At 36.8% G+C, this 72,089-nt stretch overlaps 1 protein-coding gene across 1 annotated transcript; it reads right to left on the minus strand.

Annotated features, from left to right (window-relative positions):
* Positions 1-5,239: 5,239 nt before the first annotated feature.
* On the minus strand, positions 5,240-37,616 carry LOC128775279 (uncharacterized). Its single transcript, XM_053896157.1, has 6 exons — positions 37,460-37,616; positions 37,194-37,337; positions 9,739-9,819; positions 8,095-8,318; positions 7,588-8,035; positions 5,240-5,910 (listed from the first exon to the last, which is right to left on the minus strand). The coding sequence occupies exons 1-6, from the start codon at positions 37,614-37,616 to the stop codon at positions 5,393-5,395; spliced, it is 1,572 nt and encodes a 523-aa protein (XP_053752132.1). The 3' UTR covers positions 5,240-5,392.
* Between the last annotated feature and the right edge of the window lie 34,473 nt (positions 37,617-72,089).

A 72,089-nucleotide genomic window follows, 5' to 3' on the forward strand; every position in this document is an offset into this window, starting at 1 on the left:
AGAGAGAGAGAGAGACAGAGCGCACTCACAAGCAGGGGAGAGAGAGAGAGACAGAGGATCCGAAGCTGGCTCTGCACTGACAGCAGTGAGCCCGATGCGGGACTTAAACTCAGGAATGGTGAGATCATGACCTGAGCCAAAGTTGGATGCTTAACCAACTGAGCCACCCTGGTGCCCCAACAAATTTAAATAGAAAAAATAAAAACATACAGTTAAGAGACATCTACAAGAACTTCTTTAAGTTTCTTGAGTTTATTTAACTAACTCAAAAATCTTAAAACAATTATAAATGTGATTTCACGAAAATGTGAATGAAAAATTATCGTAAGCAAGTTCTAAAGATAGCATACATAATATTCAAAAATTTTGTAATTCATATTGCAAACAGATCTATTTTTTCATAGAGTGAAATAAAACACTTCTAAGCATTCTTAAAGCTTGTCTGATGAGAATTTGAAAATAAATTATTTCATATTTTTTTTTTTGATCTTTTAGTTTCAGTTAAAGGAAATACTCAAGCAGATTTGTTGATTACTGGAAGGAAATACTGTGCAGCCATTATATTTTGCAGGTATGAAGAATTCTTGCAATGTAAGCACTAATATGGAATGATCTCTAAGCTAAAATATTATTTAAAAAAGCAAGGTGAAAGGCGTGCCTGGTGGCTCAGTCAGTTGAGTGTCCAACTTTGGCTCAGGTCATGATCTCACCATTGGAGTTCGAGCTCACTGCTGTCAGTGCAGAGCCTGCTTCAGATCCTCTGTCTACCTCTCTCTCACTCTCCCCATTCCCCAGTCACACACTCTCTCTCTCAAAAATAAAACATTACCAAAATAAGAAATAGAATAAAAAAGCAAGATGAAGAATAGCAGATGTTATATTGTATAAAAAGGGATATGACTTGGGTACAGAAAATATTTCTGAAAAGATATTTTTCGCCTTCTATGAGATAAACTTGTTCGCATAATGTCATGTAATTATCTTTTTTTGTGGCTTTAGTTACAAAATGAGTGGGAGTTGAGAAGTCTTGGATTCAAAAGTTGTTAGCTATATGAAATGTATGCAAATCAGCTGGCAAAGCAAATTTATGTTCTACTTACACTACAGTTTATATTGGAAAAACTAGCCCTATTCTTCAGGTAGGTAGGATCTTTCTGAGCTTTCGTTTTTGCCTATGTAAAATAGGTTAGAAGTGTGTTTTTATTCATTTTCTACAAAATGGTTTCTTTTGCCATACTACCAAGAACAAATTTTGCCTTGAAACATTGCATATATAAGAGCTATCAACTAGGATTCAGAAAATAACTATGGAATTAAACCTGCCTTTGTGATTTATAGGTATTCCAGGGTGTTTCACCTTCTAGAGTTACCTAGTACTTTAAAGAAAACTAGACTCTATATTTATTTTAGTGTACTCTGGATTTTAGGGGAAAAAATGGGGATATCTAGAGGACTCTATGGGCACGGTTACCCCTTCCCAAAACTTACTGAATTTACTGAATTCTAACTTACAGTTTAATGGCAGTTTTCCCATGAATTCTACTTTATTATTGCCTTATCTTTCTATCTATCTATCTATCTATCTATCTATCTATCTATCATCTTTCCATCTCTGCTTTATCTCTGATGACTTCTATCTTTCCCCCCTATTTAAACACACACACACACACACACACACACACACACACACACACACACACACACAACTAACCTAATGCCATTGTATATAACAGGGCTTTTTTTTTAATTTGGGGAAAATAGAGGAGGATTGGAACAAACCATGTAAGAAGAAGACAGGAAGGTCTTCATAAGTCCATTTAGAATTACTTATTCTTATCATTACAATAGTGAATTTATCTTTGCCTTTTTTTCTTCTTGCAACCAATGAAAGTAGGGAGTCCTCTGCCACTTTTGTTTTTCAGCATTCTTCTACCATAACAATATTCCTTTGCCAGTGGTTCCAAATCTAAAACTCTTGGATGCCCAGAGAAATTTTAATTTAGACATTTCTTTTCTGAATTTATCCATAAAAACGTGGCTTAGCCATCTTAAACAAAATGCCACTTAACATGCTAAATTATACAGCCATCTGTTTCTGAGGTGAAGATGCCCCTTTGTCCATCCCCAGTGTGGAATCTCAGAAATAATTTCTTTTAAAGATATTTTCCGCCCCTGGTATATGTATTTATCTTTCTGTGATTCTTAAAATAACAATACTTTTGTTCACTATTTATTAAGTTAATTACCTTTAGAAACGTGCATATTCATTATTAGATTTTACATTATAAAGCAAAGCAGAATATATCCTGAAGCTTAGCATAGATTTTGAATTACTTCATATACATTACACAGGCCTAATTATAGAAAACAACAGGACTTGATAAAGTTTAAAGTTGATGTGCTTTTTGTTTCCTTTCTATTAAACTGTAATGAACTTTCAAAAGTGGCTAAAAAAACTCGTAAAGGGGAAAAAACAACTTATTTAAAATTAACTGTCAATTTTATAGAAACAAATCATTGACTAGAAGAAATTGCTCATTAATTTTTATAATAACTGGTTTTAGGGAATTGAGTAATATAGTCCCTTATTAAATGTAAGCAGAGATTCAGTACCTGACTAAACATTTGCCAGTATTAACTACAAATAACTAATAAACTTTAGTTTCTGGATATTGTTTGATTCCTTGAAAAGGTTCTTGGTAAGCTGTCAATTAAAATGTTCATCATACAATTAAAATGACATATAATTTTCAATATCACAGACTTAAATCCAATTGAAGTGTCACTGAGAAACATGGACCATTTTAAGGGGTTTTATGTCCAAATGACAACAGATTACAAAGCTCCCTAATTCTGCATGCCTCTGAAAATAAAATAAAACTCAACAGCATCTAGTTTGTAGAATGTTTCTGAGTTTGTTCATCGATTGGAAACTGAGATATAAAGTTATAGCTATGGAAAGCCAACCCAGCATAAAAATATGAAGTAAAATATTTTTCTTCAGAAAATTTCTACAGAAAACAATTCAAGGCAGATGAACTTTATGTGAAGTGGGAAAATTTTAGGTGAAGTTTAGATGGATAAATTTAATCGCCCTTGAGGAAAATTCTTGATAAGGTATATAATTCAGATTATGCTTTGATGAACTTTGATCAAATAGCTTGAACCCATAGTTTTTCATGTTTGGAAATGTAATGCCTGAAGTTTTAAAACCTCCCACAAAAGACCACCAGAGTCGTAAGTCAAAGCCAAGCGGCAAGGGTCATTTATTGCAGGTTCGAACCTGGTCCTCTGCGCACTCGTCGCCGGTGACACAAGAGGCCACGAATAGGGTTGGTATAGCGTTTTTATAGACAGAGACAAATAGTACAGGGGAGGTTTTTTACTTGTGGCGGGAGGAAGAAAGGGGGAAGGGGGTAGGTGAGGAATGTGCTAAGCAGGCAGGTTTACAGAAGCGAGAAATGCCGGTTAGTTTGTATACAATTACTCATTCCATTACATATTAGACTACATTTAGGAAGTTTTACAGCCCATTCTACAGTGGGTTACAATCAGGAAAGGTCTCACAATGCTCGTAGCAAACAGCAAGCAAAACAAACTTCTCAGCAATTGTATTTCTTATCAAAGATCCATAATAAGCAGAAAAGAGAACCTAGCTTTAAACTAAGGTGGGGCTGTCATTTGGATTCAAAGCTGTTCCTTTCATTCCCCCCTTTTCCTTGTGCCTAAAGAGCCAATCTTGGATCTTCAGTTTTTTATTTGTAATGTCTCGAGCGGTTGGTACTGAGTTCGTAAGACCATTAATTGTACAGCATTGAACCTGTCTTGGATAAAATTAATAATTTTGTTTATGATGCAGAGGCCTAACGTGAGAGCGAGAAGTAGAATGGCCAGAGGCCCGAGTAAAGCGGAGAGCAGGATAGTATTATAGACTTTCTGGGTTTTTAAATTAGAAACCTCCCAAGTTAAAGTATAGGGTATGTGGGGGTTGCCTGCAATACTTATGAGTCTGTAGGAGGTGAACAGGAGCACGCTAATGAGTGTTCCTCCGATTATTGTGGGTCCAGAGCTGCTGCAACAGTCTTGGTATGGGACACCCAGGCCTTTGGTCTCAGCTGGTTTTCGGGGTCAGGTTTTCGACGCAGAGTCAATTTTAAAGGATGGGTCTTACTCTGGTCAACCGTCCAGGCGGTGTTGGCTTCCGGCACGAAGTCTTCTCGAACCGCAAAGGGATCAGCTGGTCGGGCGTGGGTGTAATGGATCCAGGTAGCAATCCTATCGACTTTGAGAGCAGTGGGTGTGGTTAGGATCACAATATAGGGTCCCTTCCACCGTGGTTGGAGGGTCTCTTGCTTGTGTTCCCTGCACGTATACCCAATCTCCGGGTCGGTAGTGATGCGGCTCAGGAGGGGGCCCGTTCTCATAAATGGCTTTCAATCTAGGCCAAACTTCCTGGTGGGTGTGCTGGAGTTCCCTCAGGGAAATAAGTTTATGATCATCAGATTCAGTTAACACATTAGACTGTAGGTTGGGAATTATAGGGGGGGGCACTCCATACATGATTTTAAAGGGGGTTAATCCCAGTTTGTAAGGGGAGTTCCGCACCCTGAACAGAGCGTAGGGGAGTAAGACTACCCAATTAGCGCCAGTCTCTATGGTCAATTTAGTTAAGGTCTCTTTTAGAGTTTTATTCATTTTTTTTACCTGTCCTGAGCTTTGGGGTTTATATGCACAATGTAGTTTCCAATCAGCCCCAATAAACTGCGCTATCCCTTGTATTACCTTTGAAATGAATGCTGGTCCGTTGTCTGATCCTATTAGGGTAGGGAATCCGTACCTGGGTATGATGTCTTCTAACATTTTCTTTGCTACTATCTGCGCAGTCTCATGCTTGGTGGGGAAGGCCTCTGTCCATCCTGAAAAGGTATCTATAAATACTAACAAATATTTATATCTATATTTTTTAGGCTTTACCTCGGTGAAGTCTACTTCCCAATAGGCTCCCGGCCTGGTTCCGCGGGTTCTGGAGCCAGGGTTTTTCCCGTGGTTGGTGGCGTTAGTTAATTGACAAGCTTTACAGCTAGTAACTATCTGCTCAATTTTTGTCCTGGAGTCTTTAATGGTGATCCTAGCATGTCTTATTAAGTCTTGCATTTTTCTTGTGCCCATATGAGTGGCTCGGTGCATCTTGGATGACTTTATTTCCCATTTCTTCTGGGAGGATTATGCTACAGTCTGCTGCTCTCTACCATCCGTTAAGGCACTGAGTTAAAGGTAATTTTTGGATCCAGTTTAGGTCTTCTTTAGTGTAGGCGGGATTTTCTGGTAAACTAGCTGAACCGGGGTCTGGTAGGGTGGTCATTAAAGCACAGTCCACCTGTAAGGCTGCCTCTCAGGCCACCTGGTCAGCCAAATTATTTCCTCTGGCCACCGGTGTGACCAGTTTTTGGTGGCCTGGGCAATGTATGATGGCTAGTCGTTTAGGCAGCCAGAGTGCCTTTAAAAGAGCCAATATTTCTTCTTTGTTTTTGATAGTTTTCCCCTCTACAGTTAACAGTCCCCTCTCTCTGTATATAGCTCCATGTGTGTGGGCCATAGCAAAAGCATATCTGCTATCGGTATACACGTTTAGTTTTTTGTCTTTTCCCAAAGTCATTGCCTTGGTTAAGGCCACAAGTTCAGCTCGTTGGGCAGAGGTGCCAGCTGGCAAAGGCTCTGCCCAAACAGTCTCAGTTTCAGTTGTGACTGCTGCCCCCACGTACCTTTGACTTTGATGTACAAAGCTGCTGCCGTCAGTGAACCAGGTAACCTCGGCGTCTGGCAGCGGGTGATCCTGTAAATCTTCCCGAACTCCATGAACCTGTGCCAATATCTCAGCGCAGTCATGGAGGGGGGTATCCAAGTCCGGGTCTGCCTTCGCGTTGTGGGTCGGGGGATGCGGAGGACGGTTTCCTTCCGTGCATCAGTGAGCCATCGTTGGCCTTCTCTTAACAGATACCCCAAGTAGGTTACCTCGGATCTGCAAATTTGGGCTTTCTTTGCTGAAGCCCGGTACCCCAGGGCACCAAGTGTCCGGAGGAGATTTTTGGTGCCTTGCAAGCAAGCTTCGGCAGTCTCAGCGGCAATTAAAAGATCGTCAACGTACTGCAAGAGAGTCACTTTGGGGTTTTGATTTCGGTACTCACCCAGATCCTCGTGAAGTGCCTCATCGAACAAGGTGGGTGAGTTTTTAAATCCTTGGGGGAGCCGGGTCCAGGTGAGTTGCCCATTTATGCCTCTCTCAGGATTGGACCACTCGAAGGCGAAGAGCTCTTGACTTTTGGGGGCCAGAGGCAGGCTGAAAAAAGCATCTTTTAAATCAAGGACAGTATACCATTGTCTTTCTGGGCTGAGGGCACTTAGGAGGGTATAGGGGTTGGGTACTGTTGGGTGTATGTCCATGACTCGGCGGTTAACTTCTCTCAGATCTTGTACCGGACGATAGTCCGCACTGTTAGGTTTTCGTACAGGCAGCAGGGGGGTGTTCCAGGCTGAATGGCAGGGACGCAAGATGCCTAAGTCTAGGAGGCGACGGATATGTGGCGTGATGCCATTTCTGGCCTCCATTGACATCGGGTATTGTCGGACCCGAACTGGATCTGCCCCCGGTTTCAGCTCTATGAATAGAGCTGGGCGATGTTTAGCCAACCCCATACCCCCGGTTTCAGCCCATGCTCCTGGAAACTGTTGGAGCCAGGGCTCTATGTTTTGACTTTGTGAGGGTGGCCCCTGGTGGAGTCGATATTCATCTTCTAATCTTAGAGTAAGTGTGGTAATGGGCTGGTTGTGAGGGCCAGTCACTTGGGGGCCCCCTGGCGTAAAATGAATTTGGGCCTCCATTTTAGTGAGTAAGTCTCTTTCTAATAAGGGGCATGGGCTGTCGGGGATGACTAGGAAGGAATGGGTGACCTTTCCATTTTCTAGATCCATAGTCCTCTGGGTGGTCCAGGGATATTTTTTTATTCCGGTAGCCCCTTGGACCCAGGAAGATTTTTTAGAAATTTTTCCATGGGGCCTGATCAAGACCGAATGTTGTGCTCCTGTGTCAACTAGAAATTGAACTGGGTTCCCCTCCACTTGTAGCGTTACCCTAGGTTCGGGGAGGGGATCCGAACCCCGTCCCCCCTATTCTGCATCTTGAGTGAAGAGGGCGGGTGTGGTTTTTGGCTGCCACGGTTTTTGATCATGACGTGGCTTTAAGTTGCCTGTCCTCTGGAGTCTCTCTATTATTAAAGACACGCTGGGCAATGCGGACTAAGTCCTGAATCTGTTTTCCCTCCAGGTCCTCTAGTTTCTGGAGTTTTTTTTTAATATCAGTGGCTGCCTGATTTACAAAGGCCATTACAACAGCAGCTTGATTTTCGGGGGCCTCGGGGTTCATGGGGGTATACTGTCTGAAGGTTTCCATTAATCTTTCTAAATAAGCGGCAGGGCTCTCTGTCTTACCTTGTATCACTGAATACACTTTTGCCAAATTAGTGGGCTTGCGTGCAGCAGCCCGGAGACCCGCCACTAGAGTCTGGCGATAAATGCGTAGCCGTCCCCTACCTTCTGCCGTGTTGTAGTCCCAGCCATCCTGTGGGGGTCGGGTCAAGGGAAAAGCTGCATTAATGAGATCAAGGTTAGCAGTGGGTTGGCCGTCATCTCCAGGAACCAGCTTTCTTGCTTCCAATTGAATTCTTTCTCGCTCCTCAGTGGTGAACAGGATTCGGAGGAGCTGCTGACAATCATCCCAGGTGGGTTGGTGGGTAAACATAACGCTGTCTAAGAGACTTATTAAATCTTTAGGGTTGTCAGAAAATCGGGCATTCTGGGTTTTCCAGTTATATAGGTCACTGGTAGAGAAGGGCCAGTATTGAAGTCGGGGGTTCCCCGTCTCATCGGGAGGCCCTATTTCCCGTAAGGGTAAAGCTACGGTGGAGTCAGGAAGGCGGAGTCCTGGCTCATGTGGGGCCCGCCTACGGGTATGTCCGGCAGCCCTTGGACTTTGCCCCCACTAGGCTTGGGCGCGGGTTGAGCCTCCCTATTCTCTAGTTCTCCTATGGGCTGGGCTACGGGAGGCTCTGCCGGCGCAGCAGGGATGGGGGCAGCTTTCGGAATAAGAGGAGGAATCTGGTAAGGGGGAGGGTCAAGGGAAAGTAAATCTTGGTTGTCGGGGAGAACAGGGGGTGCAGTTGGAGTTGGCGGCTTGGGAGGGTTGATAGGTTTAGCCGCTAGGATTTGGCATGACTCTGCTATTAAGGAAGAGGCCATCCAAGGAGGTGGGTTTTCTACTAAATCTTGTCACACCAGAATATAGGGAATCTGATCCGAGTGACCTTCTTTCCCTGGTAGGAAAATTTTTTATTTTACTTTAAGGACCACAGGGAGGCAGAAGGTTCCCTCTGTAGGCCAATTGACCCCAAAGGTGGGCCATGCAGAGCGGCAATAGGTGATCAACTTCCTTTTGCGAATGTCTAGGCTTAAGTTGTGTCCTCTAGCTTTTACATCCCTGAAGTTGGCGAGAAGGAGGGAGAGAGGGGTGCTCTGCGTTTGGCCCATGTTATGATTCTGAGGAAGAGGAGAAGGGAAGGGGGCGGCACGGAGGGGGCCCTGAAGCGGCTGAAATCAGCGATGGAGTTTGCACAGGCGACCTCCGAGGGTGAGACCCCTGGCGGCCTGGCTGGGCCCCGGGGGGAGGGGCGGGAGGGAAAGCCGCAGGCAGCTGAGGAAGGAGGAAAGAGGAACAAAGGATGGAATAATTAATTCTGATCAGCCGAAAAAACACTTAATTCCAATAAAACATCCGACGCACGAAAGAAAAACAAGAGCCAACAAGAATCTCTGACAGTGGTTTCAACTTTCTGGGGTCGTCTCGGCCAGCCCAACAGAAAGGGTTATGGCTAGGACGGCGGTTATTACAAGGGCCCAGGGGTGACAATACATTTAGACTGACATAGAAGCACTCGCATACTCGCCCGTCCGCGTCCCTCGCGGGAACTTAGGTGCCTCTCAGCATGGGCGGGCAGGTATAAACCCCCTGCTTGGATCAAAATAAATTTTGACCGCCTTAAGCCGTATGAGGATCACCGCGGAAATCGGGTTAGAGCCCACTCGAATCCCGTAGCTTATGCCGTGGGACTACACATAGGGTAAGTCAGGCGCGTGCCCCTGACTCCCAACAATCATTCCAGTCGATTTAACAGACAGACACACAGACACACATCACATCAAAATACGGGTAACAATTGGCATGTCTAGATGGTTTTTTTTCTTTTTAGACGCCTAGAGATATTTCTTAGCACTCTGGAAGTTCATAGAGAAAATGAAAGTATTTAGTTCGCAGGCGCGTTGGGCATAAGCAGCCCACAGAAAAGAATCCTGATGGGCCAAAAAGGCCCCCCGATGGACCAGGAAGGTCCCCTGATGGACCAAGAAGGTCCCCAGATGGGCCAAGAAGGCCCCCAGATGGGCCAAGAAGGCCCCCAGATGGACCAAGAAGGTCCCCAGATGGACCAAGAAGGCCCCCAGATGGGCCAAGAAGGTCCCCAGATGGGCCAAGAAGGCCCCCAGATGTCAGTGGACGTCTCCAACTGACCCCGGCTGGGTGCCCTATAGCGCGTCCGCCAGGGTCACACCAGCTTCCAGACAGAACCGGTTCTCCAGAGAAGAAACACAGATCAGAGAGAAAAGGAAGAACGTTAGAGCCGGCTTACTTACCGATCGGAATCAAATACGACCCGTTGACCAGAAGTCTGGTGGGCTCGGGGGAGATCTCGGTGGGACCTCCAAATGTAATGCCTGAAGTTCCAAAACCTCCCACAAAAGACCACCAGAGTCGTAAGTCAAAGCCAAGCGGCAAGGGTCATTTATTGCAGGTTCGAACCTGGTCCTCTGCGCACTCGTCGCCGGTGACACAAGAGGCCACGAATAGGGTTGGTATAGCGTTTTTATAGACAGAGACAAATAGCACAGGGGAGGTTTTTTACTTGTGGCGGGAGGAAGAAAGGGGGAAGGGGGTAGGTGAGGAATGTGCTAAGCAGGCAGGTTTACAGAAGCGAGAAATGCCGGTTAGTTTGTATACAATCACTCATTCCATTACATATCAGACTACATTTAGGAAGTTTTACAGCCCATTCTACAGTGGGTTACAATCAGGAAAGGTCTCACAATGCTCGTAGCAAACAGCAAGCAAAACAAACTTCTCAGCAATTGTATTTCTTATCAAAGATCCATAATAAGCAGAAAAGAGAACCTAGCTTTAAACTAAGGTGGGGCTGTCATTTGGATTCAAAGCTGTTCCTTTCAGAAACTGATAGTTTAAAATTGAAGTCAAACTTATGGCACTTTCTATTCTTTGGCAAATGAAATTTCTATTTCCTGATTGGATCATCCACACCTACTACTGGCTCATGTTCTTTTCATTCACCTACTAGTTATTCACTCTATTAAATTTTTGTTAATTATTTTGACTTTTTAACATAGATATTTGAGGAAAAACTTTAAAGCTTATGTGGATGGAAGAGAAATTTCTGTCCCCATAACTCTCCTCGTTTCAGATTATCTGCCTTCAGGGATAGGAAGATTTAAATTTTTTTACGTACCAGGATACTGATCAGCTAAAGTTCCATACAGTATCACTGTTAAAATTTCTGCCCTGTTTGTCCTCTTTTTCTCTGCTTCCTTTCATTGTAGGGTTAAACCTGCATTTGTAAAATGAACAGTTACAATTGTAGAACTATTAACATTCATATGCCTGCATTACTCTCAATTCTTTAGGTGAGTTACACCATTTACATCTCACAATAAATTTGTAATGTACCTGCTTATTTTTCCCACTTTGCAATGAAGAAAACAAGACACACAAAGTTTATATAAATATCTCAAAATCACAATGCTGTTGTCAATGGAGAAGTGTGAGTAAAGTGAGTAAAGTAAAGCCACTTTAGATTAGATTCCAAGGACATGCTCTTATCCAATACACTGCACTACTTCTTTGGGGATAGATACAGCTAAAGATAGACATGGATATAGACACAAACCAATATGGTTAAGTAGTGTATTTATACTGATGGATATAGATGCATGATTAGACATAGCTAATAGAAATAGATACTGATGAGGGAGCATGAGGCAGGCTGAGGGGCAAAGCACAAGGTAGCACACACACCACACCACCCCCACCCCAGGTGGCATCTGTGTGATACTCCTTGCACACTCCCAGCTACCCAAGAACAAAGGAAAGGGGTTTAAGTGCTTGCCATGGTAATGTGGGAAACTAAGACAAATGAAAAATTAAATTCCTTTACAGCCTGCAGCCCACTGGCAAGTCCTTGAAACTGGCAGAGTGACCTCCCTCTAGGAGCTTAGCTGCCTCAAGGATGACACTTTGCTAGGAGCAAAAGAGAAACTTAGTTTTAACATTGTCCCAACCTCTAGGATCCTGTAAATCTACTTCCTTTATCCCAACTGCCCCAGGATATATGCTGTCAATCATGCTCCAGTCTTAGGGCCCCCTGAGATGCATCTGAGGGGTCTCATGACTGAGGTTTCATTAAATGGTGATAAATGGCGTTTCTAGCTAGTCCCTCAAGGTCCTGGAAACCTTGCTTCCAAAATTCCTTAGAGACTTAATCTATCCCTGACCCCCTCCCAACCTGAAGGTATATAATGAGTTATCCATCAGGACCCCAGTGCAGCTCTTCCTGCCCATGGGTCCTATCCCCATGCTTTAATACAGTCACCGTTTTTGCACCAAAGACATCTTCAAGAATTCTTTCTTGGCCACCGGCTCCGGACCCCATGAACCCCCATCACTCCAAAACTTCATCAGATATGTTGCTGCTTACAAAATATTATAGAGAAAAAGCAGGCGGGTACAAGGGAAAAGGGAATGTTTAAGGAGCTATTTTCTACAATTCATAGTATCAGAGTGGTACAGTGAGGAATTTTATTGAACCATCTCTGGTGGCCACATGACCTTGACAAAACCAGCTTGTCATTGCTATATTGAAATGGGACATTTGATATATTGAGAAAATAAATTTTGAATTGTTTGGTTTATAATTGCTGAGTTATAAACACAAATACACTTTCTCACCACACCCCTAATCTCATTCTTTTATCCTTCTTTTCCTATATAATAAATAATGTCTTTTCTCACCAGGAAGTGAAAGCAGTAGACATCTTTGAGCCTCAGCCTTTCTCGGAAGTTCACTCTATCTCTGACTTCTAATAGTCTCCCACCACAACAGAGCTCAACAATTTGATTAAACATGAACACATTTACTACTAAATTAGCAGATATTGCATGTGAAAGACAAACCATTTTAATGTTGAAGAATAGCAAGAAGATAATCATTTCTACGTTAGCTTTGAGTAGTTCCTAAAAGATGTACTGATGGTAATTATGAACAGCTGTCATTAGAACTTTGGGTGGAATATCTGATATTTTGAAAATGTATTCTCAGAATCTACTAAGTTTGATTCAAAGACAGAAAGAACATTTCCTTTAAGGCCATGTGGAAGTGATTAAATTTGAAATAATTTTGATATATCATAAAGGATACAAAGTGAGCACTACCTTTTATATCTTAAAAAAATTTTTTTTACATTTATTTATTTTTGAGAAACAGAGTAAGACAAAGCGTGAGTGGGGGAGGGGCAGAGAGAGAAAGAGGCACAGAATCTGAAGCAGGCTCCAGGCTCCAAGCAAGCGGTCAGCACAGAGCCTGATGTGGGGCTCGAACCCACGAACCGAGAGATCACGACCTGAGCCGAAGTCAGACACTCAACCAACTGAGCCACCCACGTGCCCCACTACCTTTTATACCTTAAAGGAATAGCTCATTATTTTCTTATTAAATAATTAAATTTTCATTTCAACAAATTCTTAGAATTTTCATAAGAATTCTTTTATTTTTTAAATGTTTATTTTTGAGAAAGAGAGAGCAGGCAGAAGCAGGGGAGGGGCAGAAGGAGACGGGGGACAGAGGATCCCAAGCAGGTTCCATGCTGTTCGTGCAGAGCCCCATGCGGGACTCAAACCCACAAACCGTGAGATCATGGCCTGAGCCGAAACCAAGAGTTGGACACTTACCTGACTGAGCCACCCAGGCACCCCTGTATTCTTTTTTTAAATTTTTTTTTAATTTTTTTTAAAATTTTTTTAAACATTTATTTATTTATTTATTTATTTATTTATTTTTTTTGAGACAGAGCATGAACAGGGGAGGGTCAGAGAAAGAGGGAGACACAGAATCTGAAACAGGCTCCAGGTTCTGAGCTGTCAGCACAGAGCCCGATGCGGGGCTTGAACCTGAGCCGAAGTCGGACACTTAACCGACTGAGCCACCCAGGCGCCCCTGTATTCTTTTTTTTTTTTTTAATTTACTTACAATCAGAGAAAGCAAGAGAATGGGGGGAGGGAGTAGGCAGAGAGAGAGGGTGAGAGAGAATCCCTAGCAGGCTCTGCCCTATCAGCATGAAGCCTGAAATGGGGCTCTATCCCATGAACCTTGAGATCATGACCTGAGCCAAAATCAAGAATTGGATGCTCAACTGACTGAGCCACCCAGGCAGCCCTGAATTCTTTTTTAGAAACACTTTTTCTTTTCTTTCTACTGTACTTGTAATTTCTCACTGTCCTCAAAGAAACTTGGCATAAGTACCTGGAGAACCTTCTTTGCTAAGCAAATGAAAAGGTTTGAAAAGGGGAGAGTCAAGGAAAGAGAGGTTTGATTGAGTTGGTTCTTTTAAGGTAAATAGGAAGAAATGATGATTTCTGTTTCAAGGCTGACGTCAGGTAAAATTAGTGGCTGCTAAAGAGAACTAATATCTATTTGTTGGAGTCTGCTTCCAAGAGTTTGAATTTATGAGCAAAAAATTTTCAACTTCTATTAAATCATTTTACTATAAACTACTTGTCAAAAAAATGACATTTGCATGATTATCAGCAAGGCCTGGCACAATAGAATAGAGGCAACACTTTGAAGGCAGTATTTTTTTTTTTTTAATATAATTGTCATGTTGGCTAACATATAGTGTATACAATGTGCTTTTGGTTTTGGTGGTAGATTCCTGTGATTCATTGCTTACATATAATACCCAGTGCTCATTCCAACAAGTGCCCTCCTCAATGCCCATCACCCATTTCCCCTCTCCCCCGCTCCCCCCCTCAACCCCCAGTTTGTTCTCTGTATTTAAGAGTCTCTTAAGATTTTCCTCCCTCTCTGAAACAATTTTTTTCCCTTCCCTTCACCCATGGTCTTGTGTTAAGTTTCTCAAGTTCCACATATGAGTGAAAATATATGATATCTGTCTTTCTCTGACTTATTTCACTTAGCATAATACCTTCCAGTTCCATCCACGTTGTTGCAAATGGCAGGATTTCATTCTTTCTCATTGCCAAATAGTATTCCATTGTATATGTAAACCACATCTTGTTTATCCATTCATCAGTTGATGGACATTTGGGCTCTTTCCATAATTTCACTATTGTTGAAAGTGCTGGGTACGTATATAGAGGGCAGTATTTGTCTTTGGTCCTTAGAATTCTCTTCCCAAACAAAAGATAAATTATGCTAAAATAGTAAGATGTTTAGGGGGAATGAATTTCTTAGGAATGTTTCAGAATGGAAGCTAGGCATGGGTAACATTAATTCACTTCCTGAAAAAACAAGCTAGGGGAGGACCTAGCTGAACTGAATAACACTTTTACTATGTTAAATTTTCCAATACAGATTTTCTGAGCACACAACCAGTATTTGAGTGTGAATTTTGGTCAGTTATTCAATATATACTAGTACTGGTGTTTGAAGCCATGTGCCACAATAAACTAGAGATATTTCATATTTCAGTGCCACCCTAAAGAGGAAAAGATTCTGAATTGTTAGAATACATTTTGTGACTCAGGGATCGTAAGACCTTGAGACAGAAATATGATCATGATTAATAGAAAACATCCTTAGATTCTTACAACATTAAACCATTTTAGTCATTAATGTTTTCTTTGCCCCAAGCCATGGAATCACCTATTCTTAGAAGAAGTTTGTTCCTTTTGTGGGAGAAGAATAATATTGAAATCTAAAACCCTAATAGCAGGAGCACACATTGTATTTTTCTGCTTGATTACTGAACGTAGGCAGGGTTGTTCAGGCTACATAAACAAGAAAGCAAGAGATTCCTTTGCTTTGCATCCAAATTGGGAGTTTATTCATTTATTTTCTCTACATTAATAACTACCAGCTTTTATCTTCCGCCACTAATTTTAACATATCATGCTATATATATTTCTTGATTCTAAATGTGTTAAAAACATTACAAAGAAGGAAACTGTGTATTAATTAAATATGTATAGTAATGTGAGAAGATTAATATAATTATACAAATACAAAATCAAGAAATATCAAACAAATTTAAGAGTAATAATCCAGGCATCATTAATATAAATAGGATTATAAATTATAAATTAATATAAGTGGTATAAAATGGAATTTATATTAATGAGATCTGAATTGCTAATCTTAAAGTTAATTATTAATGGAACGTAACAGTTAAGTTTTCAGGAATCTTAAAAATTCATTGAAATACATATCAAATTGATATTTGATACAAAATAAAACCAATTCTTGGTTTAAAAGATGGCAGTAGAAAATTTTAAAATATTTAATGGAAAATTATTATTCAAGCATAATCTAATACAGAAAACTATGTCTCGTCTCCATGTGTTCTTACATAATGATCACACCCATTTTTCCAGCAGTTGGATTAAGAAACTATCAGCAACAACTGTGTCCCCTTCCAGTCTCTGTGCACTTCCTAAAAAGTGACAACTCACTTGTCTTTTTTTTTTTTAATTTTTTTTTTAACGTTTATTTATTTTTGACACAGAGACAGAGCATGAACAGGGAGGGTCAGAGAGAGGGAGACACAGAATCTGAAACAGGCTCCAGGCTCTGAGCTGTCAGCACAGAGCCCGACGCGGGGCTCGAACTCACAGACCGTGAGATCATGACCTGAGCCGAAGTTGGCCGCTTAACTGACTGAGTCACCCAGGCACCCCTACTTGTCTTTAACAGCAGAGATCAAAGTTTGAGCTTTTTGTAAATTGAGTCATAGTAGATGTACTTATTTGGTGTCTGGCTTTTTTTCTGACCATTATTTTTAAGAGATCCATTTATATTATTGCATATAATTTTACATTGTGTTTATTCTCATTACATATAGTATTGTACTGTATGAATATACCACATGTTTTTATTTTTGGAGGAGGAGGTTAATTCTATGGTAGGTAAACAGTTGGGCTTTTCCAGTTTTGGGTTTAAGTTAGTAGTGCTGTTGTGAAAATACTCATTTATTTTGTAAGGTACATACCCAGGAGAGAAACTGGTAAATCTGTTACTCCATATCCCAGCCAACACACAGTATTATTACTCCATTTATGCATATCCCTTCAGGTAGCTGTGAAATAATGTTGCTTTGTGGTATTAACTGGTATTTTCCTCAGCTCTGATGTTCATATGTGTTATGGGCTGAATTATGCCCCCCACTGATTCTTAAATTGAAGTCCTAATCCACCGTATCTGAGAAAGTGACTATATTTGGAGATAGGATCATCAAAGAGGTAAAGTGAGGTCGGTAAGATGGGCTCTAAACCAATATGACTGATGACTGGTGTCCTTATAAGAAGACAAGATTGGGACACAGACAGAGGAAAGACAATGTGAAGACCAGAGAAATGGCTACCTATAAGCCAAGGAGAGAACCATCAGAATGAAACCAGCCCTACCAAAACTTTGATCTTGAATTTCTAGCCTCTACAACTGTGAGGATATAATCTTCTGTTGTTTAAGCCACCAGTCTGTGGTACTTTGTTATGGCAGCCCTAATAAACTTAATAAAATGTATTCATTGGCAAGTTGGATATTATCATTTTTAAATGCTTTTCTAGTATTCGGACATTTAAAAAATCTGGTCATATCCTTTTTGATAATCTATAAGAGTTCTTAATTTATACTGGATAAGTATATTTGCAGTGAAATAAATATCTTATGTTGTAAAGATCTTCTTCTGTTTTCTTTAGTTGCCTATTTCCTCTAACATTTTTTGAGATATTTTTGACATATAAAAATGTATACATTTAAGGTATACAACTTGATGTTTTGATATGTTTATATATTATAAAAAGATCACCACGGTCAAGATTGGTGATGTAACCTATCACTTCTACATAGTTAACACTTCGTGTATCTTGAAGTTTAATTCAAAATCTATCCTCTTAGCAAATTTCAAGTATACAATACAGTATTGTTTACTATCATGACCATACTGTACTTGAGCTCTCTAGTACAATTTAACCAACATCTAACCATTTTCTTTTACTCCTCACCCCTGGCAACCACCATTCTACTCCACTTCTATGATTTTGACTATTTTAGATTCCATATATGAGATCATGCAGTATTTCTCTTTCTGTGTCTTATTTAACTTAGTATAATTGTCTCCAGCTCTGTCCATCCATGTTTTCACAAATGGTGGGATTTCCTTTTTTTTAATTGCATAATTATATACGTGTGTGTGTGTGTGTATACATATATACATACATACACATACATACATATATACACATATTTATATAAAACATTTTCTGTATATATTCTACAAAATGTGTATATCACATTTTCTTCATCTGTCTAAGGACATTTAGGTTGTTTACATATCTTGACTATTGTGAATAGTGTAGCAATGAACATGGAAGTATAGGTATCTCTTCACAATCTTAATTTCACTTCTTTTTTACATATACCTAGAAGTGGAATTTGGATTGCTGGATATATAGTGGTTCTATTGTTAATTTTTGAGGTAACTTCATACTGTTTTCATAATGGTATACATTTTCAATGATCAGTAGAATGTATGTTTATTTAATTCCTTTCTATATGTTTAGCAAATATAATTACACATTTTTAAATATTAATTTTTGATTTCAAATCCTGGCCTTGATATAACCTATCTTTCAATAACATTCTTTAATTTCTCTTGATAATACTTTATAATTTGTAGGCTTCGCACAATTTTCATCTGATTTTTGGAAACCTGTATACTCATGAATTGGCGTCATCACACTCATCATCATCATGATTTTATAAAGAAAGTTGAGGCTCTGCGGATTCATTTGGTTTATTCACCATGTGGTGACAAGGCCTGGACCAGAAGTCTATTTCTTTGATATCCATGTGTCTTTAGAAACAGTTAAAAGAGGGATTCAGTTCTCAGAGTAAACATTCTTCCAGTGAAACCATGGAACTTGTTTTGTATTCATATAACTTCAAATAAATAATCAAGAAAAGTTTCATGATGTTTTAGAACATTTTCTATAAAATATCAAATATATATAAAATAAAACAATATAAATATTAAATAACAACACTGAGTTTGCTCATTTTTTGAAACTTGCTATTTATTTAAAAGAGACAAATACAAGCTGGAAGCTTGAGAATAGCCTGTCTTCAAATTCAGTCTGACTTAGGAAAATGTTTTCAGCACGTTTCCTCTCAAAATTAGCATTTTCACTGTCTCTTTCTCCCTACCCTCCCCCACTCCATTTTTTCTGCCTAGTAATTTCTCACTTGTCTTTAACAGTATATCCTGGTTTGAAAGGTAACATAATCTGTTTTCACTATGTGTAACAACAACAAAAAAAACCCCACAGTACTTTATGATTTTCCAGCTAAGGAAGCAGAAGTGAAATAGAAAATCATGCTTTAAGGCATATTTTGTCAAATCTGTTGTGAAGAATTGAAGGTTTTGGATGTTAATCCGTAATGTAGATTGGCACCTTTGAGTGTAGATAAACAAACCTGTAGTTTGGTCTAAAAAGAACTTACATCACTGTAGCTTATGATGACTGTGTTAGAGAGTGAGATAAAACAGCTTTCTGCTTTTTCCTCAATATATCATCACTGTTTTATTGTGGGAAGGGATTGGTGCATTGCAGAGTGGATCCGAGTCATATACTTCCTCAGTCAAGGAAAGTGGAACACATTTTTGAAAGTTCCTTTTTTGTGTCTGTAGCATAAGACATGATCATCCTTTTCTAACAGAAGTGGAGAACAGGAAAAATTAATTCAAGAAATATTTAATTATCACTTACTATGGTCCAGGTAGTGTTCTGATGCTTAATTAGATTCTGTTTAAGCCGTTGCAGAGATATTAATTATGAGAGGACGAAAATGATGGTTGTTCCTAAGAGAACACTAAAAACGAAACAACAAACTCCAGGCCTTAAAGCAACACTCATTAAATGTTCATTGCATTACTAAACTCTCAAAATACACTGCTACCTAAATAAAATATTCTTTTTTATTGTTTTTAATCTCCTCATAATTTAAACTTAAAATATGCATAAATCAGCAGAATTGGATTGATGTTAAATTCTTATTTTGGGTAAATATATCAAATATATCATGGCTGGATAAGGTGATAACTTCAAGAAAAGTAGGGTGAAGGGTACATAAACCTTCTGTATTATCTTCGTAATACTTTTGTGAAGTAATCTAAAATTATTTCAAAATAAAAAAAATGTTTTAACAACAAAACCATCTCAGTGTGGCTTTAATATCAAAGCATATGTGTGCTACAGTCAAGTAAACCTTGCTAAATCTGTAGTGAAATAGCTCAAGACATGATCTAGGAACTGGAAAGAGTATAAGAATCAAACACATATTTAAGCTGTGACTTTATCTGTGTCTGTTACTCATCCCTTATGTTTGTTTTTTTTGATTTCTCTCTTCTCAGCAAATTCAATGTCTGTGTTTCATTTGAACATAGCCAATTATGGCTGCTTATGTGACCATATAAGTGAACATGTGCCTCTCTAGTAATTGACCTATTTTATACAACCCTTAAGTTTCTGGATGGAATGATCTTATTTTCTTGTTGTTGTTGTTGAGCCAATCTACAGAGATTGGCTTACACTATTTGCAGTCTTTACCCATAGAACAATTACTTAGAGCCAGAGATAGGTGAGGTCACAGAGTACAAACCATGCTACAAAGGCTTACTCCTGTGGATTCCTGAAGAAGTCTCAGGAGGGCAGGATCCTTTAATGAGGAACTTGTAATTTGAATAAAGTATATTAGCACTTCAGTCGGACTATACCAAAGAGAGCAAAGGATTCACTAATTTAGGGTTTTCTTATGACAGTATGGAAGTATAGAATAACTGTTGCTTATACTATGTTTATTATATTTCCCTTATGTTGTATTTATTATAGTATTATCATTATTTATACTAGTATCACCCAAATCATCCTTTCCTAGGAAGATAGGCTAGGGAAAATGTTAGAAAAAAAATGGCTCTTTTGTAGCTATTATAAAATAGTAAATGAAATTTTGTATCAGTATTAATTTTCTGAAATCCTATGTGTGGTATTATTTTCCTTGGAATCCTATTTGTGGTACTATTTTCTTTGGGTAGAACGTGACATCAGGTATACCAGAGAGGAAGATAAAACAATTATAAAAATATTTAGTTGGTGACACTACTAATAATCAAAGTTTTATCTTTGTTCCATCATTGCCGAAAGAAATGAGTTTTACAGGTAGATATTAACATCTGGTAAAAATGTCTATCAGTGTTCAGAGTAATGCCTAACTCATATACTAACTTACTTATTTGTATGTTTTGGGGAAACCAGCAATTAAGGTAAAATTTTGGTAGTTTAGTTAGATGTTTTAATGAAGTTCTGCATTTCATGCTGTTTTGACTACATAACATCCACTTGTTACTTCATTTTACAAATGTGGTATTTAGTGAATCTAGCACCTTTGGCTTTTGAAAATTGTCCTTTTTCCACACATTAAAATCCTAGATCAATTAACAGAAGGCATTAACTTCCTGGCAAGAGAAAACATTTTAAAAAATGATTTCCTTTGTCATTTAAATGAGTTTCAAATAATTTGTTTTTTGGGAGCGATAAAAGCCCTCTGTGTCTTTTTCAGTTTGCTGTTAGGTTGTTTTTGTTTGTTTTTTGCTTTTAATGTCAGGTGCAGAGATAAATTATTCTGTCTAGTACATGGCATATTCTCTGCTTATGTATAACCCTATTTATGCTTTATTTTGGAGTTTTTTTTTCCTTCATGTCCCATCTTCACACCTATTTATTCACCCCATGCTCAGACAACCAAAATGTACTTTCTAGTGTATTTAGTATATATCCTTAAGGCATTATTGAATACTTGATAATTTAAATAATTATTTAATAATTATTAATTGTTAATTATTTATTATTAATTATATTATTATTCAGTGTTCAAAGTCCTGTACACTCAGAAGTGCTCCAAATAGAAAATATTCATTTGGACATTACCAGAAATTCAGGGTACAGTATTTCTATAAAATAGTAAACAAAGAAACAAGTGAAAAAGAAGGGAACATTGGCAAACTCATTATTTGAAGCTAATGAAACCAATCCAAAAAATTGCTTTAAATGCACAAAAATGAAATTATAAGCCAAATTGTTATTAACTTAAATGTGAAAATTTAATATAAAATGTTGGTTTACTGATGTCAGTGGTGTCTCTCCAAATAATATATATATGTTGTATATATTATATACTATATATATTACATATATAATACATAATGATCAAATAAATTTATCTCTAAGATGCAAGAAAGCTCAATATCAAATCTAAATGTAAATCAACATTAATAATCTTTAAGAGAAACATATCTTTAAACTCACTAAACAAAGAAGCATTGTCTAAAGTTCAGTAGTTCATTATAACTGAAATAAAATCTCACAAAACTAGAAGTATGAAAAATTGGTAAGGATTATCTACTGAATTTCTTCAATGCATTTTTTCTAAGTTTTTGTTTAAATTCCAGTTAATTAACATACAATGTAATATTAGTTTCAGGTTGAATTTGGTAATTCAACACTTACGTACAATACCTGGTACTTCAATGCATTTTTAACTTTATGATGAAAATATATATTCATTCAGGATAAGATCAGAATGATGTCAGCTCACTGTGTTTCTTGGCCAATAACAAAAGTAAGGTTTAAAAAAGTAATACATGGGCGCCTGGATTGCTCAGTTGGTTAAGTATTCGACTTTGGCTCTGGTCATGATATCCCAGCTCATGAGTTTGAGCCCCGCGTAGGGCTCTGTACAGACAGTTCAGAGCCTGGAGCCTGCTTCATATTCTGTGTCTCCCTCTCTCTCTACTCACCCCACTCATACTCTCTCTCTCTCTTTAAAAATATTTAAACATTAAAAAAATAATTTAAAAAAAGTGATATATGAAGTGAAAAATTTTAAAGATAAAATAGTTGTATTTGAAAATAAAATAGTCCTGGGAAGCCTGGGTGGCTCAGTCAGTTGAGCGCCGACTTCGGCTCAGGTCACGATCTCATGGTTTGTGAGTTTGAGCCCCACGTCGGGCTCTGTGCTGACAGCTCAGAGCCTGGAGCCTGCTTCAGATGCTGTGTCTCCCTCTCTCTCTGCCCCTCCACTGCTCATGCTCTGTCTCTCTCTGTCTCAGAAATAAATAAACATAAAAAAACATTAAAAAAAAAGTCTCTTAAATGGAAAACCTAACACCATTAACAGACAGACATTAGACTTGACAATAGACTTCAGAAAAGGTGTCTGGCATAAGATTATTTTAGAAAAATCAGTTGTATTAAGGTACTCTGGCATTAAACCATTAGAGAAGTGAATAGATTCTGGGCTGGGAAACATACTTGGAGAATCATGCATTGATTAGACCGTTCACAATTAACAGCAGAAACTATATGTATCAAAGGAGTCACCTACTAAAAGTGTACACGAAATCTATGGAAACATTTTTAATTACTTAAAACATAAATAAATGGCGGGGCACCTGGGTGGTTCAGTTAAGCGTCCAACTCTCGATTTCAACTCAGATCATGATCTTACGGTTGTGAGATGGAGCAGCCCACATCTGGCTCTGCCCTGGGTGTGGAGCCTACTTGGGATTCTCTCTCTCCCTGTGTCTTTGCTCCTCCCTGCCTTCCCTCAAAATAAATAAATAAATAAATATATATACATTACAAAATAAAACATGAATAAATGGTAAAACATTCCATTTTTATGAATGTGAAAACTGGACATTGTAAAGATGACAGTTTTACTCAAATTATTTGAAAAAAAATGCTGTGTGTTTTCCTGTGAGATTTCTCCAGAATTTTCAAGGAAACTTAGACAATTAATTTGAAAATATGCTTGAAGGAAAATCTAGTGGTAGGTGAAGAGACTTCAAAAAACTAATGGATATAGATGGAACAAACTCCTTGAAATAGTAAGATATATAACATGAGTCATAGTAATAAAGAAATTTTGGATATATGACATATATTACATTAACAAATCATTGTATATAATATTGATTAGTTTGTAGATAGAGCCACAATTGAAGACTACACTGAAAATATTTAAGTTTTGACCCCTACTTTACAACAACAATAACAACAACATAAACTCCAAATGGTTTAATTACTTAAACTAGAAAGGTAAAAGTATAAAGCCAATAAAACAATAATAGGAGATTATTATGAACTTGGATTATGTAACTGTTTCTTAAACAAGAAGCAAAGAGAAAAAATCAGGTTCTACCTCCAATTCAATAAACAAAATCCAGGAAACCCAAGTTTTTAAATGAAAAACTCGTGATATACACATAAATAAACATAACATAGAAGGATAAGTTGGATGGAAAACAACATGAAAGTATTTTTACTTTATTTTTAATTGCCATTGGTCTTTTTTTTTTTTAATTTTATGGACAGAATTTGGATTACGCATAAAACAAGCAAGATTAAATTAATACTTGTGTTTTTGAGCATCTATACAAAAATATTAGGTGCAAATATGGTTTATAGTAAGGAAGGAGAACATAAGTTTAGTGCAAGACACATAAATAGGGAACTAAGTGAACATAAACAATGAAATTTAGCTCAAAATATGTAGGACTTCAGGGATGATTTTCTAGAGTAGGAAGCACCTCAGCTGTGACTTAAAACAAATGTGTTATGGTAAATAAAGGAGCAAGAGCTTTCCTGGTAGAGAAAATCATGTGAGCAAAGGTAAAGAATAAAACTGCATTTTAGAGATATGGTTCTCAAATTCCTGTGCTAAGATCCCTCCGTTGCTCTAATTCCCATTCTTCATGAGGCATGCGCCATTTACCATTTCTCTTGCTTCTGTGAACTGCTCAGGAGGCTGCTAGCACATTAATTTTCTAGTTCAAGTTAGAAAGTGTAAAATATCTGTTCTCTCTCACGTAATTATAATGTGGAAATTGATACTAAAGAGTTGATTGTGTTAGAAAGCAGTGGGTTTTCTATTAAAGTTCAGAAAAAGGAAAGTAGAATCCTATGTTAATCACTAGTGCAACAGCTAATAAGGTATTGACTGTTGTCTTCTGAGATAATGTGTCTATAGAGGAAACCTCTGAGAAACTATTTGCTCCTTTAGGTCAGTTTAAAGGGGTGAGAAGTTTTTTGTTTGTCTTGTTGTTGTTGTTTGTTTTTTTTAATAAATTGGTAAAATGGGGGTGCCTGGCTAGCTCAGTTGGAAGAGCATGTGACTCTTGATCTCAGGGTCATGAGTTCCAGCCCTATGTTAGGTGTAGAGATTACTTAAAAAAAGTTTTTTTAGGGGCGCCTGGGTGGCTCAGTCGGTTGAGCAACCGACTTCGGCTCAGGTCACGATCTCACGGTTTGTGAATTTGAGCCCCATGTTGGGCTCTGTGCTGACAGCTCAGAGCCTGGAGCCTGCTTCAGGTTCTGTGTCTCCCTCTCTCTCTGACCCTCCCCCATTCATGCTCTGTCTCTGTCTCAAAAATAAATAAACATTAAAAAATACTTTTAAAGAAATTGGAAAATTAAAAAAGAAATAAAACTGGTTTAAATCTCAAAATTTTCTCTTCTAGGAATGCAATTCTGATGACTCATTTCTAGCAGTTTGCTTAACTATCCACTTTAACTTCTCTGCAATTAAAAGTCCAGACATACAACCTTGAATTATTTCTCTCCATACATCTGTGGCCCTTCCCACCTAATGCTTGCCATTTCTTATATTGGAATGAATGAAATCAACCAGTTTTGCAAGCTAGAATTCTGGGCAAATTATTTTCTTACTCTCCTTTTATCAATCATAGTTTCTAATCAATCACTGCTAAATAGGCAGCCATAAATATTTCTTGAATCTGCTTTCTTTACCCATTGTAACTGCTATTTTCCACGTTCATGCAAACATCATCTCTGTCCTTGATTACAGATTTCCTGATTGGGCTCCTAATGATAGTCATGGTCCTATCCAATCTCATCTCTACCTAGTAGCCCTTGTGGTATTTTAAATGATAAGTTTCATTTTATTTCTCTTATGGTAAAAACCTTTCAATTATTTCCGTTTGTTCTTAGGATAGATTTCAAAGTCTTCATTATACTTTAATCACCCTTCATTCATTTGTCCGTAAAGAGACAGTCATACTGAAAGTATTTGAAAAATAATATTTCTGAGCCTTAATTTTCCATCCAAAAATTAAAATGTGAGTATTGAATTATTTAAGATATGCAAAATATTTTGAGAACTGAGTATTAATAAATGTTAGCTATGAAAAATATTTCCTAACCCTTTCAAATTTCAGTAAGATATCATTCAAAATTTTTGTACTTGCCCTATTGCAATTATATACCATATCATATATTAAATTATACATGCATCACATTGCAGTGAAATTTGTAAATTTCTTGATATAAAAGCATATGCCAGTCTTCATGACTTTATAGCCATATACTACTGCAGTGTTGCCAAATGGTAGATAGAAAACAAATGTCTTGGATGTATGTAAACATGTACGTGTTGATAGATGGATGGATGTGTGTAGCTTATTAACACTTTTGTTTCTTCAGTATGTGTATATATATTATTTATTTTAAGCTCTGCAAGGGATGAAATTTTGCTTACTATTTCTTTTGAAATGGTCTTCAATCACAGAATAATGTGTGGTGTGCCAGATGAACTTGATAAATACACTACCCTCTTGGTTCATAATTATTTGTTTTATACTTCAGGACACTCTTATATTCCTTAAGGAAAATAGCCAGGGGAAAAATTTGTTATAAAAGTAAAACTCACAGGAATAAAAATTCTTCATACTGTAGAAAAGTTTTTGTGTTTTTAGTGCATTTATTGGGATAAGAATACAGGGGAAAAGTGGGGGTTTTGGTTCATATAAGTTGCTTTAAATGGTTTAATTGGTTCTGTATTGTAAAAGAGTAAAATTATTACAGTGATACAATAAACATCAAAAGTACTGAAGCACTTTTGCTTCTGAAATGTTGGACTAAATGTATAAATGTATTTTCTCTATTCTTTCCACCAACTACAACTAAAAACATACGAAACAAATGTAAGAAGACTGTGTAAGGTGGAAAGAAGGCACAAAGGCTAGGTATTATGGAGTTTGAGATATGACATGAAATTCATGTTGTTATTGACTGAAAATTTGTCTCCTTCATATATTGAAGCCCTAACACCTAATGTGATGGTATTTGGAAATTGGGCCTTTGGGGGCACCCAAAAGAACTTATCAAATTCAACACCCAAAAAACAAATAATCCAGTTAAGAAATGGGCAGAACATGAATAGACATTTTTTCCCAAAGAAAACAGCCAGATAGCTAACAGACACATGAAAATATGCTGAACATCACTTATCATTAGGAAAATACAAATCAAAACTATGATGAGATACCACCTCATACCTAATAGAATGGTAAAATCAACAACACAAGAAACAACAGATATCGGCAAGGATGCAGAGAAAGGGGAACTATCATTGTTGGTGGGAATGCAAACTGGTGCAGCCACTTGGGAAAACAGTATGGAGGTTCCTCAAAAAATTAAAAATAGAACTACCCTATGATCCAAGAATTGCACTACTAGGTATTTACCCAAAGGATACAAAAATGCAGATTTGAAGGGGCACATGCACACCCCAATGTTTATAGCAGCATTATCAATAATAGCCAAATTATGGAAAGAGCCCAAATGTCCATCACCTGATGAATATATAAAGAAGATGTGCTGTATATGTGTACAATGGAATGTTACTCAGCCATCAAAAGAATGAAATCTTGCCATTTGCAGTGCTGTGGATGGAACTAGAGTGCATTATGCTAAGTGAAACAAATCAGGGAAAGACAAATACCATATGATTTCTCTTATATGTGGAATTTAAGAAACAAAACAGATGAACATAGAGGAAGGGAAAAAAAGAGAGGGAAACAAGTCATAAGAGTTTCTTAACTATAGACAACAAACTGAAGGTTGATGGAAGGAGGTGGTTGGGTGATAGGTTAAATGGGTGGTAGGTATTAAGGAAGGTACTTGTGTTGAGCACTGGGTGTTAGATGCAAGTGATGAATCACTAAATTCTACTCCTGAAACCAAAATTACACTATATGTTAACTAACTAGAATTTCAATAAAAATTTGAAAACGAGAAAAAAATACACTGTGGTATATATGTACCATTCAATATTTTCAGCACCCACACAAAAATGGAACAACTGTAATTTGAGTGGGTGTCAAAAGCATTATGCTGACTGAAAATGACAATCTCAGGAATTCATATACCTAGGGAGAGGAGCACTCATTTATACAACATTCTTGAGATGGCAAAATTGTAGAGATTAGAAACACATTAGTGGTTGCTGGAGTTGTGATGGAGACACGTGATAGATGTGACTAAAGAGGTGTAGAATGAGGGAGATCTTGGTTGGGATGGAAGAGTTTGTTATCTCAGTTGTGGTAAGGATTACAAAAACTACATATGAGATAAATTCACATAGGACTACACACCCACCCACACACACACACACACACACACACACACACTAAACCAATATTAATTTCTTGTAAAACATTTTTGAGTATAATTGACATATATTACATCAGTTTTAAGTATACAACATAGTGATTGAGTATTTCCATACATTATACTGTGCTTATCACAAGTATATAGCCATCTGTAACCATACAACACTATTACAATACTATTGACTATATTCTCTATGCTGTGCCTTTTGTTCCCGTCACTTATCCATTCTATAACTTGGAAACCGGTATCTCCCTTTCGCCTTTACCCATTTTTCTCATCCCTTTATCCCCTCCCCTGTAGCAGCCATTAGTTCTCTGTTGTTATAGATCTGATTCTGCTTTTTGTTTATTTATTCATTTGTTTTTTAGGTGTAAATATAAATTAAATCATATGGTATTTGTCTTTCTCTATTTTGCTTAGCATAATACCCTCTAGATCCATCCATGTTGTCACAAATGGCAAGATCTCATCCTGTTTTGTGACTGCATAGTATTCTTCTGTGTGTGTGTGTGTGTGTGTGTGTGTGTGTGTGTGTGTGTCTACACATTACATTTTCTTTACCTTAGGCTGCTTCTATATCTTGGCAAATGTAAATAGTGGTACAGTAAACTTGAGGTACATGTATTTTTTTTCAAATAAATCTTTTCATTTTCTCTTACATTTAGGTCTTTAATGTATTTTGAGTTTGTATTTGTGTGTGGTGTTGAAAAGTGGTCCAGTTTCATTCTTTTGCATGGTGTCATCCAATGTTCCCGGTACCGTTTATTAGAGAGACTTTTTTCCTATTGTATATTCTTGCCTCCTTAGTCATAGATTAATTGACTATATGAGCATCAGTTTATTTCTGGGCTTTTTGCTCTGGTCCATTGACCTATGTTTGTTTTGGTGCTAGTACCATACTGTTTTGATTACTACTACAGCTTTGTAGGATATCTTGAAATCTGGAATTGTGATAGCTCAGCTTTTTTTTCTCAAGATTGCTTAGCTCTGCAGTGTCTTTTGTGGTTCCATGCAAATTTTAGGATTATTTGTTCTAGTTTTGTGAAAAAATGTTGTTGGTATTTTGATAGGGATTGCATTGAATCTGTAGATTATTTTAGGTAGTATGGACATTTTAACACTATTAACTTTTCCAATCCATGAGCATGGAATATCTTTCCATTTGTTTGTGTCATCTTCAGTTTAAAAGTCATCATCAGTGACAGTTTCATCAATGTTTATAGTTTTCAGAGTACTTTTACAGCACTGCACTGTAAAAAACTCACGTATAATTGGACCTTCACAGTTCAAAACTGTGTTTTTCAAGGATCAACCATATAATGAAAACATGCTTACAATTTTAGATAGTACTTTATAAAGTAATATTAACATTGAAAAAATGCAGTTTGTTTTTGGTTAGCAATGCTCATTAGAATTCTATATTTTTTGTTTGGGTTTTGGTATGATAATCAAATGAAACTCTTACAACAGTCACTGTTTAGTAGAATTAAAATACTATAGCAAGTGAAATGAGTTTCAGAAGAAAGGTATTTTTAAGTTCTCCCAGGAGAAAAGAAATCCTTCCAAATTTTGACTTGGATAATACTCTAATGGATTCTCACATAAAATTGAATATTTGGAATATTTCCAGTTATAATCTCTAATTCACTTAATGGAACATAAAATGTTTTATCCTTATTTTAGAGGTATGGTATGGACAGTGACTAGTTCCCTATTATACATACTTGCATCTTTCTCTCTCCACACTTATGATTTTGAAGGAATGAGACACTGTTATAGCCCAAGTCAATTCAATTTGCAGAATGTTTTTTGAATCTGTTATTGTACTACATCAGTAACATCAATATCATTTTGGAATGATACACATAAGAATTTTTTCCTTGTGTCATATCTATATATGAAATACATGATTATGAATATTTTATATAATATACAAGAAATAATGAAAAGTATGAAAAAGTTTTAGGACAATTCACTCCCCATCTAAGATTTATTTTTGCCTCAGAAATACTTCCTTGAGAGCTTTAACATGTTGCCTCACTTATGATTTAAGAATATAATATATATAAAATGTATTTTATATATATAAGAATATAATATATAATATATTTATAATAATAAAGTTTCGTTGAGAATGTTATGAGACTATTCCATGCTATCAGTTTCTGCCTAAGTTACTATTAAGAGGACACTAAATTTATTCTTTAAAGAGTATTATATAATCTTCTATTGTCACTAATGTCATCAATGATAAAGCAAAGATAAAATCCATTTTTAATTTTGTTTTAATGTTTATTCATTTTTGAGAGCCAAAGACAAAGCACGAGTGGGGGGAGGGGCAGAGAGAGAGGGACACAGAATCTGAAGCAGGCTCCAGGTTTTGAGCTGTCAGCATAAAGCCCAATGTGGGGCCCAAACTCATGAACCATGAGAGCATGACCTGAATCGAAGTCAGATGCTTAACCAACTGAGCCACCCAGGTGCCCCGATAAAATCCATTTTGAAGCAGAAATCTGATCATAGATTTTTTCCTGCATAAAACATCTTATCTTTATCTTTCTATTATTTTAATATAATATTCTCAATTCCAGGCCTTTCATGCTTTGGCTTCTACTGGCCCTTAGACATACTGGACTGCAGAAATGAAAAATTAGAAACCCCTAATGCAACCATTATTATGGAATTTTGATGGGAATTACAGTTGAAGAGAATTAGAAAGCAAAACAGAGAAAGTATATCAGACAAGAGATTTAAAAGTATTGCAAATAGTTGTAAGATTTCCCTTTCTTTGCCTTTCTCAAAGTAAGATGTATCTTTGTTTCTCCAGATGTCTGTAACTATAGAAATATCCTAAGGCATTTCAACCAATGTACTTTTCCCATATCCTTGGACCTAAAGAAGCTAGAATAACTCAGGTAAGACTATGGCTGCCATCGTTTAGCTATGAAGTGGATATTGTTTGGAATGTTTTCCTAAACAATATGTCTATTTAATTACTAACACAGACACTAACCAGGGAATACCCCTTGGAATCATATTTTTATATGTTAAAATTGAAATACTAAAAACTATTTTTATGTATACCGTTTTAACGAATGTTTTACAAAACAAGACGTATACAATGTATGATTAACTTCTATTAAAGTATGCCAGAGTCTAGGGGCGCCTGGGTGGCTCAGTTGGTTAAGCGTCCGACTTCGGCTCAGGTCATGATCTCATGGCTTGTGAGTTTGAGCACTGCATCAGTCTCTGTGCTGACAGCTCAGAGCCTGGAGCCTCTTCAGATTCTGTGTCTTTCTCTCTCTCTGCCCCTCTCCACTCACACTCTATCTCTCTCTGTCTCTCAAAAGTAAATGAACATTTAAAAAAATTTTAAATATGCCAGAGTCTAAAAATATTTAAAACAATTGTGGCTGCCAATATGAAATGATTAAATTAGGGCAAAAAAACCCGAAAAAAGTGGAGAGATGAGTAAAGAAAGCAAAAGGATGAGGAAGGAGTAGAAGGTACATTGATCTGCATGTAGCTGCTGCATGTACTTGTGATATTTTAGGTCCTAGGGAGATTTTCTAAAACCTGGCTCTGAGCTCCCTCATGTTTGCCTAATATAGTATTCCCTTATTTTTCTCAAGTTAATTTTAAATAAAATGTAGTATAACCAATTTTTTAACATAGCAAATTGATAAAACCGAAGGTCAACTTAGAGTAATTCAATATAATCCAATTTTTAAAATTAACCCAGGATTTGATAGTTTCTTCAACTCTCATAAAGTGATACTGCCTGAAATCATCTCATTAATATAAGTGTTATTATGCTATTTGAGCAAAACTATGGAGACAAGAGAAAGGATGAAGTAACCATGCAATGATGTGGATAACTTAAATATATGATTTATAGATTCAAATTCATTGCCTTAAAGTCACACCTCTCTCCATATATAACATTTGTTATCAACAAATAAAGCAGAAACTCATTGAATCTTAAATAGTGATAAATGTAATTGCTATTATACTGCTTGGCAATTAACTCTCAATATGTAAGCAGCTCATGGAGATGACAGCAATTATTAGTGTCACCAAACATAATTTCAGTTCCTCTGGCTTTAACTTAACTTGTTAGCTCCCTGTATCTGTAATCAGGTGAATGCTATTTTCTCTCACTAGAGGAATATTCTGAGAAAAAGTCAAAAGATAAATTTAGATTTCTAATAGGAATGGTCACCTAGCTCTAGTCTTTCTTGCCTTATAGCCTAAGAATTCTTGAACATTACCTAATAAATAGGTCATTACCTATGGAATCCTTTTTTAAACCTACTGTTCCTGACACTCCCTTGTTCTCTATTGCTCCCTATTTGAGGATGTGTAAATATAAAAATTTTTAAGAGAGTTACTGTTCAGTGTCCCATGTTTCCAATGTGTCCTTTGAAGTAGGATAAATATTCTAGTCATAGAATTATGGATAATTTGCCTGTGTGTTTTGGCAATATTGAGGGTTAGAGGTGGGATGGAGACCTTGTCACTGTAGGAAACACAGCATGTCTGCATAGTAAAAATGAATGAGAGTGGGAAGACTCAGATCGTTAATGGCTGATCAAATGAGGAAAAAGCAGGTTAGTATTTGATTCTAAATATGTTGCATCTGGATTGTGGTGAAAAATTGATGGAGAGGTACACATATTCATAAGTAAAGAGCAGGACAGAGTTTTGGCTTAACAAGATAGGAAAGTACACTAAGTTTCTGTTTGTTTGTTTGTTTTCAATTTCCATCATTCTGAAATAACATCTGCCCAAGTGTGATTAGTGGCTTTAAGGGAATTGAAATCTATCTGCTATACCCAGAATTCACATAAGTTTCAGTTAAATTTTAAAGTTTAACAAACCATCCAAATCATGTATTTAGCCTACAATTTGCAGACCAGTAATTTGGGGTGACATGGGCTGCTCTTTGAGCCTGGGCAAGTTGACTCATCAACTTGCAGTCAGCTGGTGATGGTTTATGAAGGATTTGGCTTGGATAATTATAGAACAGGGCCTCTCCACTTAGTCTCTAATCTTCCAGGAGGGTAACTCAGGCTTGTGTATGTATATGTATATGTATATGTATATGTATATGTATATGTATATGTATATGTATATGTGTATGTATATGTGTATAGTGGCAACATTTCAAGAGTAGCATGAGAAGACAAGCCCAGATGTACAACTACTTTTGAAGGTTCTGCTTTTGTCATGTTTGCTACTACATCATTAGTCAAAGCAAAGCATGAAACCAGCCTGAATTCAAAGGATGAGAGGAGATACTACTTTTTTGATGAGAAGAAATTCATTTGCTAGTATGGCTAGCAAAAGGAGGAAGTTTTATGGGCACTTTTGCAATCTATCAAAATATCATAGAGACCTCTGGTTAAACTTGGGTGAGCAATTAAATTTGACCTGTTCTCTTCCTCTAATGCTATGCATAAAACCAAAACTCCTTTATCATAAAGGTCAATCTTACATGAATATTACTTCAGGAGTACTGAGAGAGCAGATTAGCCATAGAAAATTTCCTCCATTTGCTTACTTCTTTGTCAAAAGTTAAATCATTTTGATCTATAATTAGATAAAATAATAAACATAAAATAGGAATAAAGGAGGAGGGAGAATCAATTATTGTTGATATATCCCTCAAAAATAATTAACATTTTTTAGGGAAGTTACAAGCAAAATTGTAATACTTTGGCAAACTCCTTAGAACCATCAAGAAAATAACTTGCAAGAACATTATAAAGGCAGTTTCCCAGACAGATTTCCCATTCAGTAGAGGAACATAAAAAAGGGGGGAAAAGATACCTACCCTTACAAGACAGAACAAATTCCTTTGAACTGTGCACTTGTTTTATTAGAAATGTTAACCTAACTGTGCATCTAAGCAAATAAATTGCCTACTTTTCCTCTTGCACTCATAGTCCCAGGACACCTAGGCAAAGTTTTGTTGTTGTTATTGTTGTTTTTACACCAACTTCAAAAATGTTCTTGTTCTGGGGCGCCTGGGTGGCTCAGTCGGTTAAGCGGCCGACTTCGGCTCAGGTCATGATCTCACGGTCTGTGAGTTCGAGCCCCGCGTCGGGCTCTGTGCTGACGGCTCAGAGCCTGGAGCCTGTTTCGGATTCTGTGTCTCCCTCTCTCTGACCCTCCCCTGTTCGTGCTCTGTCTCTCCCTGTCTCAAAGATAAATAAAAATGTTAAAATAAAAAAAAATAAAAAAAAAAATGGCCTTGTTCTAAGCCAGTTCTACAAGTCAGAAATCTTATATACAAAGCAGAAATTGGAGGTAGTTCCAAAGCTGGAATATCACCAATATATTATAAGTATATTGTATCTTTTAATTCCAAAATAATCTTCCAACTAGGCGAGAGGAAAAGAGAGTGAACACATGTAACCTGACTATTGGCAATAGATTTAAACACTTCTGATGATTGAAAGGAATGCATTACTCATTCCAAGAAATGTTTGCTTATGTTTTTAATTCTGTTAACTACAGACGGCCCATATGAACCAAACTTTGGCAAATCGGCTGAGGCAGAGAGTGACTCATAAATATCCACTTCTATGACTTTGTTTTCTCTAGATATAATCCTTTATTTCACTGGATTTGATGAAAATTTGTTTAGACATTTTTAGACAACTTTCCCTTAGACAGAATTTTGGGAGAAAGATCTGAGTATTTTTCTACTCAAGGGGAATTTTTTTTTTCTGAGAAAAAATTACTCTTGAAGAATAAATAAAAGACCCTATAAGTCATTTACATCTTATTGATAGTTACTCTAAGTTGCTTTATTTCTTGAACCTATGTCTCTGGAGGCTGGCTGGGTTAACTGTGTTTCTACTCATTTGAAATAACTATCATTAAAGTAAAATGTCTAATCTCAGAACCAAATGATAAGCCAACTACACAATGTACATGGCATCATGGCTGACATCATTTCTGGTGCAATGGGAAATGCTAAGGCAGTGAGGAGCCAAAAATCCTCAGAAGATGCCTACCAGACTGACTGATCCTGTCCCTTACCATGCTCAGTATAAGTGTGTATGAGATGCCAATATAAACACCAGCTCTAGTGCTATTCTGTATCTTTTCAAATCTCATTTAGACAAGTGTCTTCAGGGTTTTGTTAAATAAGTATTTCCCAAAGTATAAGACAGTACACTGATATTATTGGACATTAAATGGAAAATAAGTTTACTGTTGTCATATTTTTGGAGCGTAGCAGGATTCTCACTCAGAGAGACAGGACACTAAGGCTTTTCTGTCCAGGAAGCAACTTGATTCATCGTGCCGGGCATGGGCTCAGCGGGTTCATACCTGAAAAATTGAGCATCGAGCACAGCAGGATGTAGTCTGTTATGCAATTTCTACTCCTTTGTCTCCCATATATGATGACATATAGTCTGATTGGACACAGTCCAAGTTAGAGTCATGTCAGAGCTATATATACATATATAGGAGTTGATTGGGCCATGTGGCCTTCTTTTGTCTGCGGAAGCCTCCACTACATTCCTTAGGGAAGGGCTCTACCACATTACCCCCTTAATGCTCTGACCTCAACCCCCCCACCCCCGCTTCCTTTGGGTCAAAGAGCTTCATCTTGATTTAGAGGTTTATATTTCCATAACATCACATGTGTGGCCATTTTCCTTTCGACCATTGCCTCAAGGAGGCTGGAGACAGACCGTATAACCAGGGGAGCTAGGCAAGGTAGGATTAAGCAAGCCCCCCAAATCAAGAGAATAATACCTGTGAGGTTTTGAATCCCCTGAGAATTACAACCATCCTCCAAATAACTCTCCAGGGTCCCAACATTTCCAGGTCCGGACTGGGACACCAGCAACCTTTCTCATTCAATCTGTGATCTCCTGTATGACTTTTCCCTCATCATCCATCTGTAGGCAGCATTTGCTCAGGTTAAACTTTCCACAGACTCCTTCCTCTGGAGCAAGCAAATAATCTAAAGCTAAGCAATTTTGATAGATAGCATTGTGCATTTTGTTTTGCTGCTTGGCTAGTAAGTTAAGAGCTCTGTCAGTTTCATTGGTTATAACTGTTTGCAGCCTGATTATCCAGTTTTGTATGTAAATGGGAGTGCTATAGCCCCAGGACCCATCCTCTGCCCAGGTGGCAGGGTCATAATATTGGATTATACACTCAGGAGGCCATTCATCATCTTTCCAATTGCCAATTTGTGGAGCACATCGTTTCCTTTGAGATATTATCCTTTGGTTCATTTTGCCCTCACGTGGAGGGTGGCTCTGAACTTCTAGCCATTCCTCGCTTGGGAAGTATTGTGGGTTAAACAGTATATTGATTCTCTCATTGGGAGATAGAATAAGTGGTATTATTGGTCCCCAGGATCTTTTCCTGGCATGAGAAGTGGGTATGGTACAGTAAGTTCCAAGCGATTCCCTGGCCTGACCTGGTTATGCAAACGCATGGGTCACATGATGGAGAATCAAGGTCTACAGAAGGGGTCCAGATTATAAGCAGCCAATACGAACAAAGCACCCTATCCACGAAAGGAAAGTGAGTGCTAACGGAAACCTCTCACCACGCTTCCAGCTGGCTGGGGCAGCCTCTGCCAATCCTATGGTGAAAAGTGGAGCAAGAATCACAATAATAGCAAGGAATACGTGGTGACAGAGTGCATCACAGTAAGGAAACAGATATAGAAAATAAGGACAGTCTCTTTGTTCCACCAGATTGTTTATTCCTCAAGCTTCTGCTGTGCATAGATTAGTCAGTTTCCTGAGTGACTAAAGCAGGGCTACAGTCTCCTAGAGCCTCTGGAGTTGCAGATTTCTTCTTTCATATGGTCAGCTTACATAACATTGATGGATCAGGAATGCACTCCCAGTTTCAAGATGCCAGCCTCGCTCTGCTGTGATGAATTCAGGGACCCACTTCAGCTACCTTTACTTCAGTAGGGGTGCACAAAATGAGAGAGGGAGACACAGAACCTGAAGCAGGCTCCAGGCTCTGAGCTGTCAGCACAGAACCGATGCTGGGCTTGAACCCACAAACTGTGAGATCATGACCTGAACTGAAGTTGGACGCTTAACCGACTGAGCCACCCAGGTGCCCCAGAGTCTGTGTATATATTAACATGTAATCTTGGCACCAGTTGGAGGGCAGGGTTAGCACAATGAGCTCTGCCTTCTGTGCCGAAGTCCCCTTTGGCAGGGGTTTGGCCTCAATGACAGAAGTAAGGGTCACCACAGAGTACCCTGCAAGCATTCTCCCTCTTTCACAAAACTGCTACTGTTGGTGAAATACTCAGCATCAGGGTCCTTGAGGGGCTGGTCCCTCAAATCTGTTCCACTGGAGAACACCTCATCCATGACTTCACTGCAGTCATGATCTGGTTGACCTGGACCGACAGGCAGTAGGGTTGCAGGGTTTAGGGTCCACACTACTTCTAGATGAATATGCAGGTTTTCACATAGCATCCCCTGATATGTGATCCCGGTCAGGGCTTGATACTGAACCCACCAATGCTAAGAGGTGCCTGAAATATCTCTGAGAGGAGAATGGCTGGAAGCGGAAGCCGGGCACCGCTATAGGCTGGTTCAAGACCTGTGCCTTGTCCCCTGTACTCCATTAATGTCAATACTGAATGTGGCACTTGGACTGTCAGTTCTTGTCCCATAGTTAACTTGTTGTAGTTAACTCTCAGATACTAAGAGGGCCATGGCTACAAGTGCCCAAAGGCAGGGTGGTCAGCCTTGGGCCACAGAGTCAAGCTACTTGAAGAGATATGCTACCAGGGTATGCCATGACCCCCACATCTGGGTGAGGACTCCCATCTTGATGCCAGTACATTTATGAATGTACAAGAAGGGCTTGGACATGTCTGGGAGCCCCAGACCAGGCACGTTGGTGAGGGCCCTTCAAAGGCCCTTTGTTGTACTTGCTCCCGTAATACAGGTTCCCACTCTCCCTACTTTGTGGCCTCATAAAGGGGTTTTGCCGAGACTGAGAAGTTAGGTATCCAGATTCTACAGAAACCTGCAGCTCCGAGAAACTCCTGAACCTGATGTTGGGTCAGTGGGACCGGAATCCAACAAACGTCCTGTTTTCTCTCCCAGCCAAGTTGGCACAGCCCCTGGGAGAGGAGAAAGCTAAGGTACTTGACTTTCTTTTTCCAATTTGGGCCTTTTTCCTTGAGACCTTATAGCCACTTTCCCATAGGAGGGTAAGGAGCTGCTGGGTTCTTTCCATGCAATCTTCCCAAGACATTCCAGCCAGCAGTAAATCATCTATGTACTGAAGGGCACAGCCATGTTGATCTGCTGGGAAGTCTCTTAGGTCTGAGGCTACTGCAGTGTTGAAAATAGTTGGGGAGTTTGTAAACCCCTGAGGCAAACAGGTCCAAGTCAAAATGGCCCTTGTCACCATTTTCAGGATTCTCCCACTGGAAGGCGAAGATCAGTTGACTCTGGGAGGCTAGGTGGATGCAGAAAAAGGCATCCTTGAGGACTAAGCATGGAAAAAAGGCAGCTTTGGCAGAGATAAGACCAAAGAGAGTGTATGAGTTTGAGACCACTGGGTGCAGGGTGACAGTGGCCTGGTTTACTGTGCACAGGTCTTGAACCAGCCTATAGCAGTGCCCGGCTTCTGCTTCCAGCCATTCTCCTCTCAGAGATATTTCGGGCACCTCTTAGCATTGGTGGGTTCAGTATCAAGCCCTGACCAGGATCAGACCCCCGAGGAAGTCTGACGCTGCCCTAAGCTGTATGAGGTCACCACAGAACAGTGAATCAGGACTGAACATTCACTTCAGCCCATTGGTCAGGTTGGAAGCTTTCTGCTGTCTCATTCACACACAGTCACACAGCGACTCTAACCCACTGCCCAATGCCCAGAACCCTGGAATTGTGGTTTCATTCCTGATGAAACTACTCAGGCAACTCTGGGAGGTGATCAGGCTCCCCTTCTGCCTCTTAGGGGCAGGTCTACCAAAACAAACCCGGGTTCTTACCAGTCTGATGGGTGGTACTCCCAGAGCTGGTTCCCGGGCCTCACCAGGTTCCTTTGTGCATCCGAGGTCCTTGCTCCCAGCCTGCCGGGAGGGGCTAGTCTCCTACGGATCAAGCGGTCTGCTGGCACCAGGCAAAGTCACTTCTCCTGGTCCTCCAAGGTTCGCACCCCGATGACAAAGGTGGAAATGCACTTTCCCTGAATCCTGGACAAGCCCCCCACAAAATTAACAGGAATCTCGCACAAAGACAGAACACCAAGGCTTTTCTGTCCAGGAAACAACTTTATTCGTCGTGCCAGCACGGGCTCAATGGGTTCATACCCAAAAAACTGAGCCCTGAGGACAGCAGGGTATAGTCTTTTATGCAATTTCTACTTCTTTGTCTCCCATACCTGGTGACATATAGTCTGATTGGACACAGTCCAAGTTACAGAATCTTGTCAGAGCTGTGTGTATGTGTTAGGTGTTGATTGGGCCACATTACCTTCCTTTGTCTTGCAGAGGCCTCCACCACATTCCTTAGGGAGGGGCTTTACCACAGGAGGATGACTTGTTACTGCCAAATTTATCAGTAAAAATGATTTAATGGATGATATATAATTTTGAAATGGGAAAATTACAGCCAAAAGTAAAGCTATCAAAGCCTTTAGTTTAGCTCCTCTTCTCACCATCCCCAACCATGCAGTATTTCTAGGCACAAAGAGACCATATGGCAAAGATCTTTAAAATTTAACATTTGTAACATCTATGGCTAAACTACAATCTGGGAAACTGTGGTATATAAATTAATATAGCCTATTGTTAAAAATAAAAAGATACGGAAATTTAAGTTAGTGTATATCGATACTGTCCAATAGAACTCTTACTAATGATACAAATGACATGAATATATGTATATATGAATACAATGTCATAATTTTAAACAGTTTTCCTTCATAGTTATATGCTTAGTATCTTCAGTAGTTCTCTTGTATTCATAGAATCAACAGACTGCAAGCATCAATATGAAACCATTTCTATTCAGACTCTTATTTTTATTTTTTTAAATGTCTATTTTTGAGAGAGAGAAGGAGAGTGTGTGTGAGGACACACAAGCAGGGGAGGGACAGAGAAAGAGGGAGACAGAGGATCTGAAGCAGACTTCGTGCTGACAGCAGAGACCCCAATGTGGGGTTTGAACTCATGAACCATGAGATCAGAACCTGAGTCAAAGTTGGATGCTTAACTGACTGAGCCACCCAGGCACTCCTATTCAGACTCTTATTTTTAAGTCACTATATAGTTTTATAGAAAAAAATAAATGAAAATAATCCTTACATTTGACTTGATATTCCTAGTTACCTCTAGACAATCTCAGGAATCACCATTTCCAGTATTTACCTGGCACATATTAGGTATTCAATCAATATACAGATTTCCCCTGAGCTTTGAAAGTAGAGAGTTCCTATGAAACCTTTTGTAAACCTACATGGCATAAAGCAAAGAAACAATTAATTGTTAACTTATATGGAAAATTTTTTGAGTACTTGGAGGTGCCCAGGAGCTTCCAAGTTTAGTGAAATATGACTTTGAAAAGTTTGTATAAAGCATTCAACAAAAAAGCTTTCAGATGTTCTCATTCTTTCTGAGTGCACAATTCAACCATAGACCAATTGACTTTAGGGGGGAAAACCACTAATACTGCTCTTATCAAGCCTTGAAATATGAGCGCTGGCTAACCATTTCCTGGTTATTCACAAGCCTGAGAGCCTGGGAAAATTTTGGCCATCTGTTTCCACTGTGAGGATTTCTTTCTTTCTTTCTTTTTTCTTGCGCCCTCTAGGGGGCCATCTGACTTGTTTAATAACTACAGTATAATTGTGGGAGGGAAGAAAACCCCTTTGCAGCCCATCAAGGTCTTCGAGTAGGGTTGTGAATGGCCAAGTAAACCAATTTCAAAATAGATAGATTTTATTTACTCGTCTTCCTCTGAGTCTTCAAGCCACTCTAATCATATTTTCCCTTCCATTTCTCTAATTAATCATCACTGGTAACAAAAAGTTCTCTATTCTTGACATTTTTTTATTCTCAAGTTTACTTGGTCTGTATAAACTATTCCACATTGTCATTCGCTTACTGTATTTACCATTATTTTGCCTTTGTGTCCCTGACATGGCCCTCTTGTTTTCAGCCCAACCCTTTGTTCACTCTCAATCTCGTTTCAGTATTATTTTCCTCTAATTTTTGTGTAAATTGTTGAATAAGTGTTAGAGCTTTTTTTTTTCTTGTCAGTCCGTAGCTTCTCCTTAAGTATGTTGCCCAATGTATATGATGTCATATATTGCCTTATTAAGATGATTTTCATGTTTATATTTTCATCCTGATTTCTTCTCTGATATACAGACCTTTAAACTAGCTTCTCAGGTAACATTTTGAATAGGTTGACTGAAAATCACCTTATAATGAATAAGTTCCCAGGAAAAGTTCGTATTTCTTCCCAAACATAAATTTTTACTTGTGTTCTCCAATCCTGTGAATGCCACCAGCATCCATCCAATCATTCAAAGCAAAGAGTAAAGAATCACCCTTGATACCCCTTGTACGACCACTCTCCATTTTTAATCTCTGACAGGTTTACCTCTCATTGACTTTATGTTTTCTCCAACATAACTTTCTATTAAATGACATCACTATTTTTCCATATAGATCCAGTAGCTTCTTACCCACCTTCCTGTAATAAGACATGCTTTCCTTTAATCTTTTTGTCATGTAGCATGAAGGCTAATTTTTGATATTGTAAATCTGATCATGTTAGCTCCTTTAAGTATTTAGTGGTTTCCAGTAGCCATAAGGTGATACAGACATTTAAAATTATCTACAAATTCTGCAGAATCTGGTCATTACCTTCTTACATGGGGTTATTTTGTACTGTCAGGCTTTTAAACAGACAGTATAACCCATTCTGAATCATGTTCTAGAGGAACTGCTAACATTGTATTTGTCCTAACTGGTATGTTTCCTAAACATAGAATACCCATGTTCTGAGAGTACCTTGCCCAAGATTGGAGCTAGGAAAGAGAGGATAAGTAATTGAAATCACTTTCTTCTTTCTTAACAAAACTCAGTTGGCGTTTGTTTGTTTGTTTGTTTGTTTGTTTGTTTGTTTAGGAAGTTTGAAGTTGAATGCCAAGGTTTTTTTTTTTAATGTTTATTTATTTTTGAGAGAGAGAGAGAAACAGAGCACAAGTGGGGAAGGGGCAGAGAGGGAGACACAGAATCTGAAATAGGCTCTGGTCTCTGAGCTGTCTGTACAGAGCCCGATGGAGGACTCAAACCCATGTACTGTGAGATCATAACCTGAGCCGAAGTTGGATGCTTAGCCAACTGAGCCACCTAGGTGCCCCTGAAGTTGAATGCCAAGTTTGACTTAATTATGTCTTAATTAAGCTATGTTGAAAACTGAGAAATGACTGGAAAATGTAGTTTTAACAGAGGGCAGGTTCTGATTTCCAAGAGGCATTGGAAACTACAACCAGCGTGATCTAGATCCAATCCTTAGGTTTGTAAGCTCTGGTGCTAATTTTTTTGACTAAAACACAACCCAGGTTAAATCCAGCTATTAACCTATTGTATGCCACAAGTGCGTGGCTAAATGTGGCTGGAGAAGGATAATTAGCTACATGATTTTTAAATTCATTCCCACTAACTTTGAGGGTGAACTTTTAATGCTGCCCAGAAACCATTTAATATATATCCACTGCAACCTTTCTTCCACCTTCCCTTATCTCATCACTTCTCAAATTCCTAACACCTCCTTCCTCCCTTCAGTAGTCAACCTCTTTGTTGATTATGTTTTCTATTTCTCTGAGAAAAGAAGAAACAAGCTAACATCACCAAGCAGCATTTGTGACATATATTCTCCCCTTAACTCATTGCTATATAAGTGGCTTCGGCTCCTATGTAAGGCCAAGTTTTTGTGCAGTAGATTCTGTCTGGTCTCATCTACTCAAGAATGCTGCTCCAGCAATTCTTCTCTATCTCTCTGCATCCTTCTCTGTTTATTTTTCTCAGTGATACATTTATTTGCAAATGCTATGGAAAAATGCATTCAAATGAATCCAGAATTCAGCCACTGCTCACCACTACCATGACCACCACCCTCGTATAAGCCTTCATCATCATCTATCATCTGGATGATAAAAACACACTACTTAATTATATCCCTGCTTCAGCCCTCATCAGTTTAATCTCAAAACAGAGCCCGATTCTTTTAAAATGTAAGTCAAATGATGTTAAACCTGTTGGCAAAATCCTCTAATGGTTTTCTAACTCATTCAAAGAATCTCACAGTGATAATGCCCAACATTATTTGTTTCCTTGTTGACTCTCGAGATTCATATCCTGTTATTCATATTGTCTCCATACTTTTTTCATAACCATTAGCCTCTCTGCTGTTTCTGAAACATGCCAAGAATTCTTTCACCCTAAGGACATTTAATTTGCTGTTCCCTCTTTCTATAAATCCCTTAGCTCACTTTCTTACCTCCTTCGGGTCTTTATATATATTCTACTTTCTCAATGAGATATTCTGTGCATTCCTCTTTAAAATTGCAGCCTCTACTCCTTAATATTCAGTATCCCCTTACCTACATAATTTTTCCTCTAGCAGTCATTGCCATCTACTGTAGTTATATCTTACTTGTTTTTACATTGTCCACTTTCTTTGACTAGAGTGCAAATTCTAGGAAAGTAGGGATTTGTTTTTTTTTCTTTTGTTTACTAGAGTCCCTAGTACTTAGAATAATGGTTGGTGCATAGAAAGTGCTAATAAAAGTATGTTAAACAAAAACATACTTTTTATGAATTTATTTAAATTATCTCTAGTCAATTTAAGATACAATATTCAGCCAAAAGTCACTTAGTCTTTAGTAAATCCCACCTTTTACATTCTCCTGAGATAGGATAGGAAACTTTAATCTCTACACTCTAAGTCAAATACAGACTAAAATTGCAAACTGCAATTCTTGGCCACATGTGTTACATTTGAACCTCAGCCCTCCCTCCAAACGAACTAGGAATAAATGCCTCTTGTCCTTCTTACAATAAATTTCTTATTTGCAGTCGCAGATGACAAACTAGACGTGGAAATATTATGTTTGGCTTTTGTCTCTAGGTATGCTCCTCCAGGCCAGACTAAGAAATACTGGTTGTAAAGGTAGTACTACTTTAGCTACAGCTGTATTTGTTTTAGAGATAATTAGTTTTCCATCTGGCATTTGAGAGAGTGTTACATTTGCTTTAGGGAGAAAACAGAGAAACTATCACAATTGTGTAGCCAAGCAAATTCTTCCAGTGTGCACAGTGTAGCAATGACATATAGCACTTACTGTATATAGTCTTGGCAGTTAAAGTGATAAATGGGTAAACTAACTGTTTATATGTGCAAAGATCTGTGCAGAAAAGTCTCAGTAAACAACTATTACTGTAGTTGGCAACCTGCTTCATTGTGCATTAATTTACTCTGCTTATCAATTGGATGATTCCTGAATTCAATTTGAAAACTAATTTAACACGTATGAATTTATAATGAACAACTTAAAGTGATAAGATGCTTACCTATTTAGGTGGAAGTAAGAGCTCTAGGAAATTAAAGGCATAAATTCTAATCACATCTTTCAAGAATAAAATGCAGTATAGCTTGCAAAGTCATTAAGCCACACATATGTAAATGCACCAGCAAATGTATGCAAGAAGGCTGTGATACTCATGGTACTCTTGTTACAAATAAAGCTGTTAATAATTGCCTATGAAAAATGTATCTAGGTGAGAATAGCAATAATGTTATCAAAGTTATTGAGAAACCCTTGTACGAGGAAAAGGCCAGATAACAAAGGCTGTCAGTGTTGGCAGATGGAACATTATTATATGCTGCAATAGGTTTATCTTTCCTGCCTGTTTCATCATGTGGCATTTCAATAACTCACTACCAAAAGAAAGCTTTTCTATGTATCTTCAGTCAGACATTCTCATAATAACTGAAGCAGTAAGTATGCACCCTAATGTTGAATCTAGCTTGTTCCAGCTGATATTTCAAAACAAGGTTCTTAGACATCCCCAAATGGAGGCAAACAAGAAAAGGTAATAAATCCATAACCATCACTTCTGTTTGAATAATCATGATACATTTCAGAACCATTAGTTAGAAATACAGACAAGAAAATTTCAACCTGGGAGCTTTCTTTTGATGTTTCGGTTTCAGGTTTCAGTTCTGAATTGCATAGCCAATAATGCTTTGAAGGATTGTCACACAAATCCTAAAGTGAAACAAAGAGTAGGCAAACAGGAGTAGAGAATAATGGTAGAGTAACATAACAAAAAAGATCACTGTATATATTTTCCATTACTCATTCATTTAGAGGTAATAGTTCTAGTACTTTTTATCAGAATAAATCTGAACCTTTCACCTGACATTTTGATGACTTCTGTTAAATTAATTTTCAATACTTAAGGAGAAATCTAAAGAGCTTTGAAAATGTCTAATCATAAAATAAAGGCTCAAATAAAAATATTATAACCCAAAATAATGTGACATTTTGTACTTTCACATAAATACATTAATGCAGTATTGCCAGAAATGCACTTCTTGCATTCCAAATGATGAATAACCACATGATTCTCAATTCAGTAAATATACTCAAGACATAGAAGGATCAGTGAGGGAGCACTATGCATGCTGGGGCAATCTAAGTCTTTCATTTACTTCTCAAGTACTGTTTTACAAAAATTAACATTCATTCTGCTACATGGTTGGCAGTTTTGATGTTTTCTTTTCCGAAACTTCTGAACTTGAAAATATGTCTATGCTCAGTAAAAAAATCAATAGCATATGTTTCCGTTTGGTTCAGTTATTAAGTGCAAAATAGGATAAGTGTCCTGCATAATGTTAGATTAATTAGAGAGTAAGTGGAAAATTAGGCCATAAAATTTTAATAAAAATTATCACACTGATTTTAATGAGGAAGGCATTCCATAGTCCTAACAAAAGTTCTTAAATTATTTGAATTTCATTAAAAATATTCTTACTCATTTAGTAGCCTAATTCAATTATTCCAAAATAATTTAATCTTTGTTTTTAGTGAAATGAAATTCTAAAATCTGGTTTCTGAAAACTTTTTCTATTTAGTTGTCACTTTCCTGAAGACAGACTGTTTTGTTAACCTGGTAACAGCAAATTATGGAGAGATACGAAGTCTTTGTTGCAATTTCAAAAGTCTAATCATGACTAAGTAATGTAATTGCTTCACAATGTTATTTCACAGGAGGAAGGGCACTCTACACAGCTAAAAAGTGGTCACATTTTCTGTAATTGGATAAATCTTTTTAAATTCAGTATATCAAAATTTTTTTCTGTTACTCTTTTCCCATTGCAATTAAATCTTTCTACCTTGTCACTTCTTTTTGTCTCAGAAATCATTTCTCCCTTGCCCAAGTGAGAAAAACCTACTACTTCATCACATCATTTTCTTTCTAATTTATCTATTGTCCACTTCTTTATAGACACTGCATCTACTTTTGTGCAGATCATTGGCTGGCTCATCATTTCTCCTTTAGTTGGCTGTTATGGTCACCGAAATGTTTTCATTTGCTGTTAATCTCTAACCAGAGCCAACTTTACAAAGCACAAATATAAGACTTCCTATACTAATTAAAAATCTTTAATGGCTCCACATTCAACTCAGGATAAAATCAGAAGTCCGTAGGGTAACACATAAGCAAACGTTCACCTGTTTTCTCCCAAATCTCTATTGTCACCAGTTAGCAATGCTGCCTAACACTATACCTCCCAGACATTTAAATTATTTGCTGTTGTCCAAATAAGTTAACTTTCTTTACTCCGGGCCTTTATATCTGTTGTTCTCTTTTTCTGGAAAGAGAATATTTTCATTTTATTAGTGCTCAGTGTTTGGACATCAGTAGCTTTCCCAGGGAGCAGTTTTGTCCCTCCAGAGATGAATCAGATCCCCTTGGAAAATTTAAATATAGTAATCCATATATGACTTATATTGTAGTTGTGTTTTGACCTGTTTTTTTTTTTCCTTAAATTGTTAACTCTTTCAAGGAATAAGTGTTGTGTTGTTCCATTAACTAGCATATTACAGTTTCCTAATACCTGTTTACTGAACAATGTGGGGTAGTTTCATCCACTAATACTGGCTCCCATTTATTTAGAGCTATTATGTATATTGCATCTAGCATTTTAAAGCCATCAGTCCATACATTAAGGTTTACCCATGATTTGGTATCATTTGTCTTTTGTCTACTACAACTGTGTGATGTTAAAATTACTTACTTTGCTCTTTGTACAGATGAGTAAAAGTTTAGGGAGTGTGCATAATATGCTGAAATTAGAGAGCTACTAAGTAACAAAATCAGAAAGTCCTTCAGGTTATATAATTTTACATACTAAGAAATTTCTCTGGTTGTATCTTTAGTCTTTACAATATCCCATTAACTTTGTACTGCAGAAGAGTTTAGATACTTACAGAATTTTGAATATTTTTCATATGGTAAATACATAGTTGGATGAATGAATGAGAAAATTCACCGCATTTAAACTATATTCTGCTCATATATCCTAATCATTATATCAGCTTTAAAGGAGATAATTCTAAACAGCGTTTCAGAATTGCATCTTCTTACTATCTGAAGTAGAAGCTACTGTTAGAATAAAATTTTTTTCTGTGAACCAACTTCTTCCATGACAACATTTTATATGGTTGCAAATTTATTTTCATGGGAAGCCAATTTATTTTGTTATAATTAATTGGGAATTATATGCAGGAGTTGTTGAAAATTACAGTGTCATTTTGTCAAAGCAAATGGGGAACCAGATTATATATAAATGTGTGGGTTTTTTAAAACGTATATTTCCACTTAAGTATAAAATATGCATTCATGTTTATATTTATGTGATCACATCTGCTTAAATACAGTTTTGAATTTCACTTTTAATTTTTTTGTATGTAAATGTTAATTTTAAAGTGTTTCAAGTATACATTTGCATAAAGTAATTAAACCTATGATAGGGAGAAAAAAAATAAAACAGGTTAAATAAACAGAACAGGAAATCTGTGCAGAATAGAATCACTACCTGGCATTCAAGCAGCATATTAAAAACTAGGTTACCTGGTTAAGGCATCTGGGTGATATAATTCCTCCCAATTCTTCTGTCTATGTTCATAAAATTTAAGGATGCTGTCTAGCTGACAAAAATCACACAGCTTGGCATTTAATTTACAAAAACAAATGGTAGGTGATAAAATATAGCATGGAGATGGCATGTTAAATAGAAAGAAATTAAATGTAAATGGAAAAACAAAACTGTACCAAAGTTAGAATTTTCTCTGTTGAACCCTAAGAAATCGTATTCCTCAATGCACACCTCCCAGAAAGTACACATGCAAATAATAAAATCTTCTGATACTTAAATAAACACAACAAATGTAAGAGATGCCATAGTGTTTGAATACTTTAAACTACTGTAGATCTTCTAATTTGTAATGTAAAGTTCTCAATCAGATTTTTGAAGAACGAGTGAGAATTCAATAAAATCTCAAAATGTTAGGACTGAGCAAATCTCCATAGAAGATCTCATCCTCTTAACACACACACACACACACACACACACACACACACACACACACACACTCACAAACACACATACCCAACAGCACAACAAAGGACATGAGGAAACTCTGGAAAGTGTTGGATATGTCTAGTCCCTTGATTGTGGTGATGGTTTCTCTGGTGTTTGCATATGTGAAGTTCTTTGTGTATTAATTATACTTCAATAAAACTATTTAATTTTAGCAGAAAAATGAAGTCCTTTAGCGATACAAATGTTCTTATATTTGTTCAGTAAAATTTAAGTGGGTATCTACTTTGGGAAAGATGCTGTGCTGATTTCTACAGGTGTGTGGTAGGGCCCATGCGTCTGCTTTATGATTAGCAATTCGATACATAAAGATATATTTGAATATGCACCTCACTTGTTCTAATTTTTATTCTTTCAGAGGCTCTCATTATAATATTATATCGAATGTAGCTAACAAGGCCAGAGCCTATACTAAACATAGAGCAAGATATCTTGATGTGACATTTATGTGCAGACACCATTAAATGAAGTGGCCAAAAAGTCAAGAAAGAGTGCAGTCAGAGCGGTTGATGCTTGTAAATGCATGGAGGTGAAGCAAAAGGAGGGGAGAGAAGAGATTCCTTGTATTACATAAATATTCAGTCCCAGATAATTTTGGAGTTACTGATTCAGTACATAAATTGGCTGTAAGGAAGTAGCTTTCCTTTCTCATTGCTGGGGGACCAGTGCAAACACTAGACTGCCAGAGAGTGCATCTCCCAGTATTATTTGGTTCTGTCTTCACATTGGTAGCTTGCCATCACCACTGTGGGGGTATTTACATCACAGAAATTTACAGTTGCTATAAATTAGGACTCTCTGTGTTTCCCCTGGAGATGCTTCATTCAATTTTGCCTGCACACCACTGATCCTTCCTCTAATGACTTAATTGCTACATATGCATATTGTGTGCATGTGTGCATGTATAGTTATTTTTGCCTATTTTTGAAATATATAGAAATGTATAGAAATGATAATCTGAGAATTGCTGAAATCACTTGAATGCTGATATTTAACTGCATCTAAGTTATTTTATTCAACTCTATTTAGTCATCACTGTTCTCTAATGTTCTGTTATATGGATGTATCGCAATTAATTTCTTAGTTATCTAGTCTATGATATTTAGATTGTCTCCTGTTTTTCATTACTGTTAACAATGCTATACAAATTTTTGTACAGATTTCTTGCTTTGAATATACAACATTTTCTCTTGCATGTATAACCACAAGTAGAATGACTCCTAATAATTATGAATTTCTTCAGTAATGCCAATTTTTGTACAAAGCAGTTCTAATAATATAGATGCCCATCATAAAGAAATGGACTAATGTTCTTCCTATTCTTTCTATATTTTGATCACAACATAGACCTTAATTCTTCCAGGGGATGCAAGCTGGCTGGATCTGTGGGACGCAGAGTGGGTCCCACAGGACCAGCCAAGTGTGTTCCTGGCTTTGCACAGGATAGAAATCAAATGATAAATGGATAAAGAAATTGTGGTTTATATACACAATGGAATACTACTTGGCAATGAGAAAGAATGAAATATGGCCTTTTGTAGCAATGTGGATGGAGCTGGAGAGTGTTATGCTAAGTGAAATAAGTCATACAGAGAAAGACAGATGTCCTATGTTTTCACTCTTATGTGGATCCTGAGAAACTTAACAGAAGACCATGGGGGGGGGGAAGGAAAAAAAAAGAGGTTAGAGAGGGAGGGAGCCAAAACATAAGAGACTCTCAAAAACTGAGAATAAACTGAGGGTTGATGGGGGGTGGGATGGAGGAGAAAGTGGGTGATGGGCATTGAGGAGGGCACTTGTTGGGAGGAGCACTGGGTGTTGTATGGAAACCAATTTGACAATAAATTTCATATTAAAAAAAAGAAATCAAACATGAGCCAAGAAAAAGAGCAGAGTATAGCAGACGTCTGGGAGATTCAGAAAGGGAAGGAGAAAGAGTCTTGTCTTTGCTTGGGGTCTGTACTTTTTATTGAGGACAGTAGTCTGGTATATGTGTCCTCTCAGGCATCCAGGAAAGGGTCAAAATAAGGACGAGTGCTCAGGTGTCTTCGTCCTCCATGTGTCACTTATGCCCTGGAGCCAGGGGTCATTGATGTCAACATGTCTGTAGTCAGTGGTCTCAGAAAACCATCATGCTGACCTCGTCTGTTCACAATTTAGATGTTATCTATTGTGCTAGAAGACTCCAAAGAAATCATTAATTCCTTTTTTTTTTAAAATTTTTTAATGTTTTATTTATTTTTGAGACAGAGAGAGACAGAGCATGAACGGGGGAGGGGCAGAGAGAGAGGGAGACACAGAATCTGAAGCAGGCTCCAGGCTCTGAGCCATCAGCCCAGAGCCCGACGCGGGGCTCGGACTCACGGACCGCGAGATCGTGACCTGAGCCGAAGCCGGCCGCTTAACCGACTGAGCCACCCAGGCGCCCCAAGAAATCATTAATTCCTTGATCTTTACAGGAGGATATACGTTAGGGCATGTGTAAGGCAGAGGTGTAGGCCCTAGCAAGAATAGAGGCAGCAAAAGAGCAGTCTTTTATGGAGTCACTTCCAGTTTCGCTGTCTCACAGATACATGGGCAGAAAGTCTCATTTTGATCAAAATTTTTATTTTTTAATTCGTGACTTATTTGGGCTTCACTTTGTGTGTGTGTGTGTGTGCGTGTGTGTGTGTGCGCACGTGATATTTAAAGCCATATGTACTTATTTTCTATGAATTGTCAAATCGTCATTTGCCATTTTTCTATAGATGGTTTCATTTTTTTATTTACTTGGTAGGAGTTATTTATATATTCTTGATGCTACTATTTTGTTAACTATGTGCAGCTGATATGATCAAGTATGTACATACTGATTGTTTATAAGCACTTTCCATCCTTATAGATACATGTGTATGCTTTGTTGGTTCCTAAAATGTTTGAATACTAATCATAGAGCATACATTACAGTTAACTTCTGCCTAGTTTATAGCTTCTCTTCAACTTACTTGAGATGTCTTTTGATAAACAGAATTTCTCAATTTAGATGGATTTGAATTCATATACTTATATACGTATATGTATATGTTGATTATATTACGTTGACATGTTGGTGGAGAGGCTGTTAAATCCTTTCCTACTTCAAGATTGTAAATGTATTTACCTATTCTTTATTCTAAGAGGTTTGGACATATTTCCTTTCTTCTCTCTCCTTCTCTCTTCCTCCTTCTCATTCTTCCTTCCTCCTTTCTTTCTTTTTTTATAAGCATAAACATTTCTTCTCTAGCCTAATTGTTCAGTCTATTTTATTCTTGACAGTATTTTCCTATCTTTGTCAAATATCAACATTTCCTCTATATTCATGTCTATTTCAGAACTTGTATTTTATTGCCTTCAATTTGCCTTTTCTTACACTAGAGCAACACTGTTGTGTTTGTTATAGATTTATAATAAATCTTGATAATATTTTAGAGTAATCCCCTCCTCTTTTTCTTCAGAGTCTTGTATAATCTTTGATCTTTGGGCTCCTATATTCAATTTAGAATTAACTAGGAAAGGCCATAAAAACTCTATTTGAAGTTTTATTAGAATACCATTAAAGTTCTAGAACTATTTTGAGAGGATGACATCCTTATGGCAGTAAATTTTTCTATGCGTTGACTTTATATATTAAATTAAATATTTTGGTGCTTTTTAATATCTTTCACTGTAGTTTCCTAAGCTTTAATGCATAGGTTTCACACAAATTTTTGTTGGCTATTTCTCAATTACCTTGCAGTTCTGTAACCAAACCAACTTGAGTTTGCTTCTTGGAGAGTCACAGATGCACCCAGTGGAGGTGTTACACAAAGTAAACTTTATTTGCAGCAAATATGGAAATCACGGGGAATAACTTCCAAAGCCTTGACTCCCCAAGCAAGGATGGATACGTTGCTTTTATTTAGGGTTAGGATGAATATTTAAAAAAAAGGATCCTTGTCACTGTATATAGAGAGGGGCATAAGGTTGCACATGTACCTTAAGGAAACATGCCTATAAATACATCATTGTATGTTATGTAAATGAGTTTTGTGGGGCGCCTGGGTGGCTCAGTCGGTTAAGCGTCTGACTTCAGCTCAGGTCATGATCTTATAGTCCGTGAGTTCAAGCCCTGCATCGGACTCTGCGCTGACAGCTCAGAGCCTGGAGCCTGCTTCGGATTCTGTTGTCTCCCCCTCTCCCTCTGCTCCTCCCCCGCTCATGCTCTGTCTCTCTCACTCTCAAAAATGAATAAATGTTAAAAAAAAATTTTAAAAAAATGAGTCTTGTGATCCTCTTTGAATGGAGATTTTAATGTTATAATGAGGTAAAGGTAATTGTTGATCATTCTGGAGGTCAATCCATGGTCCATCTGCACAGAAGCAAGCAAGAAAAGGAGTGTTATGCTCACACTGGTCTGGGTGCTGTGGGCCAGCGAGATGTCTTGTCAGGGCAGTTGCTATCACTTCAAGTGTGGTTTTGCTTTCCATTTCCCTGAGTTAAGAGATAAGCTAGAAAGAAGAGCCTAAGGAAAAACATGGGACAAAGGTTTGTGAGTCAGGTCTGGTGGTCTAGCCGGTGAGAATTTTATTTAAACTTAAATAAACTTATTTTTATGTTTCTATTTCTTGATTGTGTATAGACAGACAACATATGTATACTGATCTTTTTACAGCCACTTTGCTAAACTTTCAAATTTTATTAATTTCTTAACAAATTCATTCGGATTTTCTGTGGAGACAGTCATATTATGTACTAATAATTACATTTTCACTTTATCCTTTTTATTCCGATAACCTATTATTAATGTATGTTAAGTAGTTCTGTGCAACTTTAAAACCTTGCCTGGAGGGAGTAATTTAGAATCACTTAAAAAGTATAGGTTTTATAATCTAAAACAGTTCTAAAATTTTAGTGTGCATTTGCCCCAACTAGAAAGTTTTTTAAAATACAGATTACTTCATCTTACCCTCCATGTTTTTGATTCTGATAGGTTAGTTCTGAAGTGATGCTCACAGATTTGCATTCATTGTTTTCACATGTTGCTGAGGATTCTGTCAAGTTTCTAGATGATGCAGATGATTCTGGTCTAGGGATCACCATCGGAGAACATTGGTCTAAAGATTCAGAGTGGAAGGTCAAATATATCACTTAGAAATTCTGTGTCTTGGGGTGCCTGGGTGGCTCAGTCGATTAAGCGTCTGACTGCGTTCGGTTCAGGTCATGATCTCACGGTTTGTGAGTTCAAGCCCCGCGTTGGGCTCTGTGCTGACAGCTCAGAGCTTGGAGCCTGCTTTGGATTCTGTGTCTCCTTCTCTCTCTGTCCCTCCCCCACTTATGCTCTGTCTCTCAAAAATAAATAAATGTAAAAAAATTTAAAAAAACAGAAATTCTGTGTCTTTATTGAAGTAACTTCACATACCAGATACTCAGTTGCCTATACTATAAAATAAGGATAATATTTTATATTTGTGGTTTCTATAAAGATTTAATATTGGAACATTATGAAATAGTTATCCTAGTATTTTGTACAAAATACATTGTGCCTGTAAGAATTACCAAATAAGCTAAATGAATTGCAGAGATGGTTCTACAGAGCATTCTACAGGGATTCTAGAGGAATTCTAAATTGAGTTGAGGGTTATGATCTCTGATATGAAAATGCATTCTAACCTGACCTTAGCTAAAACAAGTTTTTTCCATAAAGTCTTGGGGGTGGATGAGAGTAAGAGCTAACCCAATCTTTCATTGGTTACATCCATATTAATCAAAGGATTAATGTACAATTTTTGTGTGATTATTTATATTAAAGCTAACAAAAGAGGACATCAGCTATCTCCATTTTGACCTCAAACTTTCTAGTTGGATTCTTCTTTCCAGCTTATCTCTTGGCTAAGGCAGAAGACTGAGGGAAAGCATCCTTTTATAGAAACCAAAACAATCCCTTCAAACAATAAGGACTGCCTTGAGCCAGCAAAATCCTGCCCAAGAAAATGATCCATTTAACCTTCACTGCCTACCTGGACCTACCTACCCACCTTTGCCCCGCATTTTTCTTATGTAAACCTGGAAGTATTTTCAACATTTTAGAGGCAATGTTTGAGACACTAATCCATTGTCTTCCAGGTGTTGAACTCACTGAAATAAAATCTATTTTTTTTTTTTTTTTTTTTTTTTTACCACCACCCATCTCCTTTGGATTTTGTCAGTGGTTAGTGGCCGAACCTGGTCTGTTTGGGATGCTCTGGAGCCAGGTGCTCTTCATCCTGTACACTGGCTACACTAAGTCACAATTACCTGGGGAAAAATCCTAAAACCATGGATAACCTTAAAATGATGAATTTAAACACATAGATTGCCAGTGGTGTTGCAACAGCTTACTTTATCATTTCTCATCAGCCCCCAAATCCACTAAAAACATATTGAAAATAGCTTACAGGTTATGCACAGGCTATTGCATGTTTTCCAATAGAAATCACCAGATTTAAAATCATATGAAATACAAGTTTTGCCTAATTTGCCTCTTGAGATTGGAAAGTATAACTGGCCAATTTATCAAAAACATCAAGAGAACTGATTGACTAAACAAACAAACAAACAAAACCTAGATCCATATATCTTTCTAAAGGAGATGAAAAGGACTTCATTTTTATATCATCAAAGTATGCGTATGGATAGACAGGCTAGAATCACCCTATTGCCTTTTGAAACTTGTCTAATTAAATTTTAGCCCTCTTACTTGAGGGTTTTTTGCTTGCTCATTCTGCTTATATAGGTGGTAAATCATCAAGCTAAGAGAATAACACACCATTGGAAAATATCTCTTCTATTCTGTTTATTGGATTAGAGCAAATACTATAAATGTAATTAAATTGCTATATATTTCAGAAGGTATTAATTATAAAGATAATAAAAATAATGCCACTATCATGGTACTCCATTGATGTATACTCATTTATCTTGAGAAAACATTATGCTTTTTATTGGACTGGATCACCCAGGAACTTGATCTGAGAATATTCTTTGATTCAATAAAAAGTAAGAATTGTTATCTGTAGTAATACCATTATGAGAGCTTCTTGCATGAAAAATACTTTAATTCACTATATTCATAATGTATCCTGCTCCTCAGGAATTCCTGAAAAACTATACTAACATACATTTCAATTGTAAGATGCATAGCATTTAATAAGAAATGAATCAAGATGTCTTAACAACAGAAAATGTTATGCTAAGAAGGCAGCAAAACTTTCCAGGAAATCTTTCTTTCCTTGATGTATGTATAATAATATTTTAAGGAAAAGAAGTTAAAAAATATGTTCTCTTTTATTTCTCCCTCTTATCTTCCCTTTATTTAAAACATTAAAATATTATCTAGATATGTCTGACCCTGACCTCATATCACAGTTTGAGGAAAAGATAAATGCTTGAAAAGAAAAACCCTTTGCTGGATCTATCTTGCCTTGTCTTGCCTTACCTTGCTTGGCCTGGCCTGGCCTTTTTCTCTTTTTTCTTTTCTTTTCTTTCTTTCTTTCCTTTTTTTTTTTTTTTTTTTTTTTTTTTGGCGGGGGAGAGCAGAGGCAACTAGAGATTTTTATAGTTGACATGCGTATTTGTTTGTGTTTCTACCCATCCACCACCTTTGTTATAAACTTTCTTTTCTTCAAAGTACATTAGTTATTCTTGCCTTTTCTCATTTCATACACACCCAGAAATGTGACATAATCATAAAAATAATAATGAGTTAGAAAGCTATCATTGGCCTGTAGTCACAGATTTATATTAAAAAGATCCATATTATCTGGGAGGCTCCAATTAGGAATAAGATGCTAGAAATTTTCCTTAGACTGTGATTTATTTTTAACCTTGAGTATTTGATCAGACTATGATTTTATGTTTAACTTTGAGTCTTTGATCTCAGTATCATAAAGAAGCTGAGCACTGAAGTTTTAGATAATATTTCATATTCAAATGATCAATGAAATTATAGAATGAGATCTGTCTTATCAAAGGTTAAAAATCAAGGCAGTTATTTTTCATTTTGCTTAGAAAACATGTAAAATAAATGATTAAATTTATTTAAAATTTAAATTTATTTGAAAAAAGAAGTTTTGCTGCCTTCTTAGCATAACATTTGTTGTTTCTTTGTTAAGACATCTTGATTCATTTCTTATTAAAATTTAAATTCTAATGATCTCAAATAATTAGGTTCACATTAAAATTAAATATGCCATGAATAGCAAGCAATAAATTAGTAAAAATCAACAAGTATTTGCCTGTTTTTTTGCTATGTTCACATTCAAAATAAAGATGAGTTTTATTAATTGTGTTAGTATTTTATGCTCTTTAAAAAAATCAAGTGACATTCTGTCATACCAGTCATGATAAGCAGTTTATACACAAAATTACTTTTTTTATAAAAACTGTATTATATGTAAGTACTTTGGAAGACTGATTATTTAGATAAATAATAAGGTGAATCTGTATTTAATAAGATGCTTGTCATACAAATGATTGAATTCTTTTCAGATTTTTTGTACTTTAAAAGTGATGATATGCTAATAGCTTCCTGTGAGCATTACCCCAAATAGGTGAGCTACAGAGACAAAATCTAATTTGTTTCCTTTTAGACATTAGCTCTGTGCCTATCTCTATGGTAACAAGAAGGTGTTGCTGGTACCTAGAGAACTAGAACATTAGAAGCATCAACTTAATCCTTGAAGGGGTCCATCCCTGTTCTAAGCAGCCTATATTAAGGAAAACTTATGGAAGAACAAGATCTTTCTGAGATTCAAAGGAATTCTAAAATAGACATGTCAGCATGAATTTTTCTTTTTTGACAGAAGAACAAAGGTGACAATAGAAGCAACCACTGCCTGAACTAACAGAAAGCCTAAATTTTATGATGTCTGCATTCTGACATCCTGCATTAGAGTCTCTAGAAGAAGGGGTGAGAGAGAGACTTTGATCGCTAGTACCTGGCATAGAGCCATCCATCGGATGGGCACTTTATGTTGGCAGTTGTGATAAGGAAACTGAAGATCTCGATGAAGAGAGCAAACTGTTTTAATCTGCTCCTACCTTTATTTCTAGCTCTATCCTCTCACCTTTACCTGTCCCTTTCAGTTATTCCCTCTTCTTTATTCTTTTCCTCTTTCTTCCTATTCCCTTTTCTTCTTTTCCTCTATTCTTTTGTATGCATTCACTAATCTGTGCATTCTTTTCACCTGGGCTCTGTCAGAGAACAAAGCAAACGAAATGTAAATCCCTACCTTTTTGGAGCTTTCATGATAGTGGAGGAAAATAAACAATAAAAAAAACATAAATAAGGGTATTATATTGTATGTTAAACATGACAAGCGGTTAAAAAAAAAATCTTCCCAAAGATGACATTTGACCAAACACCTGAAGCAGGCATGTTAGCTATTTGTGTATCTTTTGAGTGGCCTCAGTTGAAGAAATGGACAATCCAAAAGCACTAATGAGGAAGACTGTCCAGAGTCTTAAGAATGGCAAATATACAAGAATTCCAGAATAGCTAGAACTGACTAAAAGCTCTAGGAAAAGAAGAGAGGTAAGAGAAAGTGAAGGATGTAAAGTTAGAAGTGAAGGATGGGGCAGATTGCCTAGAAACTTACAGACCATTGTGGAAATTTCAGTTTTTGTTCTGAGAGAGATCAAAGTCTCTGGAGATGTGTGTGTGTGTGTGTGTGTGTGTGTGTGTGTGTGTTTATGTATATGTGAGTTTTTGCATTCGTATATGCGTGTGGACTGTGTGTATGAATGTGTGTGCATGTGTGTGCGTGTGCGTGTGAATGTGAGCACTCTCAGCCTGTATGATAGAAAATTTGAAAGACTGTCTGCTAGGGCACAACTTCATCACTTCCCTCCAAAACTCAGAGCCTAAAATACCTATCTTGAGTCAAGAAAATTACTGAGGGATTATGAATGGAGGACTATAAGCACTTTGGCTGTAGCTACCTGGAAATCACTAGAGTACGTGCACATTTTCCCAGGAAACTTTTGCTGTTTTGTCACCATGTAAGTCACAAAACTATTGTTAAGGCAATGAGCCTGAAAAGAGTGGAAGAAACATGGAAGAATACAGTTTTCAGAAAATGTTACATAGATTCATTTTAAATAGGATGAAATTAGAAATCATAAGTTGTCATTTTGTCTGATGTTCCTTCCCTACTGTATCCCACACATCTTTTCCATATGAGTACTCCTAATTTTATATAGGTTTTGCAGGGATCACAAAAAGCTATGCTTACACATGATGAGGGGCACGATCGATGTGTTAACAAATTTTTATCTGATTGTCAGTGCCTTCTTTCCTGGTACATTTGCCACAGATTTGTTCCCTCCACTAGGGAAGCTGATGCAGATAGAAAAATATAGCAGGGAACACTTAATTGCGTGTTCACTTTTTATTTTCTTATCTTTGTCATCTTTAGTTTATCCATAGTATATTAAATATAAATTTCAATTGCTAAATTAGCTTGATAGAGAAAAGACAAGCTGCATCAATAAAACCCAAAGGAAAATTTTAGTCATGTGGGCTAATGTGGTGAAGTCTAAATTAAGGTCTGCTCTCTCCCTTGAGAACAAGGAATTTGTGCATTCATTTTGGGTGTTGGGCTCTGTAGGATGCTATATGAGTGGAGAAGTCTTGACTGGATGAAAAAAGTGACCCCTTCAACTGGTACTTTAAAAGATCTCTAATTGAAATATCATGAAAGAAAAAGATACTTTTTTATGTTCTATAAATTTTTGGAGCACATTGCCTAGAGGGTCATTAAATTAAAAGCTATTTCTACAAAAAGAACCATCTATAAATTAGTACAGTTCTTATCCTTGCTAAGCCTCAATATTTTCATTTGTGAATTTTAAGTATAAAATAAATAGTTGGGAAATGTGATATTTTATTTTGATGAGTTTAAATCACCGCCCTTTTAAATGCTATTTTCTCTCTTAAAGCTACCTAGAAAGTATCTTTTTAAGAAAACAAAAGAGAATAGGAAAAAAAATTGGAACATAAGCCTTAGTCATGATAGGAAAGTATTTTAATATTCAGATGTGTAATGACCTAATTTTTTCTGAAATATTCGTAAGAATCTAGATTGCTCATATTTTTGAAATGCTGTATTCCTCAATTTCACTCATTGGGGTATACTTTTAGCATTATATTGCCAAGGACAGCAAATAATTCAGTGATTTTTTTACATTTATTATTGTTTCATTAAATGTCCAAACACAATGAGTACATGTCATGGGCATTTGCTGTTTGGAGCCTACCATATTTACATGTTAAAAAAAATTTGTTTTCATTTAACAACGTTTAAAAAATCTTATTTAGTCATATTTTTTTGTCTCCATGTCTTTGTAGCTTTGAAGATATTATAGGTTTCCCTGAGAAGAATATAAAATATGAAAAGTTTTATACAGGCAATCCACAAATTAAAAATATGTTATCTCCTAAGATTTTATTGATAATTTAATATAATTCAGAGAAGTGTTTATGAGTATCAAGTACTTTTGGGTCCTAAGTAATTTGCAGCTCATTAGAAAGTACTTTGACTGCCTTCATTAAAATTTCTCCAATTTAACACCCCCATCCTCATAAAAACAATTGCCTCCATCTGTTTCCCTCTCTTTATTTGGATGTTTTCTTTTCAAATGTATTAAAGGAGTTTTTAAAAATTAATCATTCAGTTCCTTAATCCTTTATGATCTAATTTTCATTCCCAGTGCTCCATTTGATTTGCTCTTTGTAGGCTCATCAGTGTCTTGATATTTTCAAAATCCAACAGTAATTACACCAGCTAACATCTGCCCCTTTGACACTGTGGATTCTTTTATTGGAAAATCTCTCCTGGCTTTGTTTTCTGTGATAATATTCTTCCCATCTACTTCTCTTGTTACTTGTTCCAGTTTCTTTTGCTAGAATGACTCTGTCTCTGGCATTTATCTTCTTCTATTTTTTTTTTTTTGTCTCATTTTTTACTTTATATGCTTATTGGCTTCAAGCATTGCTTATGTCTTTCTGATTATAAATCTATTTTTGGCCTTCTCCCCAAGGTGTACCATTGGCATTTCAATCTTAGTATTTTCAAGATCAAAATCAGTGCCATTGAATAACTCTCTAATTCTACCTTACTCTTCATTCTTATTTTATTGTGATTTCCCCAGTGTCTTGCCCATACTACTAAATTTAACCTTCACCTTGCTGATACTGTTATGCTTCTAAAAGATAGATGAGCTTTGCAAACTGTTGTTTATTTACATTATTTTTTGATGAATCTTTACTACAAAGTCATCCTATTCAAATGACTAACTATGACATTCAAGTTGTATACAACATTATTCCAATCTAACTTTTTTCTTACCATTTTTTAGCCATGCTCCATGTTTTTGACTTGTCCTTTGAGTACCTTGAACTTTTAGCTCTTTATCCATGATGTTCATGCTTCTGGAATGTATTTATAACTCTCTTTGCTTGGAAATTTGGAATATGTGAGTTAAATAACTCTATGTGTTTAGAAAAGTTCCTGGTGCATAATACATGCTCATTAAATGCCAGCAAGTATTATTGTTGTTACTCATAGTTGTAGCCATGGCCATAATAGTAATAACAGTTCAATGTCCACTTTATTAATAATCACTTTTATTGAAGCTTACCTACCACCTTTCATCCCCTTTTTTCTTCCTTGTAATGAGAATTATTTGCTCTTTTCTTATTTTCTCTAGTTAGACAAAGTTGCCTCATTATTACTTCTGGTGCAAATGACTATATTAATATACCATTTGTAAATTTCATATATATCTAAGATATAATTTGAGTGATATATGTGCATGTGTTAATAAGATATATATCACCCAAGAAGAGATAGTTTAAGAATAAGACACACACACACACACACACACACACACACACACACACACACACGATATAGGAAAACAGAAAAATATCTTTTATATGTATAGGTATATATACATATATCCAAGAAGAAATAACATATGTATATATCTTAGTCTTAAATTATTTCTTCTTGGATAAAGTATGTTTATAACATCTGTATAAAAGAAGAATGATATGGATAGAAAACTGTTGCTTCTTAGATTTGTCAGAGATATTATGTCATTTTAAATAAGACTATTAAATTTAAATCAGGGAACACTGGGATAGGTATGCTTATAGTCATTTGAATTCATATGTTACAAAGATAATTAATTTTCCAGCAGGGACTCCTTTTAGGCCAGAGTGCTTTAAGCATACCCATTTTTATGAAGCCCTTTGTTTTGATTTCTAGCTTGCAAGAAAAGTCTTCTAATATTCAAATAAAACACAGGTATAAAGACTCTATGTTTGGAATTTCAAATTAAATGGAGGGTGGAAAATACTTACCTGTGGGCTTATTGTACTTTTTAGAGTTAGAACAGGGAGAAGGAGGGAAGCAAATTATTCTCTGCTCAGCACTGAAAAGACCTGCTTAGTCAGAATATGCAGATGCCAATTATTCAAGGACTAAGAGGCAAGACTCCAGAGAGCCTCCTACGGCCTCCTAAAAGGATGACAGTTAAATTCGATAAATGGGTTCAATTCCTGGTGGATCTTAATGTCTTTCAGAAAGAAAGCTAAATGGCAGCAGAATGAAAAAGAAATAGAATTCAGCTTTATATAATTATAGATAGGCACTGCAGTTAGTGGAGAATATTTAATTTAGAATTAGTGATAAAAGCAGGGGGTGGGACAGAGTTGCTAAAACTAAGAAAAGTTTCATATGATCAAAAACACAAATGAATTTGAGTTTTAATCTAAATGAGATATCAGAAGACATAGAAATAAGGACCTCCCATGCAAGATTGTATGTACTACCTAATAATAATATTAATAATTAATACTTCAGCAGTAGATACTATCTCTCAGGCATCCTACTAACTGATTTAACTGTCATAATGTTACCAGAGACTAGGGGAGTTCTCAGGTCTTGAGATTTCAACCATCAGCTGGTGCCAGATTCTTGACTGCACTGAGAGAAATAATTCCAAGACAAGCCAGAGTAAAGCATAGCAGAAATTTTATTGAAAAGAGAAAGTATACTTTCAAGATATGAGAGCAGATAAGCTCAAAGGAGAGCTGTTCCCACTGGGGTTTGGGTTTCTATCTTTTATTGACACTTGTTAACAAAGGGGTGGGATATTCATTACTTGAGGCATGTATTTCTTGGAAGCAGGGTTACATGCTTTTTCTTCCTTATTTGGTCAAGGATTTCCTGCCATGGTACCAGGAGGGGGAGGGGATTTAGTATGTTAATGTGGTATAATGAAGGAATAATGTGAACTTTGGCCTACTTTATCAGCCATCTTGGGCCTGTCTGGTTTGATTTGGTTTCTTGTTGCTTTGTTTTGGACTGCTGCCAGGACAGGTTTCTAACTTCCTCATAGTTAACCATGAGTTCCTCTTTGCTGGCCTCCAGGCCTTCTGTTAGAACCTAACTAACTGCCTACTTTAATAATAATAGCCTATAATTTAGGTGCTACTAAGATGTGAGTGCTGGTATCATCTACCCAAAGAGCTAATTTAGTATGTTTGGACCCATATTCACCTTGGGGGCCAAAATCACTGTTGAATACCCAGAAGAGTGGAAATAGGTGGAAAGGATGATGTATGTAACAGTTTTACAAATGAATTTTCTCACTTACGTTGATTTCCTTCTGCCTGCTACAGCTTTCTGGTTCTTTTTAAAAAAATTAATCTGTTGCATTCATTATCCAAGAAACATTTTTCAAAAAGGACACATTAGAATTTAGAAGAATTGAAAGTTGGAACATTGCTAACAAAACTGTTTCCCTGTATCACTATTACCAACCTCAGAGACCTTACCTATCACAAATAGCCACTAACAGTAAGTGAGTGCATATAATTTCAAATGTCTTACTATACTTCTTAAAAATATTCATCTGCTACATATATATTGATTTCGGTATAGGTACAAGTAAACGGAGAGGTATGTGTATATCCATTCTACTAGCTTTATAACACTTCCTTAACAAATTATCAGAAATGTAGTGGATTAAAACAGCACAATTATTATTTTATAGCTTTTTAGCTCAGAAATCTGGCACCAGTCTCACTGGGCTAAAATTAGTGTGTCCACAGAACTGCATTATTTCATAGAGGCTCTAGGGGAGAATCCATTTTCTTGCTCTCTCCGGCCTCTGGAGATTGCTCACAGTCCTTGGCTCGTGATTCTCTTCCTCCTTCTTCAAAACCAGGAACATTATTTCTTTCTATCTAGTTGTTCTACATTAGTCCCATCAGCCTTGAACCTCAGAATGTAAAGATTGAGTCTACCTGGATAATCTCTCCTTCTCAAATTCCATAAGTTAATCTCATCTACCAAGTATATTTTGCCATGTAAGATAATGTATTCACAGCTTGTGATGATCAGGAGGTGGGTATCTCTTAGATGTTATTCTGTTACCACACACAAACATGCTACTACTTTAAATTAAGTGACAGGACTCCTATGTGGAATTTGAGAAACTTAACAGAAGACCATAGGGAAGGGAAGGGGAAAAATAGTTTCAAACAGAGAGGGAGGCAAACCATAAGAGGCTCTTAAATACAGAGAACAAACTAAGGGTTGATGGGGGTGGGGTGGGATGGAGGGGAAAATGGGTGATTGGGCATTGAGGAGGGCACTAGTTGGGATGAGCACTGGGTGTTGTATGTAAGCGATGAATCATGGGAATCTACTCCTGAAACCAAGAGTACACTGTAAACACTGTATGTTTGCTAACTTAACAATAAATTATACTGGGGCGCCTGGCTGGCTCAGTCGGTTGAGTGTCCAACTTCGGCTCAGGTCATGATCTCGTCCTCTGTGAGTTCGAGCCCCGCGTTGGGCTCTGTGCTGACAGCTCGGAGCCTGGAGCCTGCTTCAGATTCTGTGTTTCCCTCTGTCTTGGCCCCTCCCCCCGCTCAAGCTCTGTCTTTGTCTCTCTCTCTCTGTCAAAAATGAATAAAAATTTTAAAAAAACCCAATAAATTATACTTAGAAAAAAAACAATAAAGTACTTAGGAATAAGCTTAAAAAATAAAGTTCATCTGAAAGAAAAAAGTAAATTAGGTGAGAGGAAATATCATTGCAAGTGTCATAGCTTCTGTTTTTTTGTTTGTTTTTCTGTGAAGAAGTTAACATCACCTGCTCAGTATGTAAGGAACTATTGAGGAAGCAGTCTGGAAGAGAATTGAGTATTGTCTGTATGTGTGTGTATATGTAAGAGATGGAGGTTATGGTGGGGGATTATATGCAGACCTCAGTGAAAGGGATTGGGATGGGGATAAAGGCTATGTTTGGAAAGACATCTTGCCATTCTCCTGAAGAATAGGAGGATGAAAGCAAAAAAACAAACAAATAAACAAACAAACCCAAAAAACTCATAAGGATTGAGAATGCAAGGAAACATTTATTTGGTGACTTAGGATTGTGATTTGAATGAGCTCAGTGTTCTCAAACATACCACTTTTTTTGTTCTCAAAAATCATTTCAGTGCCAAAAGTGCTTCTTGTTTGACCCATAATGAATACTGCTAAGGCATTTTGTAGATGGCACCAGAGCATAGATTATGTCTCTCTGCTGAAATCAAGTGCAAATTATTTTTCTCTCAGTGAGCTTTTTTTTTTTTGTAATGTTTACTTAGAAAAGATTAGTAAAATGTGTTTATTCAAAACAAAAAGACTTTGCTATCCTAGAAAACTAGGTATATTTTATATCACTTAATATTAACTTTTTAGATTAGAGAAACTTTATTATTATTATGATTATGATTATGATTATTATTATTTCTAAAACTAAAGGCATTTCTAGGATTTCACTCACTGATCTGTGATGGATCGATAAAAGAAATAATATTAAAGTATTTTGGACACATTGTGGCACAAATAAACGTGCCATGTCTTTCCCAATTATTTTGTTTACTGTGATACTGGCTCATTTCCATAAGTTATGTCTTATCCTAATATTTTGGAGTTAATATCCTTGAAAACATTAGTGATGAAACAATGTAACTAAATAGCTCAGTACGGGTATAAACGGGTATAAGTACCATCTCTCCTAAACATGGATAATAGTTCATTACAAGACTAGTTTTTAAAAATTTGAATCCTAAAGAAGCGTCTGGATGGCTCAATTGGTTAACCATCTGATTCTTGATTTCAGCTCAGGTCATGATCCCAGGGTCATAGGATCAAACCCCTATTGGGCTCTGCACTGAGCATGGAGCCTGCTTAAGATTCTCTCTTTCCCCCTTCCTCTCTTCTCTCTCTCTAAAAGATAGATAGATAGATAGGTAGATAGATAGATAGATAGATAGATAGATAGATAGATAGACAGACTTAAAAAAATTGTGAGTCCTGAAGCGACATGACAAATTTTAATGTTGTTGAATTTTACCTATATGCTGAGTGTTTAATTTGACTTTATATATCACAAGTGATGAGCTATGTTGAATTCCCTACATTTTCCAATAATACCTATTTTTTAATCTTTAAAATTTTTTACTTATGCTTTATTTCAAGTGCTCCGTTATTATATTTTATGGCATCTTATTTTTGGAAATCAAACATGTGTGTCTAATCTGACAGGGCACCTTAAAATGCAATGTTTAGAACCTAATAAATCGAAATAATTGATTTCTAAGTTGAAAATGAGTCAGGTCTAAGCCCAACTTAATTAAGCTACTTCAGAGAAAGCCCATAGTAACAAGGGAGAATAGCCAATTATAATACATCATTTAGTATCATGCCTATCACTATTTCTGATCCAAGTAATATTTATTTGCACTGAGTGATTTCAGTTACATGATACAGTTAGAGTTGAATTCTTTTGCTAGTCTAACTTGGCAATGCACGTTCTAGAAAGATATATGGTGTAGTGAAAGAAGATGATTTAGTAAGACAAGACATTTTTCCTCTCTGGACTTTTTGCTACATAAAAGCCTTGTCAGTTTGACATTTGCTACTTTTGCTTTATGATCTTGTTCTATTTTCTCTTCTTCCCATGCCATCTTTATCAAACTACTAAAACACATTTTGCTAAATACTCCAGATGGGGCAATGGCATACTTGGCTTCTGGATAGAAACTAGGAAAATTGCCAAGCTTCTATTCTTTTTATAGTCCCACATTTTGACCATATTGCATAATTCTACTTTTACACGTAACTATATTATTATTACTAATTATTTATGGATTTTTTTCCTGAAATTCCCAATCCCACAATTGAGCTATGTCAAATGCATGGTAGAACAGTAGATACTAAAAATTCATCTGCTGAATGATGAATATTTGTTTTTACTTTCAGTGTATCAGAAGAGGATACTTTTATTTTGATACAGAAAATATACTATGCATGTATGGGATGTGCATAGATGAAAACAAACTCAAAGTGAGTCTTTTGCTTTTAGCATGCTATGAATTAATCATACACGTAGATAGAATCTCAATAAATAAAGAATGAAAGAATGCACATATATGTTGTTTAATAGGCCTTACTGCTTTAGAATGAAAGGGACGCTGACTGTAGAGTAACTCCCAACAATTCAGTTTTGATTAGTTATAAACATGCTAGAGACTTCAACTTTGATTAATGGCAGACATGATGCTTTGCAGAAGCTCTCTCATTCAGAACACCTAGAACACATGAAAGAGGTATCAGTGATGTAAAACATCACCCAGCCAAGGACTAAAATTGGACATATAAGGTGAGCCAGGACAGAAAGCTTAACAGATAAGAGGATGAATACTTTTGACAGCTTTGCAGGAATGGAAGTATAAAAATTCAATTGTAGGGCTTGAGGGGGTGGGAAAAGGGAAGGGTAGCCGAGTAAAGCATCTGCATTTTAATTTGGGACCATGAAATACTGCAGCTAAAATAAAAATGAAGTGGAAGTAGGGGCACCTGAGTGTCTCAGTCGGTTGAATGTCCGGCTTCGGCTCAGGTCATGATCTCAGTTTGTGAGTTCAAACTCCGCGTCGGGCTCTGTGCTGACAACTCGGATCCTGGAGCCTGCTTCGGATTCTGTGTCTCCTTCTGTCTCTGCCCCTCCCTGCTTGTGCGCTCTCCCTCTCTCTCTCTCTCAAAAATAAATAAAATGTAAAAACAAACAAAAAAAGAACTGGAGGTAGACTGTCACTTGTCTACTTAGAAGGAAAATAAAGAGACATAACAAATAATTGCACTGTAGTGTCTTGGATTAGACCCTGAAACTGAAAAAGGCATTAGTGGAAAAGCTAGAGAAATTGAAATAAAATCTGTAATTTAGTTAACGATATTGTACCAGTGTTAAATTCTTAATTGTATAATTGTACCATGGCTGTAAAAGATGCCATTATTTTGTTAACTGGGCGGTATGGAATTCTCTATACTAACAGTACAATCATTTAACAAATTATAGTTTGTGTAACTTACCCAGAACTGACACAAGGAGAAAGAGAAAAATTGAAGAGTCTTATTGTTATTAAATGAATCTAAACACATAACTATCTATAATTATTAAGTATCTTTAATTAACATCCATCATAAACTAAATTCCAAAGTATGAAAAAAACATTATAAAACAAGGAAAATTTATGGTCTCAGTCACAGATATATAATCAAAGATTATAAATAAAATGTAAGAAAAATGAGTACAGCATCTTAAAGGGACAAAACCTCCTCATTTCAGTGATAAAAATTTTAATACAGAAAGCTTACAAGAAATTTCTAAATCTGCCGAGTAACAATGATATTACTAGTGGAAGATATCATATATAAAAAGATATCATATATATATATTACAAACTTTTCTTTTGAAGTAGATAGTAAGGAAAATGTGGCCACTTTTAACACTTCTAATTCACAGATCTTAATCATTATAATACCAAAGGGCAAATTTAATTTTTGTAATACATTTGAAAAACATATTTTTGAAACAATCTCTCCCATTCATTTTGCACAATCTTGCAAAACCTTAAAACTGACCCAACTATACGTGATAGATGTTCTCCTGTCCTTCAGACTGATAGGATTTTGCAGCAACTGTAAACAATGGAATACAGTGATAGTGATATTTTATGAATCCTAACACTAGGTCAGGAAAAAAGCTGTGATTTTTTTCCTTGTTGTTTTGGATGCTCACTCTTGGAAGCCAGCCATGAGTAAGTTCAAGTAGCCCCTGGAAAAGACTACGTGAGGAGGAAGCAAGACTTCTAAACTGCCGCTTCTCCTGTTTGCAGCTGAGTCCAGCACCAAGTTGCTAGGTTTCAATGAGGCACTTTGAAAATGGATCCTTCAGTTGCCACATACTGAGAACTTCCTCAGTGTGGTATATATGCATTGACAAAAGAAACACCATGAGGCCCTGATACAATTTGAGATATGGCCAAAACATAATATTGTTTTAATTTATTATTTCTTGTGTAGCTTTTTATGCAGGAATGGATAACTTCTATGACAAATATTAAAATTCATAAATATTGAAGACATTTTAATATTGCCTATTTTAAACTTTGAGATAATAATTGACTTCAACACAAATTCTATTTGTAAAAAAGGACTCAAATTTTAATCAGGCAGTTTTAGATTACTTATAACAATTATTTTCTTTGTGTTTAACCACATTATAGTAATCTATAGTATCTATTTACTTATAAAATAGAAGTCCCAGAGGACACAGATATTCACATTCACATTTGTGACCCTAGATAAATTGTCTAGATGAATTGAAGAATATAAAATAAAAGTGGGAGAACTCATGATATATTGCTGACCATAAAACCCTTGGATATGTGGAAACAGAGTTTTGTTACCACTCATAGCCTGGGGGATATCAAATTGAAATCCCATAATAAATCTCTGCAAAGTATGTTTTCATTGCTAACCCTACAGCTTAATAATTCCCAACATTCTGACTGTGATAGATCACCCCTATGATTGCCAGCTTTGAATCCTAGCCTTTAGGGGATATTAAATTATTATTCAGTGATGTTTTGGAAAGATGCTTTCTCTCGATACAGTTATCATGATATTATTTAATGTTATTTTTTGTATGAATTAAATGAGGTTTGTATGAGGGAAAATGTGGGTCAGTAAAATAAGCAATTTTGATATCAAATAAGCCTAAATTTAAATCCCTGATTTTCAAGGTATGTTACTTTAATACTATTATTACTATATTTGGAACCAGGACAAAGTTTGAGTTAATAATTTTTCTTAGTTCCTGGCAAAATAGTGTTACTCCATGCAAAATCCAATTTTATTACCCTACTGATGCATTTCCTTTTCTTTTCTCCCCATACTCCACTCTCATCCCACCCTATTGCCCATAGGAAATAGTTCTAGGCTGCTGGATATGGACTTTTGAGATTGTATGTAGCTTTTTCAAACATATATTCTATGAAAATGTATTTATTGTTAATTTACACAAATTTATATAGATTTACACAGTTGTCTCTAAATGTTTCCGCTAACCACTATTTTTAGGTCCTATGCAGCCCACTGCGTACACCTAAGTTTATTGTTTTTAACTCTTTTTTATGGTATAGATCTGCCTCATTATATTTATCCATTCAAAACCTAGATTTTCTCCAATAATCTGATACAATATGATTCAATTATTGCTATAATGAACATCTTCACACATATTGCATGGTCCTTAATGAGAATTCCCATATGAGTATTTCTCTAAAATATCAACTCAGGAGTTTATTATTGGATCACCTGACATGTGGAAATTCAGTTTGATTGAACACTGTCAGATTGGGTTCAAGAATGGATATATAAATGATCTTTCCCACTATTGTAATTGAGGAATCCTATTTCTCACATTTCCACCAATTTTTGCCATTATGGTACTGAAAGATAAAATATAATCCAAAGGCATTTTTCCTCCCAATTGCCTAAACTATACCCTTAGAAGACAAATACACCGAGTTAATCATTACCATCAGAAACAATTTTAACAATTAATTTACCATTATAGATCTATTTCTAGCCTCCCAACCTGAAATAGAGTACATTGTTAGGTTACCCAAGTCTAGATTAATCACCTATTTTGTATTTGTTAGCAGTCTTTCATTGGCAAGCATAAGAATACAAGATTTACACTGGCTTTAAGACTATGCAAAAATTGGGGCTTCTGGGTGGCTCAGTCGTTTAAGCACCAAACTTCAGCTCAGGTCATGATCTTACAGTTCATGGGTTCAGGCACCATGCTGGGCTCTGTGCTGACAGCTCAGAGTCTGGAGACTCCTGCTTTGGTTTCTGTTTCCCTCATTCTCGGCCCCTCCCCCGCTTGAGTGTGCATGCAAGTGTGCTCTCCCAAAAATAAGCGTTAAAAAAAATTTAAAACAAAAAAAAGAGTATGCAAAAATTGTTCTAGAGTTAGGATGAACTTCAGAAAGGTTGATCTAATGATTTATTCCTACTGTCATCCAAGACCTATTTTATTTGTGTCTTATTTGTCTATCTTTTTTTTTTAATATATGAAATTTGTTGTTAAATTGGTTTCCTTACAACACCCAGCGCTCATCCCAAAAGATGCCCTCCTCAATACCCATCACCTACCCTCCCTTCCCTCCCACCCCCCATCAACCCTCAGTTTGTTCTCAGTTTTTAAGAGTCTCTTATGCTTTGGCTCTCTCCCACTCTAACCTCTCTTTTCTTTTTTTTTTTTTCCTTCCCCTCCCCTTGGGTTTCTGTCAAGTTTCTCAGGATCCACATAAGAGTGAAAACATACGGTATCTGTCTTTTTCTGTATGGCTTATTTCACTTAGCACCACACTCTCCAGTTCCATCCACGTTGCTACAAAGGGCAATATTTCATTCTTTCTCATTGCCACGTAGTACTCCATTGTATATATAAACCACAATTTCTTTATCCATTCATCAGTTGATGGACATTTAGGCTCTTTCCATAATTTGGCTATTTTTAATAATTTGGCTATTTGGTCTATTTTTAATTTTTTGAGGAACCTCCACACTGTTTTCCAGAGTGGCTGCACCAGTTTGCATTCCCACCAACAGTGCAAGACGGTTCCCGTTTCTCCACATCTTTGCCAGCATCTATAGTCTCCTGATTTGTTCATTTTGGCCACTCTGACTGGCGTGAGGTGATATCTGAGTGTGGTTTTGATTTGTATTTCCCTGATGAGGAGCGATGTTGAGCATCTTTTCATGTGCCTGTTGGCCATCCGGATGTCTTCTTTAGAGAAGTGTCTATTCATGTTTTCTGCCCATTTCTTCACTGGATTATTTGTTTTTTGGGTGTGGAGTTTGGTGAGCTCTTTATAGATTTGGGTTACTAGCCCTTTGCCCAATATGTCATTTGCAAATATCTTTTCCCATTCCGTCGGTTGCCTTTTAGTTTTATTGATTGTTTCCTTTGCAGTGCAGAAGCTTTTTATCT

Source organism: Panthera pardus, unplaced genomic scaffold (genome assembly GCF_024362965.1).
Source record: "Panthera pardus isolate Hobbes unplaced genomic scaffold, ASM2436296v1 HiC_scaffold_7, whole genome shotgun sequence".
In the NCBI taxonomy this organism is placed as follows: domain Eukaryota; kingdom Metazoa; phylum Chordata; class Mammalia; order Carnivora; family Felidae; genus Panthera; species Panthera pardus.

What these genes read in the sequence shown, in the direction of transcription:
- LOC128775279 (XM_053896157.1), bottom strand. Translation starts at nt 37,616, where the DNA reads ATGGGACAAGAACTGACAGTCCAAGTGCCACATTCAGTATTGACATTA. An exon ending in TCAGGCACCTCTTAGCATTG is followed by an intron (nt 37,338 to 37,459) that starts GTGGGTTCAGTA and finishes CTGTCGGTCCAG; the next exon opens with GTCAACCAGATCATGACTGC. An exon ending in GGACTACAACACGGCAGAAG is followed by an intron (nt 5,911 to 7,587) that starts GTAGGGGACGGC and finishes ACGCGAAGGCAG; the next exon opens with ACCCGGACTTGGATACCCCC.